Source organism: Cinclus cinclus, chromosome 6 (genome assembly GCF_963662255.1).
Source record: "Cinclus cinclus chromosome 6, bCinCin1.1, whole genome shotgun sequence".
Classification (NCBI taxonomy): Eukaryota; Metazoa; Chordata; class Aves; order Passeriformes; family Cinclidae; genus Cinclus; species Cinclus cinclus.
In genome coordinates, this window is record NC_085051.1 from 35,672,492 (window position 1) to 35,744,580 (window position 72,089).

The following is a 72,089-nucleotide window of genomic DNA, read 5'->3' on the forward strand; positions in this document are numbered from 1 at the left end:
TATAGATCAGTCATAAGTTTATTTGAACTGTTCATTAGAATTCCATTGAATAAGCTAACTTTGAAGCACAGAATGGCCTCCCTTGTCATGAAATTGTAAAAGCAATTCATTTAACTATAAGGACCCTACTTTTTTGTTGTAGCAGACCACTGAAGTGCAATATTATGGGGTAGTTTTTCATTTTACGTAAACATAACCTGGAAATTAGGGAGGCTGCTTACTTTCAGTATTTTTGTAACACGAGGAAAATAATTGTGTATACATCAGTTGTGTATTAAATGTATTTTTATAGAAGCTACATCTTTTATAAGATTTTCAGCACCACAAAAGAACTATTGCAGTCCTTTTTGTGTTTGGCCAAAGAACTTCACAGTTTCTGCATCAAACCCTTAGTTTCCATCTGGAATAAGCACATCAAATAAGCTATTTATTTTCTAGAGTGATAATTTTCTACTAAACAGTAATATATTAGCATTAGTGGGTTTATTATGGTGTCCTTAACAATGTGCATATATTAAAAAAACACCCTCAAGTATTTTAGCTCTATGCTTGAAACACCAAGGAATAAGAAATTTCTGTGACTTGTATTTTTACCCATTCAGAGGATGCTTACCAGAAAAAGCTGTTAGCCTCTTCAACTGATTTGAGTGAAATGTAGTCCAAAGTAGAAAAACTTTGTTCATACTAAGTTTTAACTATTGTGTGCTGCAGCTTTAATTATTTTCATTAAGATGTTAAGTCCTGAAATTTGAAAAGAGGTTTTTGAGTGTTAGTTAGTAATTCAGAGTCACATTCTGTATATGCATTTTGAAAGTAGTGTTAAAAAATCTGATTAAAATAGAAAGATTTGTAGCTTTGAAGCCTACGAAATACGCTTTTCAAGTCTATCTTGAATCTGTTTTATATGGTAAAGCATGTTTAAAGCTATAACTTTGATGTTTCTTACATAAGGGAATATCTAGTTGGACACAAGAAAAATTAAAAAGCAAAAACTTTTGAGGTGTCAAATTATATGTATACAGAAAATAATTTTCAAAATGTTTGTAAAAAAACTACAATGTAATTCTCTGATCTTTGTAATACATAAACAATTTTTTTTACAGTTGTGGTATTTAGAATGATTTGCAACAATATGTAATTTTGTAAATATATTTGGCTCTAACTTGAACTGTGCCTGAACTGTTGTATCTTCAAGTAGTGTTTTACATGACAGTTGTAGCATCAGTGTTGAAATAATCAGTAATTGTGGGGAATACAGTGTATATATCCAAAGTGCAATAAAAGGTTAAATATGTAGCTTCTGCGTTGTTTTGTTGATTTATAGATTTTAGCCCTAGAAGTGTTACTTTCCTAGAAGTGAACACTATTTTCCGCAGTTTCATTTGTGTACCTGTAGATTTGTACAAAGGTGCGAATGGCACGTTGACCCGGACAGTGTTGTGTCAAAGCCGAGCTGGGACAAGGGGGCTCGTGCCGTGTAGGATCGCTGTAAGGGCGTGAAGGCAGGGGCCTGCGGCAAAGGAAAGCAGACTTGTAACTATATTCCGGTGTGATAACTCACTAAAACTACATGACTTCATTTGCAGCTAGACCCCTGGTTGTGAAACATCAGGACTTTCATTTAGTCACGAAGTGCGTCGTATCAAAACTGTTTCAGGTATTTTCTTGAAACGTCAGTCCAAGAGCGTAACCCACCATCTGTCAATAGAAAAGTGTTGCAGCAGGCCCCCCTGTTGTGGCCGGCCGTTCCCGAGGCGGGCGGAGCACAGGCCGTGTTTTCAGTCGTCAGCGGGCGTTCCTGGCTCCCCGCAGCGGCGGAGCCGGGCGGGCCCGGGGCCCGCCACGTGTCGCGGCGGCTGCGCAGGCGGGGCGGGGCGGCGCGCCCGGGTCGGCGGCGCGGGAAGATGGCGGCCGGGATCCGGGAGAAGCAGACAGGTGAGCGCCCGCCCGCGGTCCCCGCTCCCGGTGCTCGGGCGGGGAAGCGGGGCCGGCCGCACGCTGCGGCCGCCGCGCCTGCCTCTGTACCCGCGGGGCGGGCCGCGGGCGCCGCCGCGCCTCCGCCGGGGATTCGCGCCCTCTCACCCGGCTTGGGTCTCCCGGCAACGGGTTGGCGGCCCCTCTGCCGCCTTCTCCTCGCCTCTGCGGCGGCGGGCCCGGGGCGGCGGGGCTCCGGAACCTCGGGCCGCGGTCCTCGCAGGGGGACGCCGGCCCCGCTTGGGCCCCAGGCCCCGGGGACGTGGCCGTAGGTGCCGCCGAGGTGTGGAAGGCGCCCCCGGGGCGGGGCTTGGCCGGACCCGGGCCGTGAGCCGCGCCTTCTCCCGCGGCCGTGGGAGCTTCCTCCGTCTCGGTTTCTTTCTGCCCGTGGGAAGAATCGACAGGAAATAGTGTTTAATGGTGCAAAAATAAAGCTACTGTCGTCATGTTCGTGTTAAGACAATGTAGGGGCATCCGAACGTGTACTGACCCTCAAGAAATTGAGAATACGATAACTAATTGTGCATGAGGATTTCTGTGAGTAAAGGGTTTGTTATTCAGTCCCTTCTTAGACACTGCTGAGAGTCCTTAATTGATTCTTCTCTGCCTTGATGCTGCTTCGTAAAGCCTTGAACATGCTCCTAAAGCACAGGGAATGACGGCTCCGTAGTTCTCTACTTCCCTTGCTTGCCAGAGTTGTAGTCTGTAGTTAAGATATAACCATGACACTTTCTCCTTAAAAACTGTGCTATCTTTGGTGGTGTATAGGATTCTGGATGCATTTAGTTAGCATGAAATGTTTTGAATCACCTGCCTAAATCTCCATCACAGTCTCTATGGATCTCAAATATTTTACTAGTATCCTTTATTTTTTTGGTACCAAGCTACTTTTTTGTAATCTCATTTCTCTGCCATCTGTCATTGATAGTGCTATTTGATGTTCCTCTGAAGTCCTTTGCTTATCTTCTCTTTACTGTCTTTCTAATAAAGCCTAATTTCTTTGAGCTCATATTTTGTACAGCTTTATTCTTTTCTACTCTGTTTCACCGTGTTCCTTGAGTGGTTTGGGTTGAAAGAGACTTTGAAGATCGTCTCATTCTAACCCCCTGCCTGCTATGGGCAGGAATACCTTTCACTAGATCAGGTTACTTGAAGCCCCATCCACCCTGGCCTTGATCACTTCCAGGAATGAGTTATCCACAACCTCTCTGTACAACCAGTTCCAGTGCCTCACCATTCTCATAGGGAAAAATATTTACCTTATATCTAATGTTAACCTATTCTCTCTGTTTAAGGCCACTCTCCCTCATCCTATCACTACATGCTCTTGTGAAAAGTCCCTCTCTGAGATTCTTGTAGCTCCATTTAGGTACTGGAAGGCACTATAAGATCTCCCTGGAGCCTTCTTGTCTCCAGGCTGAACAAACCCGACTCTGTCAGCCTTTCTTCTTAGGGGAGGCACTCCAGCCCTCTGGTATCTTGGTGGTCTTCCTCTGGACTTAATCCAACACGTTCAAGTTCTTATGTTGGGCCCAGATGTGGGCACAGTACTCCAGGTGGGATCTCACCAGAGGAAAACAGAGGGACAAAATCCCCTCTCATCCTGCTGGCCATGCTGCTTTGGATGCAGTCCATAGTACATTTGGCTTTCTGGGCTGCAAGTACACATTGCCAGGTCATGCACCTGTACCCCCAAGTCCTCAAGGTTGCTGTAAATCCATTCTCTGCCCAGCCTGTATTTGTGCTTGGGATTATCCCAACCTAGCTGCGGGAACTTGCACTTGGCCTTGCTGAACTTCTTGAGGTTTACACAGGTCCGCCTCTCAAGCCTGTCAAGGTGCCTCTGGATGGCTTCCCTTCTCTACAGATTATTGAGGAAGAATTTCTTCGTGGAAAGGCTTAAACATGGGTATGAACTGCCCATGGAGGTGGTAGAGTCACTATCCCTGGAGGTGTTCAGCTGGACATGGTACTTGGTGCTATGGTCTGGTTGACAAGATGGTGATCAGTCAAAGGGTGGAGTCACTGATCCTGGAGGTGTTTTCCAGCCTAAATGGTTCTGTGATTTTGTGACCATACACAGAGCTTGATGCCATTGTCAAACTTGCTCTAGGTGCACTCAGTCCCACTGTCCATGTCCCCAACAATTGTTATTTGATTGTCTCAGTCAGCCTTTACAACTGAATCCATGCTGTCTTCTGTTAAGGAGGTCTTTTCTAAGAAGCTAAGTTCAACAACTAAAATATACTCAGAAAAAAAGTCTCTTATCATGTAGTTATAGTATTACCATGTATGTGCACCATCTGTTGTGACCTTTATCCTGATTCATAACCAGGATTGGTTTCTTAACAAAAGCATATCATTGTGCAAGCACAGTAAAAACCTGATCCTTGCCCCAGAGAACATTAAGCATTAATGTAAATGAAATGGCAATATGAATACAAAAAGAGAAACTCAAGACACTTGCTGAATGTTGACATGATTGTCACAGCACATTACTAGTCTGATTACTCTTTCTTGGCAGAGAGTTTATGCCAAGTTTTACTTTAGATGACTTAACTCTGCAATGCAGCTGCTTCAACTCCAGTAGTACCAAAGCACATAACCATACAGCTTTATATAAAATTGCTGATATGGCTGAAGATGTCACCAGCAGTGAGGGGGCCAAAGAATCCAGGAGCAGCCTGTAATCAACTTTCAGGGCTGCTTCATAGTGTTTAAAAAAAGAAAAAAAAGTATGAAGCAAGTGGAATGCTGGAGTCGATCAAGACTCAGCACTCAATGCTTCGATTTTCCCATATTTTTTGTTTCACTGCTAGTAATACCATTTGAAAGGGCAGTACACAGGAGGAAGCTGTGCAGCATGTGTCTGGAAGAAGTGCTTCTGCTGTAACATTAGTAGCAAAAATGTAAATCAGAAAAAATGTTGAATCTTTGCTAAATGGAGCTGATCATCTAATGATGATAGACACAGATAGGGCTTTGGTAACTACTTTGCCTCAGTCTTCATGAACAAATACTTCCATACTCTAGTGTCACTTCGGAATCAATCATTGAGTGAATCCTATTGGAAAACACTTCTCATCACATGAGGGGAAAGGCACACATAAATTTATGTATGGTAAATTATGCCTGACTGGTCTAATTGCCTTCAGTAACAAAATGACTGGGTTTGTAGGCAGCAGGACAGTAGAGTATTTAATTTACCTTGACTTCAGCAAAGCTTTTGAAACAGTGGTAGTATATCCAAATTAGGATGTCATGGACTAGAACAACTAGAACAACATGAACTACTAGCTACATTAAAAAAACTGGTTGGATGGTCAGGCTCAGAGGGTTTGTAATTAACCTGACATAATTACCCAGAGGCTGGTAGCAATTAGAGCAATGCATGAATGTATTCTGTGACCTCTCTTGTTTAAAATATCTTATCAGTCACCTGGAGGCCCTGTCAGAGTGTACTCTGATGAAGTGTGCAGGTGATAGCAAACTACAGAAATGTCTTCTACTTGAGGGCAGAGCTGCCGTTTGGAGGCACCTAGATGGGCAAAAGGAATGGGTCCCTAGAATTTAGGGAATTTAGCAATGACAAATTCCTGCCCCTGTAAAGGAAGAGCCCCCTTGCACATGCAGGCAACAGTGGGGGGGGTTGACAGACTGGAGAGCAGCTCTGTCAAAAAGACCTGCAAGGGGTCCCAGTGGAGCTGGGAGGATCAGCAGGGACTGCCAAGGTGGTCAGAGGCTCTGGTGAGGCTGTAGCATTCAGGCTTGTTCTGCCTGGAGTTTTCTCCAGGTCTCTTCAGGGTGGACCCTACAGCAGCTCCCCAGTACCTATGGACAGCTCTGAGAAGATGGAGCCAGGCCATTTTGTAGTGGTGTATGGCAGAAGGGTGAAGCACAACAGGCATAAATTGCATCACAAAAATGAGATGTTCAAACTGGATATAAGGAAAAACTTCTTCTTCACAAGGACAGTCAGTGCCACAGGTTGCACAGTGTGGTTATAGCACCTCCACCCATGGAGAATTGACTGGATAAAGCCCTGAGCAGCATGGCCTAGCCTCAGAGCTGAGCCTCCTTAGGCAGGAAGTTGGACTGGAGGTCTTCCAAGGTCCTCACCAACCTGAGATGTCTTGTGGTACTGTAGATCCTAGGAACTGCACTATGTTGATTCAGCCAGAGTCAGAAGTTATTGTTCCTACCACTCTCCATTTTTGAGCTAAGTGGTATCCATCACTCTGATTTCTGCAAGTTTTTTCTCTTTGCAAAACTCTATGATGATTTTGTTAAGAGTTTTAAGAGGATAGGCACTACAGCACAAATAGTCTTTTGCTTTCTCATCAAAGATGGAAGAGCAGCACTTTTATACTGTGTTGTATACTGTATACAACATACTGTGTTGTTTAATCAAAAAATGAGGAAAGATGCATTACATAATAGATTTATAAATTAGAGATAGGTGAAGCAATCTATTTTGGTTTCTATGTGGAATTGAAAGTTAAAGTTCATTCGTATTTCAAAGACTTTTCCTGCTGCAAACATAGGGTATTTTTGTACCCCTTAAACCAGCAATTTCTTCATATGAATTCTCAAAATCTTTCAAACTGTATTGATTTTTGTTAGTCATAAAGGAACTTTTTGTTTGGTGTGTACAGTGGTGTTCCTGAGGGGCAGGAAAAGCAGATCAGGACACAAAGCAAACTAGTTCCCACTGGACAGAATGCTCCTTCAGGAAGATAGTGGAATTATTTTTAAGGCAAACCATGTTAGAATATAGCCTGTATAACTAAGGAGAGTTAATGTTTTAGAACTTGCTTCCTTGCCTTTTGCTGTGTCCTCTGGAGCTCATAAATTCTAGCAGATGTGTGCCATTTGTCAGTCAAAGCTGTGTAAAGGTAACGAAAATGTGACTTGTTGCATTTATAGTTTGTGATGGTTTTCCTTTCAAATGAAATGTATAATAAAATCCTGCTAAAGTCTTTAGTCACTGTTGTTGAAGTGTGAAGAGAGTAAAGCATTCTTTGGCTTTATTTTCCAGTGGCTTTGAAACGTATGCTGAACTTCAATGTTCCTCCTGTTAAAAACAGCACAGGAGAACCAGTATGGAAGGTAAGAACTTCTGGAACTGGAATAGGAGAGTTTTACAGTGTTCAGAAAAGTTCAGATTTGCTGATTTTAACTAAATCAAGTTCATCTTTCTTACGTTATTAACTTGTACAAAATGTTTTTCCCTGTATTATAAATACACGGAGTTGAGTATCGGAACTGCTGAAAAAATACCAGGGTCAGAAAGAGGCCCATATAAATGGAAGAATGATAGCTTGAAGAAGCAGAGATCAGGCTAGCTTTATTACCTGTAAAATATAACTTATAGGTCATGAGGAGTTTTTGCCTCTACAAACCATATATTCTGTCTCTTCATCTGTTGTCTTTTTTCACTGTTTCCTATTTTCTCTTCTGATTTTCCTGTTGTTTTCTCCCAAATGTAATCGGGAAAACTCTGCACATACAGTAATAAATTTCTAAAAGCAAACTCTTCATTAGCAAGACACTTTTCAGGAGATGGAAGTGATGATTCTTTTTCCCCCTTTATCACTGAGTTTCTCTTTGGTTTTTCTTTTATATTTTATTTATTTGTAAGCACAAATGGAAGTCCATGACAAACTAATGATTTATTATAAATTGGTAGATGTTGATATTTTGAAGCACTTTTGAAGTTAGGGTAGTAGTTCCCTAAACCTGAATTCCTGTAACCACTGTGTTCTACAGTATCTACTTTTTACAGCACTTTATAAGATGATGTGTATCTGTTTCAGGTTCTTATTTATGACAGATTTGGCCAAGATATCATCTCACCTTTGCTGTCAGTGAAAGAGCTGAGAGATATGGGGATCACTTTGCATCTGTAAGTACTTTTTAAAAATTGGGAATTCTTTCCTAAAAAGAACATTATTTCATATTCCCCAAAATAAAGAACAAATCAGTGAAAAATCATTGAAAAAATAACTGCTAAAATAAAGACTATACACAGACTTGTTCCTAAAATCAGATGGCATTATGCTGTGGAGAGATAGTTCCAAACACTGTTCAGTAAGATTTCTTGCTCAAAACAGGAGGTCCTTGTTCAAAAATAAAAATTATCTAGTAGTTATTATTTTGGAATTTGTCTCTACAAATCCTTTTGCAATCGTATATGTTAAAATTATATTGGCACAAAATGTTTCATGGGACTGTTTATGTTCTTTCCTGATGTGTTTACACGTAGATTTTACTTTGTTGTCAAACATATGAAGTCTTTAAGTATTATTTTAAGAGATTTTTCATTTCTTTTTGCCCAGATTACATTTACCTAGTCCATTGTCATTCCTTAGCTGTGGTAATAGTCATGAAGGAACTTTGAACATAGGTTTATTTTTTTTACGAGTTTATTAACTTTTACTAAGTGAAAGCTAGAAATGGCAACACAGTTTAACCTGCTGGCAAATCAGCAGAAACATGAGAAAAACATCTAAGCACCTTGTCTTCAAGCATGAAAGGCAAGTTTAATAGAATGAAACGTAGTGGTTTTTTACCATGTCAACAGTTCATATATGAAGTTCATGGATGCAGTATTTTAGCTTCCTCTGAATGGATAATCTGTTTTTGAACATTTGTAAAGCCTTTTCTCAAGCTTTGAGTAAACTTTGAGCACATCTATTAATATATTCAGCCAAAAATACACGTATGTGATTTCTTTTCTTGATAAAACTCTAGCTAAATATGGAAAGAAATTGTAGGAAATTACATTTGTCTGTACAAATAAATAATTTCTTTACTTTCATTATTTTATACATTTCAGAGAAAAAACACATAGAGATGTCTTTTTTCCTTCCTGTTAGGCTTTTGCATTCAGATCGGGATGCTATTCCAGATGTTCCAGCCATTTACTTTGTAATGCCAACAGAAGAAAATATTGACAGAATGTGCCAGGTAACTTGCATGTGTAATGTTTCAAAAAAGCCCACACAACAAAGTGTGTGAAGTAATCCTGCACTCACCAGAATGTGACTGTAACTAGCACATGTTTGTCAGAAAAATGTTACCCAAAATATTATTATGCAAAACTTCAATTTCCCAGCAAGTAGAACAGTAAACATGTCTTGTGTGTGTCAGAGAGAGTTTGGGAAGTGCAAAGAGGCAGTGGGTACCAATATTACATTTAACATTGGAAAAAGCTATTTTAATGAGGGTGGCCAAACACTGGAACAGATTGCCTGGAGAGTCTGTGGAGTCTCCATTCTTGGAGAGGTTCAAAACCTGCCTGGACACAATCCTGAGCCACCTGCACTATTTGATACTGCTTTGAGTGGGAAGACTGGATTAGGCTAACCTCAATTTTCACATTCCTGGGAAGGAGATGGATGGAAGGTTGACATCTTTGCCAAAGTAAGGAGAAGAGCAAACGTTATTTTTGGTCAACAGTAAGGTGTGGAATAGTAATTGCTGCCTTTTAGCTTAAATGTAATTTCCTGGTTTTTTGCAGTTCTGTATTACGTTGTTTATATATTATATGTAATCAAAACACTGTGTGCAGAGCTGCATGAACAGACAGCTAAGCACTTCTGAAGGTTTAGTTTGACTGTGGATAACTGTAACATCACACAGTAGAAGTATGATTTCTTCTTTTTATTAGTCAGGAATGTATTAGTACTTATTCAGCAAAATTTTCCTTTCTTTTAGGATCTTCGAAACCAGCTTTATGAGTCTTACTATTTAAACTTTATTTCTGCCATTTCAAGAAGTAAATTGGAAGATATTGCAAATGCTGCTATAGGTGCTAATGCAGTAACTCAAGTGGCTAAGGTAAGAAAGTCCCCCAGTTCCTAATATTAGTGCCACTGAAGGTGTCACTGCATTCTGATTTTCAGGCATACTGGGGAAAAAACAGAACCTACAGTCATCCCAGCTTATTACCATACTTCAGCTGTCAAAAATCCAAGTGCTGCAAGACTTTTGGGCTAAATAAGAGGGGAGATACAGTGGTTTCAGAGGATTCCTAATCACATCAGCTGAATGAGTGCTTTCAGTGCATAGGTATTTCAGTATTACTTCCAAAATACACAAAATGAGCAGTATGAGTGCAGTTCTCATTTGAAATAATATTTTGTGTGTACACACTTTTACTGAGTACTCTCCTATATCTTTATGATTTAAAGGTTTGTGTTAGGGATTTACTTTTATTTTTGTTGAATGGCTGTACCAAAACCTGTAAATTATTAAGTAATATACTTAAATACATTCACTTTTTCTCACTCCAATTAGCACTACTGGCGTGAATGAAAGAACCTGTTGTGAAATAAAACAAACGCTGCTAGTATTGTTTAAGCCTTAGATCCTCAGCAGCAGGAAATTGTTGTAGCACTGTAAACTTCCTTAAATCTATTTTTCAGTTGTGATGTCTCATTAATAGTTTATGCTAGAGAGAAGTTTATTTTTTTTCCTGAATGTACAGGTATATTACACCTGTAAAGTTGAAAGTTAAAATTCATGAAAAGTTAAAATTCATGAGCTGTAATGTCTTATTGTTGAGATACTGCCCTCTCCTGCCTGGGAGCTCAGTGCTGATTGTGTTGTAGTCCTTCATATTCATAAAAAGTGGACCTATAATATTGAAATAGCTACCACATGTGTTTTTTTCAGTGATGTTTGGTTGCTAGAACTTTGTCCACAGTTGGACAGTTCTGGCACTTTCCAGTGCTCTAATATTTTGTGTTACTCAGTCAACCCTTACAAAGGCTTTTTTATTCATAAATTATATCTTGCTTTATTTTTTTTAAATATGTACTTCTATAAAATGTAGCAGTAAATTAACAACATATAGTGGTTTTGGGTTTTTTTTTAGTGCTTCACTCTGGACTATTCTGACTATTCTTCCTTATTTTCTAGGTGTTTGATCAATATCTTAATTTTATTACTTTAGAAGATGATATGTTTGTGTTGTGTAACCAAAACAAAGAACTTGTTTCATACCGTGGTAAGTAGAATTTATATAAAAATTATACAGGAATGTCTGAAGTTGAAATTTACTTTTGAATTTGTAGCTTATAACCAGCAATTACTTCATTGTGCTTTGATCAGATCAGAATTCAGGAATCTGTTAGATATGTAAAATCATGAAAGCAGCAGTTCTTAGATATTCATTTCAGCATCTTTTATTACATGGTGATTGTGATACTGAAAAATAAATACATATTTTTAAATAACAAAGCAAAACTGTGGTATAGACATTTATGTGCTCTGGATGTTACAGGGTATGTTGCCTGGCTGCTTCTGCTGCAGTTTTACTCTTCCTCTCTTTTTACATCAGAGCCAGTAATTTCAGATCTGCAGGGTGTGTTTTATTGACTCATTCCTTAGAAAGTACCAACATTTGTGTGATGTACAAATGCAATGCAAGGGAAGAAGCAGAAGTCAAGGTAGTCCTATTTTTGCAGCAGCTCCTCATTATTTTAGTGTAGTTACATGTCACACAGCTAGTTCCTGGTGCATAGAATACCCCCTAGTGACCAGATAGAGATGAGAAGTCTCTGTATGTCTAAAACTTAGCAGTGAGATTTTTCTCCTTACTTGCCCAATATCTGACGTCAGTACCTGTCTTTAAAACTGGATCTGTAATAACTGGGATGTATCTCACACTGGGGGTTGATTCCGTTGAAAGAATGAAGGGCATTTTTGTTTGAAAAGCAGATTTTTTTTTTCACTAAAACCTGATGTTGAAGAGTTTTAGTAATAATTGTACACCCATCAGTTTCTGCCTGGCTCGTTTTCCTCTCTTGGGCTGCTGAAATTTGCCAGCATATTTAAACCAGCTTAGAAGTGGACTGTTTCCAAAAGCTCATTAAACAGAAATCTGATCTCCCACAGAGAGTGATGAGTTTACCCTTAAAGCTCAGCAGCTGATCTGTCTCGTGTGAGTTCTAGATTTGACACAGACAGGTGCTAGGAATGCAGAGGTGAGGAAGAAGTGGGCTTTTTGCCTGTGGAGAGTAACCCTAGCAGGAGACTGCCAGTTTCATAATCTACAAAAGTCAGTGTGAATCTTAGGGTACTTAAAACTGGCTGCTATTCTTGCAGCATCACTGTTATGTGTGACCACCAATGTATCTGAATGGGTGAAGTAAGAAGAAATATAACAAAATAGGTTAATTTTCAGTTTCCTGATTCCTTGGCTGTATGACTGCTCTTACAGAGAGGTAATGTCAGGACAAATAAGCAGTATAAACCCCTTGAATTATGTGAAAGACTTTCCTAGACAGAAAGGACACTATATTCTCTCTGTTGAGTAATGGACAAGAAATGGTGAGTTTAAATGCAACACAGAAGTTTCTGATCAGGTATTAGGAGCACTTTCTAACTTTAGAAAGAGTGAAATATTGGATTACCTGTGAGCATTATGGTATTTTTATACCATAGACTGGGAAGCTCTTTTAATTGGTTTAAATACAGAAATTACATGGATTTAACTCATCTTTGGAAAGGAGAACCAGCTAGTTAGTTGCTCTGATTCTGTTTTTCTAAGACTGTGTAGAAGGAAGAGTAAATGAGTAATATTGATATAAAGTTGATATTTGAGACATCCTGTTTCATGCTATTTGAGTGCTTGTTTACAGTTTCTTTACAGTTTGGTTGAATTTTATAGTACAACAGGAAAATGTAGGAGACCTATGCTTACTTTTCTGTAATGATGCATTCCCCATCAGCTTTTTAGAGTGGAGAGAGAGAAATTTATAGAAAACGTGGTAGAACATTTTTACCAAAAGATTCTTAAGGAAGTTTCTCAAAGGTTGACCTAAGGAGCAGTAACATTAAGTATCTGTATTGGTTGCTGTGGTACAAGAAAAGGAATATGCTCATAAAATGTGCATGGCAGACAAAATTAGAAGGCACTGACAGTATGCAGCTTACTGGAACAAAAGTAATGGGTACTTTAAACATAATAACAGGATGGGAAATAAATTCTAAAATAAGAAAAAGCAAGAGAGTAAAAATAAGGTTTTTTCCCCCTGTAAACTGGGAGACCATTAGTTGGAAATAACTACAGAATGATAACCCCAGTGAATTTCAAAGTTTTGTCATTATAGAAAAATACAGATATTGGAAATGGTCTGCCTTTTTTGGTGTTGATATTTCAGAAACTTGAAACTTTTATTGCTGCTGTCAGCCTAGTCAAAACTTTGGCTTACGAAGTACAGTTGCTGAAATATAATCCATGTCTGTAAAATTCTTACAGGAGAAAAGCTTGGGAGGGGGAGGGGGGAGGGGGAAAGCACCTTTAAAGTTAGCGAATGGTTATGGCTGTCCATGCATAAATTTTGGATGGAAGGCTTAGTAATGTTTAGAGCTTTGAGACTGATTTTTGAAGAAAGAGGATAAGACAGGTAATTGTGTGAGAAATTTTTAAAGGTAAAGTAAAGCAAACAAGGATGGGATTTATGGCATGAATCCTGAGATAGTGTTTGACTTGAGATCTGTGGTAAGATTTGGTTTGGTGTTTCCTGTTGGCTGTTATATTCTGGTCAGGTTAGTTACTTAAGAGAGAAATGTTGCTGCACGTCTTCTGTTCTGACCTAAATGTGGGAGGGAAATCTCTCTTATCTGTCAAGTGAAATGTTGTATAACTTGGGAATTACCCCTAATTTAGAGACTGATGGTAAGTTTATGAGGAAAAAAAAGGAATCTCCATACAAGAGGTGGGATTTAGAAATTTTAAATATAGATAACGGTATACCAAAATTAATTATTTTACACAGGTAATTTTTGAGGATTTTCTTCCTGAAAAATGTTTGCCAAGTGGATGGCCATTTCTCTTGTATAACATGTTTCTTAGTAGGTCTTTGTTAATGCAATACTAACACAATCCAAAAGATACATACGCAGTGAGAGAGATTTGGGAATTATTGTGTAGTGTTTGACTTTATGCAGTAAGGAATAATCAAGTTCTGCCATTTTTTTTTCTCAGAAAAAATGAGGTGGAAACTAATCGATATGCTAAGAGGAGCATTTTAGGATGCAGTCTCTCGTGATTACAGCAGCAAAAGCTGTTGATTACTAACAGCCGTCAGATAAGAAGAGGATTACTCTCTCACTATTAAAGAGGCAGAAACTTATTTAACCCTTTTGTTTTTTCCACACTGTTTTAGCCATTAACCGACCAGATATAACAGACACAGAAATGGAAACTATAATGGACACTATTGTTGATAGTCTCTTCTGTTTTTTTGTTACACTTGGTAAGTTTCCAAATTCTAGCATGTTTTCCATATTCATTGAGATAACTAGAAGTCTAGTGATTTCATATAGAAAATTAAAAGCAGAATTAGATCTGTGACCGAAATCTCAGTAATTCACAGGGTGGGATAATGATCTTGCTCAAATTATTGGTTTATATCACTGCAAAGTACAAGAAAGGCTGTCCTTCACGTGAGTTGAGTCTTAGTCTTCAGTATCCATGGGAGAAGAACACTGAAATGCAAAGGTTTGGATTCACTGCTTTAATAAAATCCTAGTTTGCAATGAAGATAATGGTGCTTTGAGTTTGAATTTATCATTCTCAAAAAAAAAACCAACCCCCTAAACACCACCAAATTAGAAGAATAAACTCCTTACACAAACCCTGCAAAGAACTAAGTGAAATAACTCCCTAAAGGAATGGGAAGATAATATTAAGTTTACTTATTTTATTGTGAGTTTTCTTGATGCTTAATTGATACATTTTTCTTCGTGATAACATTTAACTGAAGTCACAGCTGAAATTGGTCCATCTGAAATAGCTTTCCTACAAGGGGAGCTGGGGATTGCTGTAGGGGTAGTCTGTTCAAGAGAGATTCCCTTGGACCTATTCAGTTCTTTCAAGTGTTAGTGTGATACAAATTAATGTATTTTCCTCAGTCATTTAAAATCTGTGGTTTTGGAATTTTCATGTTTGTACAGATAAGTAAGAAACAGTAGCTAAATATTTTGAAACCTGAATGCCAATGGAAAATGTGCTTTTGAAAATAGCATTACCATAGATACATAGTCCTGGACATAGCAGTGAGGGGTAACATATATTGTGATGGTATAATATTTGCTATTGTGTTGAAAGGACTTCTGACCTTCTAAAAATAACTTCTAATGCATCTGTATGAGATAGTTTGTCCCCTGCAACACTACATTGGATTTCTTTCTAGTATACACTCTATTTCTCATAAATTGTTGTATGGGGTATTCACTTCTGTAAGACTTTATTTAATATTTCTGTATAGTGTATTTTGTTTCATAGACTGCAAGAGAAAAGTTTAATGTAGGTTTGTATTTAATCTCAGAATGTTAGTAAAAGTTGTTTATGAAAAGCAATGTATTATAAAATCTGAAAATTGCAATGCACATAGAAGTCAATATATCTTTTGTTAGGCGCTATACCTATAATCAGATGCTCAAGAGGAACTGCAGCTGAAATGGTGGCAGTGGTAAGAACTGTTTTTCTAAACACCTATCATTGCTTTACAACTTTCCAAACATCACTTTCATTTTTCTCAGTACTAGATCTAGTGTCATTGTATCCTTTTCCTTATGAAGGAAATAAAACTGGAGAAGAGATGCATCCATTTTTCTTTCTGATTTCAGTTCCAAAAGAATTTCTGTAGGAACTGTAATGTTAGGGAATCAAATAATGAGAAACTTAAATAATTATTCCTAATCTAGAGTTTATTAAGATTTTCTAATAGGTATTATAATTAAGCTGCATCTACGCAGTTTAAAAAGTGGCTGTTTGGCCTGTGTTCTTCTACGTGTATCAGTAAGATTTTTATCTATCTTACTGGGAAACCCTGTAAGTACAAGATATTTTTAGCATAGCAAATTAAACTTGACATTGAACTTGATTATCCAACAGGGATGAAATGACCAAACTAAATCACAATTAACAATTTCTAAAGAATTGTCTTCATTAGGAGTTACTGTGGTTCATTTCTTCTTTGCATCTTCTTTGTCAGTGAAATGTTAATATTGATTAAATCTAAGCATGCAGTGTGAATCCACTCATATTGAGGATAATCTCACTTTTATGGAACAACTGTGTGGCAGTGTCTGACAGCCCAATCTGCTGCTTCTCTGTGGTTCCCTCTTGATGCTTCCTACTGGTATTTTCTACTTGGGTGTTTTAGGAAAGGATGCTAATTGTCTGGGAGGAGATTACTAGACATAAAGGAAACATCTTCAGTGTAGTCCTGGACATAGATATAAATGCTGGAGGGACAAAAGAGATGTAAGATTTCTTTCTTTCCCATGTGCACTGGACCTACCTAGTCTTCCTGCATTTAAGGCATTTATAAACTACAGAAACATCATAATAATTTTTTTAATGTTGATTGTGTGAAGAGGTTAGGAAACCATTGGTTTGTTAAAAGTGGTTTTGTTTTTCCCCTCCTCAGAAACTGGATAAGAAACTCAGAGAGAATCTCAGAGATGCCAGAAACAGTCTTTTTACAGGTGACACACTTGGAGCTGGCCAGTTCAGGTATTGTGATAGTAATTTTATTTTTCATATTTCAGTTGTCTGGGCAAGTCACCACTGTACTGAAAACTGTATTTACAAGAATGTGGTTCAAATTCTATATTAAAAGAATTTACATACTTTCAAGGGATATTTTCCAATCCCACAGCATAACATATTTAAAATATTAAGTGTATGGTCCTAGGGCAGTAAGCCAGAAATTATGTTATGAACCAGTTAATTTTGTTCAGCCTCTAAAACCAGCAAGAGCCAAGCTTCTGCAAATACACTCTGTTTTCAGGGCTATAAAATGCAGCTGGATGTCTGAACATAGCTCTGAGCAACTCTTAGTCATTTAAAAGAAAGACCCATTTTCTTGCTTGTGAACACTGTTACCAGTTGAGTTATATCAAAAGCAAGTGTTTCTCAGCTGATCCCCACCTTGAGCAGAGGACAGTGCTTGAGGACTACCACCTGGATAGTTAAGGTCTGTTAAGTCATGACTGTTTGAATCCTTTGTGGCTGCTGATAATGCGTTCTCGGTAGCATCCCTGTGTAGTGCTACCTCCAGATAGCTGAATACTCCACAGGCTGCCTTAGGAAGGTGTGTTATGAGAGTTTATACTGTACATGAAAAGGAGGAGATGAATTGGCAAGATGTAGCTGAAGGAATTTTTTAATCAGCTAACTGGGTATAAAACAGTCATCATGCTTTTATCTCAAAATCAGAGCTTGGATAAAAAGTATAAAATCATCAAAGTTGGCAAAAGGAATGAGATTGGAAGGAGAGAGAACAGTTGTGAATTACAAGTTACTTCATTTTCATAAGAATTGAATTGTAAGCACTGCTTTTCCTTCAGAGGCTGGCTTGTTTTCCTGATAGTGTAGTGGAGCATAGCCTAGCCCTCAGAATTCAAATGTAAGGTAAAAGAAACATAGCAAACATTAACTAGTTGAATGGCTTCAGATCTTTAGATTGGTTTTTCAGAATCAGGTGACTAAGGCTCTTGAGATTTCATATTTAAGTGAATATACTTACTGCAAAGAAATACAGAGCATGGAATTTAAATGTTTTTACTCTGTTCAAATGCACTTTACCTGAATGTTTGTAGAGATAGTGTGCTTAAGAGAAGTGATTGTTAAAATGTTCTGTCAGCTCACAGTCTTCTTATCTTCACTATAAATTTTTCATGTAGCCATAGCCCAAGACCTTTAGGTATGAATGCATTTTTTACCACAAAATTGGGTATTGATGGAATTACCACAGTGCATCTCAGAAGTTCAGAATTTATTTTTGCATGGACTTTATATACAAGCAAAGAGTACAATGAAATTAGAAACCCTTGGAAGTGAAATTTTATATTTGAGGATCGTAATGGGGATTAAGGTCAAATATTACCTCAATAAAACTGAATATAAATAAAATAAATATAAACTGAATGTAAACTGAAATATAAATAAAAACTGAAACAGTTTTTTGGAACTCAAATGTGTATCCACACAAAGATGTATTAGTTAATATCTAAAAAGTTAGTTGCTGTTCAGTGTTTTGACTGCTGCTCAATATTTGTATATTGGTAATTTCACTTAGTACAAAGTAAAATAATCTTTTTATCATTACTAAGATTTTATTCATGAAATTTATCATAGTGATCAGCCCCAGTTACTTTCAGGAAGGCTGAAGGAGCTCAGCAGTAGGCAGTTTTGCTTTTATCTTGAAATATGATCGTGAAGGTGGCTGATCGGGATGTTACTGAGGTGCTCTAACCATGTTTAAAGAAGTACTAACATAGTGTAATCTTTTCAGCTTCCAGAGGCCTTTATTAGTCCTTGTTGACAGAAACATAGATTTATCAACTCCTCTACATCATACTTGGACATACCAGGCTTTAGTGCATGATGTTCTGGTAAGGATAAACCTGATTTTGTTGCCAAAACTATTTGTTCACTCAGTTTATTGTTAAAATTTCTTACCACATTCTCTCTTAATCCAAAATCTGTTTTGTCTGTTTTATCTGGAAGTTGTTTTGGTAAAGAACAACTTGGAAGATTTTCTCTGGAAGGTTTATTTAGCAATAATTTTTAAAGTATTTAAAAAGTTGAAATCTTGGTATCGTCCAAAGATCTCTGATTCAGCAGTCCTGCCTTTTTCTTCAGTAGCTCATGATCTGTATGTTGTATAATGTCCAAACTCCATTAAGTGCAATTCAGTTTTGAAAACTAAATGCATTTAATGTTTTTAAACCAGTTTTGGTTTTAGTTTGAACTTCTAAAAATACTTTTTCTCCACAAGGTGGTGTAGGTGTTCAGTGCAGAGTGGTGTACAATCCTACTGTAAGGAATTTAATCCAGATTTTTTTTTTTTTTAAATTTAGATAACTTTAAACTGCCTTTATTTCCTCAATTTTATTTTATAAAACCAATAGTAGAAATGTACTGGAATCTGTTTACCTCAGATTTGTTCATTTTGTGTATAGCTGTGGAGTAAATAATATAAAAAGAGTAAGAGTAATTAGTATCTGAAGGCTTTTTATGTGCTGAGAGTTATTTGTGAAAATAATTTCAATATCTAGGTTTGAGAATTATCTTGTATTTATTATTGAGACTCTTAGAGGCATACATGAAATATGCACATGATACACAAAGTTGATGGTGAACTGTATAGTCATACATAGTGACCAGAAACTTGAGTTGCTACAATGAAAATATTTCAGCTTGTCACTAATGGAATGTTCTAGGGCATTTGTAAATTTTATTTTATGTAATTAGTTCATTATCACAAGTCCTTTCCTCTTAAGTGTGCTTTCTGCAAATAACAAATTTTGGCCTAGTTTCTTTAGGAAAGGCGTATCTGAAAAAAACACAGTTTGCACCAAGTTTTCTCTTATGTTTTGAACTAGAGACTTGCAGGTAGAAGTAGTGAATTTCTACAGGTTTCTTTTTAAAGTAGTGATGGGTGGCCTCAGGCATGAGTTGGGATAAGACTTCATCAAGATGCAGAGTGATCAAAGATGTACTGGAAGCTGAGGACAACTATTGCTACAACTATGGTGAGGTATTGGAATAACAGAACAAGACTTACTCAAAGGTCATTGGATCACTACTGCATCAGACTTCTGTAGTTTCTCTGGACAAACTTATTAAATGTTGTATCTTAAAAGTGCACAGCATTAGGAGTTTTTAACCAGGTGGTCTGTGGTTCCATGACAATAGCTACCCAGGGGCAAAGTTGAGTGCTGCATCTATCGAGATTATAACCATGCTGTTTCTACACATAAACATGCTTACATGAAGAGATTCCTATTCATGAATAAAAAACTTTTATCAGTGAATACAGAAAAATGGGAGGCATGGTTAGAAAGCCTTATAAAGACAAAATGGGCTGTTGAAAGGAAGAGCACTAATCAATAGGACTTATTTTAAGAAAACTTGTAAATGCCAAAACTAACTTGAAAACACAGGTCACTGGTGAGTTAAAATGATCCAAACCCCAGATCTTCATTAAAATTATAGCCAAATTTACAATCAAATTAATTATTTTCTCTTCAAGTTTTTATCAAGTATGTGTACTTGAAAATGTATTTTTTTTTTTTTTTGCTGAAACATTAAACGCCTCTTGTAAGATGAGGTTTGTTCTCATTAACTGCATTTGTTTCCTTTGAGTAGCTACGTGGTTATGTTTCTATTCTGGCATGGATCATTTGTATTATTTAAGTCCCTGCCAAGGGATAACCAGAAATATTTTAAAACTTTAGTTTCACTAATGATCCATTTCTGTATACTTTAATGAAAATAATAAAGTGATGTTTTATTTCTGGAAAAAATATCTCTTCTAAAAGGTTCATAACAGTTTCTGTGTAGTTGAAGATTTCACTCTATCATTATTTGTCAAGCAGAGAGCACCTTTGAAGTTTTAAATGTTCTTGAAAAGAGCTAGGATAAAATCAGCAAGTGGAATACTTGTTAATACTCTGTTGAAAACCAGAGAGAATAGGTAAGCTGCAGAAAATACAGGGCAGGCTTTGGCAGTCAGGGAAAGAAGACCTACACGGAGCAGTGTGGTGATGTGAGCGTAATTGTGTCCTCTAGCAAAGCAATGGAGTTTCTATGTTCATGCATCTGTGGAAGAAGAAAAAGTATATGGAAAAATAACAGCTTTGTTGCAAAGTTTTGCTTGATCATGCATTCACTGTTTTACTAGTGCTCAAAAAATTAGGGAAAAGCTGTGTGAAGGTGTGGCTAAATAGTCTTGACAGTGAATGATCCTGTTGCTGATGTCATCAACTTCTCAGCAGCTTTGATACTCGTGTTATAGTTGTGTAGGTGAACAGACTTAGAAACACTTTTTGTCTGCAACATGGAAACTTTTCTACTTCAAAGTTTTGGTGAGTTGTTAGAGCACAGTCTTTGCTAAATAACTTACTTTCTATGCAGAAAACAGTATTCAAAGTTCAGTGTCAGAAGAGTGCTTGCATATGAGATAATCAAACATTAAACAACAAATTAACATTTGTTGCCTTGTTTGGTACTGAACTGATCACAGTTCAGAAATTGTGAGTAATTTCAGAGTCCTTTTAATACTGTTCTTATTATCTAGTTAACTAGTAAACTGTTTCCTGCCTACTTATGAAGCTCTAATAAATAGCTCTGGTAATAGTTTTAGAAAATATTGTAGAAGATATTTTGTTGACTGTAAAAGACTGAATAAACAAACTGTCAACTATTTGCATAAGATTCTTCTTTATTTTAGGATTTTCATTTGAACAGAGTTCACTTGGAAGAATCAGCAGGAACGGAAAGTACTCCAGCAGGTGCTAGACCTAAGAAAAAAAATAAGAAGTCCTATGATTTAAGTACATCTGATAAATTCTGGCAAAAGCATAAGGGCAGGTAAGCTATGAAGGTTTATATTAATTAAGTCAATATAAATTCCATGTATTTTTCACATATGGTAGTTCTGTTTTAAGCTTATTTGAAAATGTTTTCTAGATCGGGGGCTTTTTTTTTTTAAGGTATATTGAGATGAAGTTCATTTCCCCACAGCAGCCCTCGCAGTGCCGTGCTTTGCATTGGTAGCTAGAAAGGCATTGATAATGCTCCAGTGTTCGGCTACTGGTGAGCAGTGCTCCCTCAGCATCAGCACTGTCTCCCCAGCATTCCCATCACCAGCAGGCTGAGGGTGGGCAAGATCTTGGGAGGGGGCATAGCCAGGACAGCTCACTCAAACTGACCAAAGAGATACTATGTACCTTTCCATTCCACTGTTCAGCAATAAAACCTAAGAGAAAGGAGGAGAAGGGTGCAGTATTCCATGGGGTTTTTAAAAGATGTTTCTCTTCTGGAGCAACTGCTCTGCCTACTGAAGCCCTGCTTCCTGGGAAATGGCCGGACATCCTCTGCTGGTGGGAAGCAGAGAATAAAACCTGTCATTTTCCTTTGCTTTCACATATAAGCTTTCCTTTTTTTAACTGCCTGTATTTTGACCCATGACTTCGGGGGTTTTTCTGCCTTGCTTTCTCCCCGCCGCCCAGTCTTGCTGAGGAGAGGAGTGATAGAGTCACTTGGTGACCACCTGGCATCCAACCAGGGTAAACCCCCCACGTAAGGACTGAGCACTGCCAGTATTCATTGTCTGTGATATTTTTCTGTTAGCTCTTTGTTACAGAGTTCAAAATTGTTCTTACCAAATTTGCATTACATTATTGAAAGCAATGAATATATCTTAGAAAGTTTAAGTAAACCTACAGTAAGGTTTCATTAATTTCGGTGATTTGATTCTGCTGCATAATTTGTGTGTTGTTATTTCCAAATAGCTTTTTATTGTCTGGTTTGTTGATTTAGCTGAACTTAATGCAGACTATTGCATTAGTCCTTTTCCAGAGGTGGCTGAGTCTGTCCAGCAAGAACTAGAATCTTACAGAGCCCAAGAAGATGAAGTCAAAAGACTTAAAAGTATTATGGTAAGTTTTATCACCCAAGAAGATGAAGTCAAAAGATTTAAAAGTATTATGGTAAGTTTTATCACCTGTGTGTGTTTTATGTAAAGCATAATAGGGTTTGTAGAGATGCCTAGCCTACCCTATCATCCCATGGACAAAAATTTTCAGTGCATGCTGAATTTTAGGCGTGATACGATCTTAAAAGTAGGAGTAGAAGTACCATATTTCATGAGAAGTTTCAATTTCTTGTTCATTGGTGTTGCAATTCTATAGCTTCCATACTAACTGAAAAACATAATCCAGAGATTAATAGCATTATAAGAAAATAGATTCTAAATGTACTGACTTCATATGCATGTGTGATACTTGTATTTGTTATGACTATTTTTATTCCTCTTTTCTAACCCTTCCTCAAAACCCAGGGCATTGAAGGGGAGGATGAAGGAGCAATAAGTATGCTTTCAGATAATACAGCTAAGCTAACTTCAGCTGTCAGGTAAGTAGTCAATAATGCATTATTGTTTAATTATCTGTGAACCATTTCTAATTTTTTTCTGTTATTGTAGTTTCAGTATTCTTTGAAATAAATATCTTTAAATGTAGGCTGTTCAGCTCTATAATACTGTTTAAAAGCTTTATAATGCTGATAATAAAGTTAAATGCAGTGTCCTAAACCAGTGCTTGCATATGTAACTTCCACAATGTGTTTGACTTTGGAGTGTTTCCTTGGCAAAGACAAGTAATCTGAGTGCATCATAGATTTGCTTGCACTGCTCCACCAAAGTCCCCACCTCTGCATTCTTTCATAAGAAAAAAAATAGTGAAATCCCCTTCTTTAGGTATGGTTATGAGAATCAATACATCTATATGTTGTCATTTTTTAGTTCCAGCCCTATTCTGTAATTTTAGGTTTTAATAGCCTTTAAAGGTCCTTTCCAACCCAGACTGTTCTATAATTCTATAAATGTTTTAGTACCTATTGTATAGAGTGTACAATTCAACTAACAGTGGAAATCAGCAGGTTAGTTTGTATTTAATCTCTTCAGCTCTCTTCCAGAACTTCTGGAAAAGAAGAGGCTCATTGATCTTCATACAAATGTTGCAACAGCCGTTTTGGAGCACATAAAGGTACAGTTGCTCTCTAACATGAGTTTTCTGTCAGTAGTACTCCTTAACTGAAGGAATATATTTGAGGCAGTGAAGATAAGAAAGTGAGCCTTCTCAATGGTGCTACTTCTTCAGAACTCACTGTGTAGCATTACTTAGTGTTGAAGGGTGAGAGAGAATTAATTTTGAACTCCTCTGCCTGGAAAGCAAAGAACACCATTTTTTTTCTTATCAGAATTTACTAGTATATTCTCATTTTTTTAATGGTGGCCACAACTGTTAGTGTGGGTTGAAGTATTTAAAAAAAAAGTTTATGATGGAAGTGTTTCATTTATTTTAGAGATATGTCATGGCAATTTATGACTTCAGTCTAAGCAATCTTCTGTTCTGTATGTGTTTGTCAGAATGGCACTGTTGACTGCTCCCCAACAAAACTCATACCCAGAGATATGGCAATAATGATGCAAGTTACTGAAGTGGTCTTTTCCAGCAGGTTCTGTGTTAGATGTCTTGTGCATAATTTAAGAACTTCACAAGGGGGTTTGTCTTTTCTCTTTTAAATCTGGTGCCTTTGCAGAGACCTTGCAGAGGGATTGGTGTCAAGTGAAAGCCCTGGTTACTGCTAGGATAACTTGGAAAGTGGATTTGTTTTCACAGTATGAAAACAGAAATTGTAGATGATGAGGCTTTCAGAAACACTGAAATTCTTTTCAGTTTTGGAAAGTGCTTCAAGCACTAAGTCTCACTGAAAATCAATAATCAGAGAGTTTTCCTCAAGCTACTTAAATTTCATGGAAGGCAATGTGTTTTGAAGCTAACTTTAACATTTGTAAAGAATGTAATATCTGTCCTCAATTATTGTTGCTACTGATTTTTTAAAGTACTCTATATGTACAAAGGATTAATTCTGCAATTAAATGAGTAAATTAATTTTACATATTTATAAAGTTGGAAAAGAGGTAATAAGTCTCTATGCTTAGCTCATTACTGTAGGGGCTAGTATATGGGCTTTTACACTATTAGATTTGTCAGTTTTCATATCTGACAATTTAAAAGCGGTACTTTATTACCACTGAAAAAATTGAAGTCACTAATACTGGTATTTTGATACCTTGTCTGTAAATTCACTTTTCTAAGAAAGAAACTGGGATGATAATGGCAGGCCTAGACCAGTAGTATTCTGTATATGATTTGTTGGTTGGAAAAGAAGTTTCAGAGTAAGATGTAGAATGGCAGTACCATAAGTTTGGCTTTCCAGTATCCTATTGGCAATGAGCTGGAGTAAGATGCATTAGATGATAGCAACACACTTGATTACCTAGAGGTGGAAGCAATCGCCTTATGTGGGCACTCAACCAGCCCCTGGCTTGCTGCTCTGATAGGCAGCCTGCTATTAGGAAGTGCCTTTGGAGTGGTTGTCCATTCCTCCATGATTTTTAATTCTGGTGCTGCAAAGTGCTCAGGCTCTTAACCTTCTTATTGTATAAATGTCAAAGAAAATTGTGAGACAGGTGGCCATGCAATTTCTCCAAGATATTGATATGTACATCTCCGTCATCTTGTCTTTTGATTTCAAAAGCATCAGCTCATCTCCAGGTATTTAGGAAACTGTCTTAAACTGATGCAGATGGACACATTTTTTTCTGTTGAAATTTGCCTTTGGTAAATCCTTTTAACTGAATCAATGTAAAGTTTATTCCAACTGCTTTCTCCTGACCATTTTCTCCTCTCCTTTTACCCTCTAGTGTTAGAGAGTATATTTCAATCTTGAGCTGTGGAATTTTAGTATGCAGGATGTTAGGCTACTTAATGGATTCCTCAAAAATACTCTCAAAAAAGGCAGTGTCTCATCCAGTACTTCTAAAATAAATTCTGGTGAGACCTTGACTCTGTGGTTAATAGGTTTTATATACAGTTAAATAATGAAACCAGATTAGGATAAGACAGAAATTTTTTTGCAAATAAATGCTGAGGTCATGAGGAGCTAGTGAGGCGTCATGCTCTTCTTCAGGTTACTATATTTTCACTTCTTAAATAAGCAGGAAATGCATTCATACTTTAAAATAGACTATTTGCATTATCCATTTTGGGAGTTTATTATAATAATTATTTGAGCAATTTTCTTCACTGCATATATAAGGAGCTATGCGAAGAATGCAACGAGACCTGCTTTAGATATACTAAGTGAATTTAATTTTTCTTGTCATATTTTAATGTTCTATTTACAGCTGCTTTTTAAATGTTCACTTTACAGCTGCTTTCCACATTCTCTTGGATCATTTTCTAAGACACAGCAAGAGGAAACCAGAAATTAATCACATACTTAGGGGTCCTGGCAGTTTTTTGGCTTAAGTTTTTAGTGAAATAATGGAAAGTATGCATCACTTTTTCATGAAGTGAACCATCAAGTATTTATTGTCAGTGGTTAGAACAAATGCATCTTTGTTCTGAATTTATTGGTTTTTGCTCTGCTGAATCTGGTGACTGAAGGTCTAGACCCAACAGATAATAGATTTAGAGCCAGAGTTTCCTATCTAGCTGCTTTAAAGTTTCAAGTAAGGCTTATCTTTGCATGTTATTGTAATATGAATAGAATTACTGATGTATGTTAAATCATGAATATAAAAAGATGCACACACATACTTTTCTAAAATGACAGCTGGGGGCTAGAGTAGATAAACTCTTGGTAGAGTTCTACAGATATGAATTTAAGTGGTAAATTTTTGTATGAATTGTTGCCTGTATTAAATTACTTGTATTTGTTTGGTTTAGGGCTTTTTAAAATTCCTACATGATTTTATTACGTATCTCTACTTTTCTCAATCTCAAGGTCTGACACATTGACTAATCCCTTAATTGGGATCCCCCTTAATTGGGATTGACAATAGCCTTTCAAATTTTCAAATTCATATTTTTAAATACTACTATTTTAAGTATTCTGTTTTAAATAAGGTTACATTTTTGTCTCACAATATGTGAAATGGTATGTGTTTGTGAAATATGTATGTCACAGTAGGCCAGGCTGTTTTTCTGTAGTTCAGAACTGATAATTCAGTAACCTTCAAGTAAAAAGAGCTTTTTCTGAGTTCAGTTACAGTGACCTTCCTGTTGTCATTCTATGCAGTTCAGTGAAAAGGAATTGGCTGTGACTTCCACTTCAGCCTTCTTCCAGAGGTTCTCTTCCTCTTGCAATCAGCACACTACAATTACCTGACCAGCCTCCCTCATTCTGAAGGCAGTTATTTCTGTCAGCATCTTTGAAAAAGACCTCAGATAGTTTCTTAGAAAATGTCTTCATTCTTCTGCATATTCTCTGTCTCTAAAATTAAGAACTTTAGTAGTGTAAAGAAGATGGAAGAGCTTCCAGCAAATCTTTACAAAAAGGACCTCTAAGAGATTTTAATGGGTCCTGCTTCCACTTACTTGCTTTAAAAAGAAGGAATTTTGTGTTCATTTTGGAGTACAGTGCTCAAGTAGACTTTCCCATGCACTTCAGTATTTTTCCCTAATATTAAGTTTTGGTTTACAAACGGCCTATTTCTAAAGATGATAAGTTGAAAGCTTTCACAAATACATTTTTTTTTTAAAAAAAAGCAAGCCGAAGTGTGGCACTTTAACTACAATATAAAATCCTGTTCCTGAAAGGGCAGCCAGAAAGGTCTCTTGAATGAGATTGGTGTGGAACAAGATGTCATAAAAGACTAGAGCAGGAGGCAGAAGAGGAATACCTGTAAATGTAAATGCATCTTTATTTTTTTTTTTACTATTATTGATTTTTTTCACATTGCTTGCCAGTTTGGCACCCATAAGGACCTATTCTTTGCTGTGTTTTTTATTGAATCTACAGGATTGTTTAGCTCCTATTCCCCAGCTTTTCATCTTGGCAGGTCTGTGAGTTTGCCATTGAGTGAGCAAAATTGCACTTATTTAAATTAAATGGGACATCTGCTTCTTATCAGCACCTCTTAGACAAGTTGGCTCTTCGAGAAGTAACTGTCTCATTGATGTGGCATATCTGGGATGTCTATCAAAAAGGTAATTAGTAGTGTTTAAGGCTATTCAGTAACCCATATGAAATTTGATTAGGTGTACATCTAATTCCTGGCTAACCAATATAAGAAAAATATTGCCCTAATTGATATCTTTCCTAGGAACTTCCATTAGTTATCTAGTGAAGAAGCAGCTGAATAGACATACCATATTGATCCATCTCTTTAGTTTGTCACATCAGGAAGAGTCTCGAAAGTTTTACATTGCTGCTTAGCTCTGATGTTCCTATTGTAGATAGAAAAAAAATATACAGTGGATAGAAAAAAAATGTGAACCTGAAGTTTTGGGATTTTCAGTTTGGGCTTTTTTGCCCAGAGTTCTGAGTTCACACTTGAAAAGTAATTGTGCAAAATTTTTGAAGAGAGTGAGTGTACATGTATCATTAATGTTTCTGGTTAGGCTCAAAGTGTAACACTTACATGCAACCAGTGAATTTTCTTTGCTGCTGGTAATCTGTTTTTTTGGCAGCCATAGTCAAACAATCATGAAGTTACACATGGCTGAGAAGAATTTTACCTAGCCTGTGCTCCAAGTAAGTTAACAATTCCCAATCTGTCCATAAAATTAAAAGTAATTTATGTTTGAATTATGAAATTTTATTTAGAAGTCGATCTGTAAACAAATACAGAGAATCAGTGAATCTTTTTATGTTGCACATTTTTACATGCCATCTGAATAAATTTCTCATAAACAGATCACCAGCTAAGATAATATGGGCTTTGCCAAATTCAACAGTATTATATTTTACTTTGTAAGAATGAGTTTCCACATTTCAAGACAATCCCTTTTTTATTGGATGCCTTTTGTCTGGGAAAAATATTTTAAACTTAAAAACATTGAATTTAGTCTTACATAACAAGATACAAATGTAGATTAAACAGAAAAAGCAAGTGAATGTAATGGAAAGACTTAAAAAATTGTACTGGTTTCTTTGCAATTGGCTTTATGTCTGTGGAGAGATTTAAGGAAACTATAACACAGAAAATCTCCAAGACACTGTAGAATTGAGGTCTCACATGGTTTACCAGATACCAGATTACTTCTGATGTAAGATCTTGGAAAAAGGCTGGTAGTGCAGTTCTATTCAGACTTTATACTACTCTTTTAACATAAGCTCACAGTAAATATAGCTTGAAAGAAGCTCTGGTTTTGGGTTTTCTCATTTCATGCACCTTCTATGTAGTATTAGTCACTACAGCAATCATCAGAAGACATTCTTCTACCCCTAAAAGTAGCAGGGGGTAATTTCTGAGTGCTCTTCATGGTAATTTACTTCACAAGCTGTAATTACAAGCATCCAAAGAAAGCTTTAAATTAAGTTGTTGCTTTGCAAGTAATTGTTCTTCTTAAGGAGTTCAGTAAGTGGTGACTGAGAAATGGAAGTATTGTATAGCTACCTGCATCATAAGCCAATCATATGCTTTCAATATAAAACTATTATTGTAATTCATATCTTTTTTACTTTGTTTTCTCCTCTCTACCTTTTTTTTTTTGAGGAACTTACAATACTCAGAAGGTGAAATATTCTGATAGCCTTACACTAGAGAAGTACTTTTTTTTTGAGAGGTGGTAAAATAACTTTTTTTAAATCATTTTAGTAGAATTCAGAAATTTGTGAAAGTCAGACTTCTAAAGTATTTATGTACTGTCATTACAGCAACTACTGCACTGGATAAAAGATGCCATAGCAGTTTTAAATGCTTTGGCATTATCAGGCCAAATTTCTCAAATCATTTAACCCAAGAAAAGCAAGGTGACTCTTGCTCACTCTGGCAATATCATTTCAGTCTCACAGCGGGGATGATGTGGAGCTGACACACTTCCAAAGCAATGAGATGGAGACCCACTCTGCCAGTCTCCAATACACAGCTGAATCTGTTCAAACATCAGGATTTAGTTAGTTACCAGATACTAAGGTTTTGCAAGCTGAGTAGCTGTAACATTTATTGCAATGCTACATTTTAATGTTCAAACACACATAATGATCTGCATTGTAAAGGAATATTTTAAAATACGTTTTGGATTGCCTTTTTCTATTTTTAGTTTGTAAGATCATGATCAATAAATGCAAAGCTTGTCTGTTTGTGCAGATGTGCTGCAGTGCAGTCATTATTTGCATGGCCATGTGATGTCTTCCATAAAGCTTTTGCCTCAGTAATTTTATATTGTCCCTGTGCCATTCTCCCTAAAAAGGATTTTCACAACATCTAGATGTGTCCTTGTATAATGAGAGACTTCTTTTCCAGTGTTATCAAGATAATCTAATTATAAACTTCTCCAGCTTTGTTGTGAGTGAATTATTGCAAGCTTTTGATCTGAGGTAGTATTTCAGTACCAGCCCAAGTTGGCAGTTGCCAACATTTCTTTGGGATTACACCTTAATGTATAAAGGAATTTCTCACATTTACCTGCATTGAATAATTGTCTTGTGGTCTGAGAGCCTGAAGGTTCAGAATAAATTGGACATAATATTCATTTGACCATTATTTTTTCCTTTCCCAATGTAGCAATGTGTATGATGGCACGTAGTTTTCAGCTGTGGCAAAGCCATAGATGAAAACAAAGCTTCTCTTCAAGTTCACTATTTACATCAGACAGCCCTTGCTTAACTTGCTTTTTCACTTTTAGTATGAAAATTAAATACACATCAACTTTCTGAGAGTTAATAAAAAGGCATATTATAATGCAAACATTAGTTACTTTTACTGATTATTTGTTTAAAAAGAAGATTTTTTTAAGCCATCTTTATAACTGAAACTACATATCTTTTAAAAGAGGAAATAAATATTCTTTCACAGTTTAAAGATGTTAACCCTAACACTTACTCTTAAACAGAGTCGAAAGCTGGATGTGTATTTTGAATATGAGGAAAAAATAATGAGCAAATCCACTCTGGATAAATCTCTTCTGGACATGATTTCTGACCCAGATGGTGAGTACTTTAAATCTGAACTTGGTATAAAATTTGTTAAGCTACACAATAAATCGATACCTGCTTGGACTTCAGGGTTGGTAGAGAGCGACCTGTGCAAGATTTGTAAAGAAAACAGCTTTTGATTGATCTTTAGTATCAGTCTAGAGAGTTTAATACTTCAGTTGAGCAATATCCAAAATATTAGCAACTTCCGCAGCTCCATTAAAAAACTTTCCTAACCCCTTATTTATGAAGGTCAATATATTTTATTTTTTGTGCTTTTCCAGTATTTAGTAGTGTAGCATGGCATTCTGTGGTCTGAGCAATACTAATTCTTTAGAATCCTACTGCATGTTTTATAACATATACATACTTCACAAACACAATGAAAACTTCACAGAATTTGATTAGGTCATGGGGCTGTATTGTAGGTAGCTCCTGCTTATGTGAGGAAAGAGATAAATGGGAAACAGATGAAAGTGGAGAGGAGGGTTACAAGATGTAAATTGGCCAGGTCACTGGGACTCACCTGAAGTTTTACGTGTTGATTCAGCTGTGGCATGTCTGTTTTCATCATGTAAGAGCACGAGCAATGCATCCCAGCTTCTGTGTCAGATGTGGGTCATAGATATCAGAGCATTGCACACCAGGGGTGCTCAAATTCTCTATTAGCAGGAGTCAGTGCGGGTCTTTCTCTGAAAGACTGAGACCCAAATGACTTCTCAGCTTTTTGTACTATTCCAGCATCAGTTCTTCTTTCAATCTGTCTCACAGCCTGATGTGTGTCATAACCCTCTGATGGATTTCGGTATGATCTGATACCAGTTGGCTGTAAGAAAATAACGTGCAGAGCAGAATTATAAAGCTTAAATTATGATCTCTGACTTGTCTGCATACTGGCAATTATGTTGGCAAACCTCAGGCATTTAGAGACCTGGGGTTCCTGCTGTTTTTCCAGTTTGCTCTTCAAGAAAATGTTTTGTTACTGCATGATTATGTGTATACACATACATTACAGCTACATACTGGGCGTAATGCCTGCTTGGAGTTTGTGTAATGATTCATATTTATAGAAAGAGTACATACATCCTGCTGACTTTTTACAAAAATCTTTTAATAGTGTCCATGATATATATCAAAAAGCAGTAAGAGGAATAGTGCACAGTTGGTAGAATTCTGAGCTAAATTTTTAAGGATCTCATAATGGGCCAAGTCTAGAAAACAATAAATTTTCAGAAAATCTAATGTCAGGCATCAATCTGTAATTCAGTACATACATTCTTTTTTAATATGAAGTTCCTAAGAATATCTATAATCTGTACTTTTATTATGCATTGATACAAATTAGTCCTTTTCCATGTTCAGAATTAATATTTCGTGTACTGCTTTGATTTTAGCTTTTATGTTTGCATAAACTTAGATATGAAAACAAATTTTTATGCTTTCTTGTATGTCCTACTGGATCAATTACTTTTTACTGGAATGCACATTTTCTATGCCATTTTAGATTGCAGTGTAAAGCAAATTGTTTTCCAAGCCTGATGTGTCATACCAACATTGCTATTAGCAAGGTTCCTGGGTTTTACACAAGCAAAAGATTAGATTCACAAGCTAAAGTTTTTCTTCATAAGCTAAGTATTCAGATTTTCACAGTACTGTGTTAGCATGTTATATACATTTTCTAGGTTTAAGTTTATGTAAGAAAAATATTTAAGTTAAATCACAGTGGTTATTTCTAGGTATGCTGTCTTGTAAAAGTGTCCAGCCTCTTATTGTGTGATTCACTCAGAAATACCTGCAGAAAACATTTTTAAGGCATAATACATCAAGTCTTACTGTGCTTCCACTGGTGAACTATTTATTGGCATAATGTGTGGGGGCATTTTTCTTACGGATGATGGGATCTGCAGAGCTCTTCATGGAAGCATTTAGATATGACCACTTAACAGCTTCAGTCTTCAGCCTCCCATTTGTTACTGTGTTGTTCTAATCTACCACTCAGGACTATTAGCTGCCTCCCAGTTTAGTGGGTATTGCTGTATCCTGGAGTAGTGATAAAATGGGAAGCTAAGGGCTGCCTACTGGTTTTTCATTTGAATATAAAATTGGTCTGTTTTAGGTTTGCCAAGTTACATTTTCTTCAGAATGTTGAGCGTTTTGCTTCTCTGTGCTGTCACAGATTGTAGTCTAGGAAAAAGTAGTGAATATTTGGCAGGCAATTGACCTGAATCTTACAGCTGTTTATCACAGCTTTTTTTTTTTTTTTTACCTAAGTGAATTCCAGGTGGATCTCTACCTTGAAAGCTGGCTTTTGGTTTAGCTAATACAAAGTTTCTTTAGTTTTTGTTCTTCTGACTTACTGGTATTTGGTAAAGGTTAGTAAAAACTACTTTGCAGAGAAGATTGTACCAAGTCATAAATGTTCATTATGACAGCACTTACTCTTAACTTCTGCCAGACAAAATATATGCTCACTTATAAATAAAAATTGCAGATAAGATCAGATGGTCTCCTGCTGACATTATCCACATTCCATAATAGGGGAAAACAACCCAAAACAAACAAAACAGAAATAGAAAAATGGGGAGAAAACCTCTTTTTCTTACCCACAAGTACAAGAAAGTGCAGTCTTATAAAATATTGTCCAAAAAGTATCAGGCTTTGATAATGAATTTTAAGTTGCAATGCTTGTTTTGAGAAGTTGTTCTTCTGAAAACTTCATTTGAAACTATTGTCTTTACTAACAGTGATTCTCTTCTAGAAAAATAAAAAGGATAGTGTTCGAAATCTTATGTAGTGGTTTATAGTCTAAGTAGTGGCTACATCAGCCTTTTGATCTGGGGAGATGAATTTTGACTGCATATGAATAATGCTTCCCAAGAATGGGAAGTGGTTTTCTCCAACAAAAGAGGATTTAAGAGGTGAAATCCTTTTTGAAGGCAAGTTGGAAGTTCAGGGGTTCTTCTCCTGACCGGAGGTTCATATAAGTGCTTTTGCAGTCCTCAAGTATTTCAGTACAGTGAACCATAGAGCTTTGTAAACAAATTGTAGAGCTGAAAAATAATATGCTGTGGCTTTTACTTCTATGATTCTTCATTAGTCTGCTTTTTCATGGACCTACTTCCACATAACATTTGCAGTCTCCACACAAAATAAGTCATAATTTCTCTACATAATTTATTTAGTAGGTTATATTAGTAATAGTATTTACTGCAAATAAAAGGGGAAAGTGTAAAACTTTGAGAAAAAATGAGCACATCTAGCCCAACTCTTAATAAAATTGCTGTATGTCTTTCTACCATTTTATACATTGAAGAAGACCATGGTTATTTATTTAGTTATTTATTGCCATAACTAAAGATCTGCATGTACATATGTGTGGCTGCTGAAGAACAGTTAATGTAGCAGCATAGTTACAACTGTAGTTTTTAATTCTTTTTTTTTAATTTTCTTTCTGCAGCAGGAACTCCTGAAGACAAAATGCGATTATTTCTCATCTATTACATAAGCTCAGCTCAGGCACCTTCCGAGGTACCTATGTTCTTTGCAGCTTCCAACACCAGGTTCTACCACAAAGGATCTTTCTGTTTCATTTCAGCACTAAGTAGATATTTCTGTTTCTTTGCAAAGGGAAGTATGAAATGCCCAGGAAATTCTAGAACTTTAAATAAATTTTGTGTTATTGCTAGGAAATCTACTCACAAAGCTTTAGCCACCATTCCAAAGGATATGAATGACTAGTAAGAAGGAATATTATATTGTGACATATTAAGGTCAGAATTACTGCAAGACATATCTTACCATGCTTTTTATTACTCTCCTCCACTGCCCAAAGGAGAAGATAAAGCAAAATGAAAGTATTACTCATTTCACTCCATCTTCATATATTCAAGAATGATTGAGTCAGTTGACTAGCAGGTGAATGAAGGAAAAATGCATCTGCCAATATCTGAATCATTCAGGCAACAATTTCTTCATCTTGCTTTTGAATTTAAAAAGTTCTTACACCATAGAAACATCTGATGAAAAAAAAAGTTTGGTTAGGCAAATAGGAAGCATTCATATTAATGTATGTTAGCTCCTCTTTGTTTATTATTTACTGTTTTGACATTCTGTAGCAACCAGCATTCTGTTGATGCTAGTATAAAGACTGTTCAAAAGTGCACAGGATTTAATTCCACAAGCACTGCTCAGTTTAATAGGATCTGCTCATAGCAAATTTCTGTACTTGGTTGGAAATGGAATTAAGACTCATAATTCCTTTTTAACTTGGGTCAGTGCTATAACTTTGCACCACTTAATTAGTATTTAGATAAGGATGTCTTGTCTTTGTACATGGAGTTAAGAGTAGCTTCAACCTTTTACAATTCTCCACTTCCTGGTTTCAGATTGACTTGGAGCAGTATAAAAAAGCATTGATGGATGCAGGGTGTAACCTCGCTCCTTTGAGCTACATAAAACAATGGAAGTAAGTAATTTCTTTTTTCTCCTATGTGAGGCTAACTGGCTAATACAGAACCCAGCATTGTATTCAGGAATTATGTCTTACTTCTCTTAAATTGTAAATTATCCTTAAACATTCAATTGGTATAAGTTTTTACTGTCATTGTTACGGTAATACATGCAAATATTATTTTAAAACTAAGATCCAGTAGTGTCATAACACTATAGAGCGTGACATGTAGTAGTGCCCTTAATGATCCAGGACAGAAACAACTTATTGAATTAAATGAAAAGTTGTGCTAGTTCAGACTGCAAAATTGTTTTAGTTCATACAAAGGAGTCATGTTGCATATCAGTTATTGTAGTTTTATATGGTATCTGAATGAAATATTTGTCTTTTAAATATAAAATCTAATTAATATTGTATTTGTAGGCAAGAGGGATGCATATGATAAATAGTTACTTCCTGAAAGAGTTCAAAATGCAGAAGTTTTTTCGCTTCTATATGTGTAGAGTGGAACATTCTACAGAAGTATGTGCCTGAGATAAATATTTGATTTCTATCCCTACTTTCACAGAGCTTTCACTAAGATGGCTTCAGCTCCAACCAGCTATGGAAACGCCACACCTAAACCTTTGGGGTATGCTTTTGATTATTTTTTTGTAAGCCTTTGGGTTCTTTTATCTTATTTTACTAGTGCTGAAAGTGTGGTTAGTGTTATACAGGGCCCAGAACAAAACATCTCCTTATTTGTAAAGTTTTTAAGGTACATACAGTTACAAGCACTCATCGCCCCTTAGAGTGCTTAATACACACAGAGAGGAAAATAAAAGGATCTGTGACTAAATTCACAAACTATCTTAATACAGTGCTCTCTGCACCTGCACATTAAATGCACCCTCACAGGAGAAGAATCAGCACCAGGAACTGGATCTATGACAGCCATCACTTTGAGTAAATTAAATAGTCAATGGGAGAAGATAAAAACAGCCCTGCTGTTTCATTAGAGTATCCTGGACTGGGTGTCTCTCTGCTTATTGAAAGGTGTAGTTATTTATTCCAAGACATGAGAAAAAAATTACTGTGCTAACATTATATGTACCCCATACAGGATATAGGACTTAGGTCTTTCCATTCTTCAGAGGATTTCAGTCCTCATTACCAACTTTACTTTCAGGAATGCCCTGTCACTGTTGTAAGGAATCTATGGCACATTATTGTTAGAAAGAAATCCAGTGCTGTTTCACTTGGAGAAATTGCTCTTTGGTTTGTAGGAGACACTCTGTTAACCCTGGTGGTTAAGATACCCACTTAAAAGGAGCACTCAAATCCTTACATTACTGAAGTTGTAAAATACACTGTTCAGTGCATTAAAGACTAGAACCCCATTGATAGGTGAGGATCTGTCTGGTAGATTACAAGTGTATTCCCACACACTTGCCGTGTGATATGAAGAATATGTTTTATGACAAACCAAATTACTTTGTACTTAGGTCTTATTGACTTTATGGGGAATTGGATGTCAGTATAAAGCTTAAGAATACAAATTTAAAACAAAAAGATTTTACACATCACTTTTGTTTTTTCAGTTTGTTTTCACGTGTTATGAATACAGGATCACAGTTTGTAATGGAAGGAGTGAAGAATTTGGTACTGAAGCAACAAGTAAGTCTAAAAAAACAATTTAAAAGTCTATCATGAGTATTGTGAACATTTCCAAAAACAAGTTTCAGTACCTTTGTCATATTAAGAAAATTCATTGTACACTGATAAAGTAAGCATAAATGTCTGTTTATGGATAGATCTATCACTTTGTAACTTCCAGATATCAGGTAAGTAACAAAGAATTCACATTTTCTTTGAAAACCTCTTTGTAGCAATTAAGACTGATTTCAGCATTATAAAAAGAACAGCTGTTGAAATACTCAAAGTAGAGCAGACCTTCAAAAACAAACAAGAAAAAGCCCTATCTGTATCTTTACTTAGAGCTACTTGCATTAAGTTAATCTATTCCAGAGTGATTAAAAGGCTGAAAGTGTTAGTTCTCTGTTTAGTTACAATTAAAACACTTCTTGTTTTCCCATATAAGTGTAATGTACAGCAACCATAATCTTGTAATGTGCATGAAAATACCAATATGTTTATAATTACATGACCACCTTCAAATATTCACTTAACTTTATAAAATATTTCTAAGCATAACTTGCATGTAAGTGTACATGGCCCCAAAGTAAACAAACAGCAATGACAACAAAAAATTAACTGGTTGTATAACTTGTCACTGGAATGTTGAATTGTGGTTCCCAGAAATCTGCTTCTTTATAGAGGATACATTATTTTTTCCAAAATGTACCTTTGTCAGATGGCAATAAATAAATAAATACTTATTTACAGTTTAAAATCTTAATTCTGTAGTATTTTCACATCAAGATTTCTGAAAAAACAAAGATTATTCATCATAATATAATTTAGTTGAGTCAGAATTTAAATTAGAAATACAATATATCGGAACTAAATACAATGAAATATTAACTAAAGGTTTGTCCTTTTGACCTACTTAATCTTATCATTGTACTGTTTGTTTACTCAGCTTTTTATACACATAATTTATACATGAAAGGTATCAGCTATCACAGAAGTTTAAAATTGGGGTCTCAGTTTTGTGGGGTAGTTAATGAAGTTAATTCTGCAGGAATTTCACTATGACTAGAATGATAGGCTGCATTGCAGAGTTACAACTCAGTGGTATATCATGAAATATGATTGAGGAAAATTTAAATATGCAGCTTACCTATGTGTTATATTTTATAGAGAACTCTTCAGATAAACTGTTACTTGTAATAATAGAAAATAATTCTGTTCTCCAAGAGGTTTCCTACGCTTCTTGTATTAAACATTTTATCAGTTCTTTACATGTGTGGCTTTGAAGAGTTAATATTACTATGTACAAAATGGCTTGCATTGTTTAGCATTCTGAGTAAGCAAAAAGCCAGTTTGCCAATGTTTTCAGGATATGCTTTTTCTGGCTTTTAATTTCTTCTCTAGGTATTTTAGGGTAGCCAGATAAGAAGCCTTTCTTCCTCATATGTGTAAACCTAGTGTAGGTCTGTGGTATTTCTACTGAAGCTAACTTTTTTTTTTCCTTCAGTAATTCAAGGATTCACATGGGTTTGCCAGTGTAATATGTAGATCATCCTTTGGAATGCCCTCTTTTGATACATTCTGTCAACAAGACTCATTTCCAATCCTGTTGCTATGTAAACTCACCCTTAGTTTATTATAACAGAAGTAGTTTAAGTCTTTAATATTCAGATCTTTTCTCCCAGCTGACATTCCTTATGGAAAATAAGGAACACTGATCTTGTATTTCACCTCAGTTTATTCCTTTGCAGGTCATCCAAACATTTGCTGCCAGGGTTGCTTTTTTTACCAATTTCTTTGGAGAACATTAGTTCTTTTTTAGAACCACACAATTAATTATCAGCATCAGCTTTAAAATTTTTTCCTTAACTGCTGTGTAGTTTTTAATAAGAATTTGTATTTGATCACATCTGCATAGGTTGGTAATACCTAAGTACAGCTCTGTTCCTATCTTCACAGTTTTTTTGCGCTCTGTGTCTTATCTTTATCCCCTGGCTATATACATCTCAGATGTTTGCAGTTTTTTACAGAAAAATTATTTAGGTGATAATAAATAAGCATAACCTTTACAAAGCATAAGAGGGAAGCCATTTAAAATACCATTTCAAATGCCTTCATGAGTAAGAATGTGCCTGGAAATAGTTCTTAGTAAGCTTTTCAGCATTCCACCAATTAATATGTTTTACAGAATCTGCCAGTCACACGTATTTTGGACAACCTTATGGAGATGAAGTCAAACCCTGTGAGTACAATTGCTTTCATACAGAGAGAGGTGTAGCAAATGAGATCTTAAGGCTGTGATACGTAATATACTATGGCTAATTTTTTTTGTAGTGCAGTTGAATCCAATCATGCTGTATTTCAAAAATAGCACCATTTTCATAGCTATTTAATAAGATCTCTTTCATTAAAATAGTCTAAACAATGACAATTTGTTGTGTCTCATTGGAACTAAAAATTTTTAGTTTTTCCTATTCTGAGCTTCTATTACAGTTGTGCTATAAGCTTCTGTTGCTCCTAAATTTCTACATTAAGCTGTGGACTGAAATTTTCTTTGCATTAGTATTTTTTTTTTAAAGAGCACAGTTGCAGAAGTGAAATATTTACAGAGAGTTGTGTAGGGAAAATTACATTTGCCACATTTTAAACTTTGCTTTGTAGAGAAAAATATTCTAATACTGGTTCAGTCATTCTGTTTGCAAGCAGAGGTGTTTTTATCAGAAAATTCCTCTTCTTGCCTTGTTTCTGTGAAAATTTACTCAGACTATTTTAAATTTTTATGTTACAAATTTTTGAAATGCTTGTGTTAGCTCCACAGTCAAGGCATTTACTAGAAATTACAACTAGAAGTAAGCCTGAGGGCTTATGCATGAAGTCATTCTTTTGATATATTTTGTTCCTTATATACAACCAACCTGTACATGTACTTGTCCTGAAAAAAATCACCTCTTAGAAGTAATTTAGAAAGCTTTAATATGTTTACCAGATCGTATCAATCTTCCTATTTTAATGCCATCAGTGTCAGTCAGAGAGATACAATTGTAATATCTCACACTGGTTAGTAGTTCTAAAGCATTCTTCTTAGTCCACTTTCACCTTTGTGTATTAACTGTATGTACAGAGAGAAAAATAATTATAAAATATGAAAATTATCAACATGCAAGTAATCCTTTGTTTTGTTAAACTGTCCTTCATAGATGATATATGTCATGATTCTTAGCAGATAATTTTTTTTCTCTTAACAAAGAAATTGACACTGTTTCCAGTGTTAGTGGATTGTTGTTCCCGTTTTAAAACTTGGAAAAGATGTACAGGGCTAACTTTTATTTAGTCAACCAGCAGAGGTCACCCAGAACACTTACCATAGACAGCTGAAATTAAAGCTACAGATAACTTACGCGAAGAATTAAACTTTTTTTTTTTTTTTAATAAACATTAGCTTCCTCAGGCTACAAGTTTAGGAGTTTATTTAGAAAATTTTACAAGTCATATGGGGTTTTTTTCTGACTTGATTTTTACACATTTTACTTAGTAGAAAACAGCTACCAGCACTTTGATAATTTGGAGAAAACATTGATCTTCTCACTTAAAAAAGCAGCATTTGGGCAAATCTGTCAGGCAGCAGCTTCCTATTCCACTGTCATGGCAGAGAATGATAGGGCACAAAACAGGGAGTCCCTGAGCTTTTCAAGTTGTAGGAGACCAGGCAATCCTTAAAGACTGATTTCCTAATCTGCAGGAAAACTGACAGCAAATTTGGGAGTAAGTTTCAGCTAAAGGAAGCAAGCCAGAGAGTCATTGTGGAATGTGTTTAGACTTACTGTACTATCAACAGAAGTGAAATTGTATCTGGAAAAGGTCAATGTGTGGAAATACACCATTGTGGCTTCAGTTCATCTTCTGATGTGTGGGATCCTTTTCTGTTCCCCAGAATAGAAAACTATTGCACTGCAGGGAAAACATAAAGGGAGAGGAAAAAATGTTCAAGATTTTATTTTTTTGCAACACAGAAAAAAGTCTCCTGTATAGTTCAAGAAATCTTATTAACCACAGTAATCAGTGTAGGAAGTGTACGTACAGATGAAAGTTGTATTGCAAAATTAGAGCAGATTATTGAGAAGTCAAACAATTATTACAATGAATGTAAATTATGTATTTTCTAGATATTAACTGCAACAATAAAGGAAATATATGAAATGTACACACAACTTGTACCATAAACATTCACATATATTATTGTCAGTTGAAATCTTAAACTTATTTAGAATGATATCCTGTGCAAAACTCTGGGGGGTTGTCTGTAAATCACTTTGTGTGTTGCTTGTCTCTGCTGTTTCTTTTGTCTCCCTGGCAAGGACTACACCCATGCCACCCATGCTTTCCAAGTTTTTCAGAAGCAGGAACAGCTAGACTAGATCTTAGGGGCCATAATACTATCCTATAACTTTTTAATTTTTTCTAGATTGTTTAACTATAGTTATACCTTTTATTGAAAAACATATTCAGAAATGTTCCTTGATGACTTTAAAAGTAATCAGTTCCTTGTGGGTATTTTAAATAATAATATTTTTTGTTAAAAGCATGATTTTAGACAATTACTTTTAAGGTTATATTTTAATAAAGGAATATTCTGTTAATAAAACTAAAACATAGTTGCTCTGTTTTGGTGTCATTAAATAGACGTTGATTAAAACCTTTAATCTTCATAAACAAACCAAAGTATACACAAATTTTAATCCATAGCTATGAAATTCACCATCATTTACTATGGAGTTATGGAGATTCTTCTAAGAATCTTCTAGAAAATGGTTTGATTACTGAGTGAGGAAAATATTTGAGAAGTCAACCTTTACAAAATGGTTTAGCCTCTGTCAATACAGTGTGTACATTTGTATTGACTTAAGAAGTAGATAGATCTTATTTGTGATACATATTAATGACACTGTATTTTGGTTAATACTGTCCCTTTCAGTGTATATGGTACCTTTCAGAGTTAGGATATACCTTTTATGCATTACAGAGAAAAATTCTGAAAGTAGAAGGTTTCCTTAATCCAAATTAGTCCTGTTAGATTATGCAGAAAAATACAGACCGAAAGTCAGTGACATTTCTATGGGTCTTTTTCCATTTTAATTTGAAATATTGAAGCCTAAGCTTATACATTCAGAAGTATTTCTTTTCTTCTGGAATTGCTTAGGGAAGTCACAGATTCAGTTGTGTGTAAGGAAAGCACTATACAGTTGCTTTTATTGGCAGAGTAGCTATTTCTTAAAGAAAATAAAATCTTCTAGGTTTTCTTTTCCCTGCATCCTCAGCACTGATTTCAGCAGGAATAGCATATTTAAACTGCAGCAATGGAAAATCCCTAGGTTATCAGATTTCTATTGCTTTACCACTTTCTGTGTGTCTCCCTACACAAGCCCACAGTGGAAAAACACGGCAGTAATACATCCAGGAGTAAATGTTTGTAATATGTTTATTAACTCTGATTTTTAGTTCTGTCATTACTCTGTAATTTACTCTAATAAGCAGAGAAAGTGCTTCCCTTTATCCCAGGTAAAGGTTTCTCAAATACCTCTCAGTGTTTGAGTATTTTAGTCTATCTATATCTGCCCATTCCCATCTCATTTCTCCAGAGTCACTGTACCACCTTTAGGTACGAAGCTGCAAAATCATGAATGCTGGCAGACTCCAGTAGTTGAAATTCCCAGTGGAGCATATAAAAGCATTTTACACAGATTCAGTGGGAAATTAGATCTAAATTATTTTCTTTTTAAAAGCCAAATTGAAGGATAGGAGAGTTATTTTATGTAATTATATTAAAGTTTGTAATACCAAATAGATTTATTTTGTGTGTGTGTAACCACCACACATATATTAAATACTTCTACTATTAGAGGTAGTTATGCTATGTGAGCTCTAATAAATTCCCCAGATAATTTGTCTACTACTCAAGAAGTACTATTTCTGCTCTACTGAATCATCAGCATTCAGAGGTCTTTGCATGTAAGCATGTAGATAAAATTAACTGTAGTTCTGCATGCAGTTTTATCAACAAACTAACCTTCACAATACCTGGATGAAATTGTAGTATAGAAACAGGAGAAAGCCAAAAAGTTGTCAGAAGGAGTTACTAAGAAGTTTTGTTTTTCATCCATAATAATTGGCAAAAATCCTGCTTGTTGCCAGTAAAAATATTGGAAGAGCCTCAGTGTTCTGTGTGAAGAAATTTTTTTCTGTAGTTAAGACATTCAAACTTTTCAAATTCTTGTGCAACTCATTTTTTCTTCAAGAGCTTAATTTTGGTTTAATAGTAGTCATAAATCATGAAATGAGAAGGGTAAGTTACATAACAGTAGCAGATTTTAATCTGTCTTGTCCTTAGCACTCACTGCCACAGAAGTGTTGTGTTTTATAATGTTAAATCAGTAGCAGATTTCCTTAACCTGGAGAATTTTAATGTTTACAACTAACCATCAGTGTTCCTCTAAAGCTGGTAGCAACTTAATTTTTCTTTCTGCTCACCATCTTTCTGTTGGGATTTATTATGCAACCAATGTATTTTTTGGAAAATGTGCGATAGTTTTTAGGTGAACCAGAAATAAAAAGCTCAACAGCACCCTTCATAGCTTCTCACTGTTGTTTATTCTGTACTGGTTCAATTATATACAAACTTTTCAAGTACTAGTAGACAACACAATTAATGTAGAATGATGTGCTGGGAAGTCATACTGGTTTGAATAATGTTTAATATAATATATGCAAGCAAAAATTGATTAGCCAAAATTCAAATCTTTTGAGATAAAAACATACTTTTTAATAGGAGACAGATGACTACAGGTATTTTGACCCCAAGATGCTACGAGGCAGTGACAGGTGAGTTTTGCTTCTTTCCTTTTACTCTGTGGAAAAACTAACTTAAGAAATGTATTTTATTTTACTCGCTGACTGCAAGTAATTATTTTAATCAGTAATTCTAAGTCAAGACAGTTGGTCTTGAAGGAATTCACAACTGGGAACTTGGATCAATCAGATAATTTTTTATAACACTGCAAAAAAATCTAAAAAAATAAGTGCTAACATGTGCATTAGTTTAGTCACAATAATGTGCAGTAGTATTTAGCAATAATAAATGTTAGAGTTCTTCATAGTTGTACTACTTGATTTCTTAGAAACTTTGTGAGTTTTCACTGTTAAGTTAAATAGTCATTGGATAGTGCACCAAAACTTCTTTGTCACTTAAGCAGTTAAAATTTTGATTTGAATACAACCCTTCTTTAGTAATTTGTTAATAAGTTTGAAAAAAATTATTAAAATATGTTTGTATACACTTTTGTTTAGGTAGGTGCACATTTTATGTTAATCTGCATATGAAGGGAGGCTTGGATAATAGTTTATTTTGCCAGTAAAAGAGAAGAAGAGGAATTACATCAGAAGTTCATACATCTATATTTTTACTTTGTATCTTTTATTAATAATTGTCTGATAATCACACCTAATCTAATATCCTAGCAACAAAGAAGATACTTAATTTTGATATTCCTTCTAAAAATAACTGTCATCAAACCTGTGGGAAAACAATAATCTCATTTTGTTGCACCATTTTTTTACAGAATCAGTGTGGATAAAGTTGATCCAGGCTTGGTTTAAGTTATTTGCATGAAAATTATGTCTCTACTTTGTTCTTGAAATATGAAAAGTACAAGGACATAAATTTCAGATATTATGTATGCTTTATTGAAAAGTATTACAAATTATACCATTTCATAGATAAGCAAATTTTTAAATTATCAAAAGAGAAGAAAACTAGTACTTTATGTTTCACTTTGATTTCAGCTGTCACCAGTTTGGTGGTGCTTTTTACAGCATTTCTGGTGAATCTTGTGCAAAAGTGCAAAGATTTATTTTAATCAAACCAAAGGGTTTTCCCAATTTTTTGCCCACTCTTGTATAGTTCTTACATTGCTTTAAACAATGTAGTAATACTCATTTACAGCAGTTCATAAATGTGGCATTCTGTGTAGTTATAATAGTCATCATAGGGAATAGCTTTTTATTTCTTCTTTGGGATTTGTAGATAAACTCAAGTTATATTCCTTATATCATATTTGGGCATGATAGCAAAACTTATATAGTGGTTTGTCTAATTCTCCCTCCAAATATTTTTGTAGACAATAGCAACATATGTTAGCTGTATTGACAAAATAGTGATGTAAAATAGTATAATTAGTAGATTTAATTTAATTTAAAAGTGACTGATTTTATTTTCTAATCTACTCCCATTTTAAGAAATACTGGCATTTCTACTTACTATATTTTAAATAGAGTAATAACTGCAGTGCTGTAATTCAGTCTTAGCAAAACAGTATCTTTCTATCGTGTGTAAAGCCTACCTCAAGTATAAACAGCCTTTGTCCTCTGAAAGGATGATACAAAATGTATGTGGATTTGTCATACCATACTCGAAAGATGAGAGAATTGGGGAAACAGTTCTACTTATGGGAAGTCTGTAGTATTCCTGACAGACAAAGCAACACATTGGAGATAGCTATTCCATTTTAAAACCTATGCTTCTGATAAACTGGAATCTGTGTTGAGTCAGTTCTTTTGGTCACTCAGAGAAAACATTTTGAAGTAAAGATGGTTTGAAGAGGAAAATGAAGTGTTTTTAAGCTGTGTTAGAACATAAGATGTATTAGACTGCCTGGGGCTACAGGCTGGTATGGGGCAGGAGGGCAGTGGTAGCTTGAGAGCAAAGGGCAGGAGAGCAGACTGACCATTCACAGCTTTTTCTTCACTTTCCCCTTCCCCTGAAGGTGCAAAAAGGTGCAGGAAAAGAGGTTTCTTCCCCTCTCTCTGCTACCTGCCCATGTATTCAAATGGAGAAGAGTCTGTACCACCCAAACTTGTAATCTCCCTCTTCCTCCCTTAATGTTTCTAATCCTACATATCTTCTGGCTATAGTCGTTTTTGAGATTTGGAAACATCAGTAAGTGTATATGCAGGCACTGCAAGGTGACTGGCTCACCTAGCTAAGATTGCAGGAGGCAGGATTTCTAAGTGCCTTGAATTGTGCTTACGCTGATAACATTTTTTACTCTTTGTATTTTCTCCTAGGTAACAGCATATATAGAGCTTTTAAACTTGGGAAGAATTGTCATAAAGCTTATTATTTGAACACCAACATTAGAAATTATGAAGTAAAATTCTTATTTACTCATGTATTCAGTCCTGTAGAATGAATTAATTTCCATAACAAATGGAAAGACAGTTACTGTTCTATTTTGTATTTTTGTCTAATATTATATATAGTAGTCCATAAATATGATGGGCACATTATGCTTATTTTGTGTTTCTCTTAATGTGTAATGCAATCTGTGTTCTATTTTTTATAGCTCAGTTCCAAGAAATAAAAATCCATTCCAGGAGGTAAGTCACGTAGAAATTATTTTTCAATGTTCATATGTTAAAAATAAATAAATCCTGAAGTACCGTCATTTTTGATGATTATAATTAAGAAAGTGAGAGTTCTTACTTGCAAAAAAAGCACTTTGACTAATTCTATCTAGTATTAATTATAATTAGCTCTTATTCTGAAGCTTTTCATCTTCAAAGGACTGTGTAAGTATTAACTAATAATGGTGAAAAAAATGTAGAAAATTTTCTGACAGTAATTACAGGGACTTACTAATATCATAATTGAGTGAGCAATTTAAACCCCCCATTTTTAGACCAGGTTTTCAGAATGCTCTCTAGATTTAATCTTTGTCCAGCCTTAAACAACAGCATTGATGTAAATGCCTGTATTAATAATGAATGTTATCATTTCATACAAATGCCTGTAACTTTCAGTATTTTTCTACATAAATACTTACAAATAGAAAACGTCTTATCTGATCTTACTTCCAAGCCTCATAAGCAAAGTATTTTCCTTTGCAATATATGAATGTTTCAGATTTTTCATGAAATGTCCTAATTATCCTTAGAAACAAAAGAAATATCATGTGGTATCCTAGACATATGTATGGCTACAGATGGTTGTACCAAAAATGTCCGTAGTAAGATAAAGTCTATATAAAATTCATGTAGTGTGGTCAAACAATTTTGGATAATGAATGTTAACAACAGTAATACAACTATTAAGTCTCCTTTTTCTAATCATGGATTGTTCTCTTCTAAACACAGCCCAGAAAATACTGATGGCCTTTACCTGTAATATTAAAAATTATTACCAGTAGTAGGTGGGAAAGGGAAAATTATGAAAAAGTGTATTTCTTTATTATAGAAGTGTTTTATTTATGGCCCAAATGAATTCTTAAACATCCATGGAGATAGTTTAACTCTTCCTGTGGTCACTGGAGACATCTCTGGGAAAAAAAAAAAGGAGCATGTTGAAACTGTATATGTATTGAGTATGTCTTAATAGAAGAGAGTGACATGTTAAAAGCTTTTAGCTTGCTATTCTGCATCCTACCAAAACTTCAAATATCTTCTTTCCGACAAGAAGCGGTGGTTCTGTATCCAGTTTTATAAGACTGCAGTGTGATTGTTTGTAGGGCTAATTATCTGGTATGTCACTACTGAAATTTTAAGAACTTGAATGCTTACTCTAATAATATGCCTGTTTCCTTTTAGGCCATTGTGTTTGTAGTTGGAGGAGGCAACTATATTGAATATCAAAATCTTATTGACTACATAAAGGTATGTATACTTCTGTTGGTTGTAGTCCTTAACTTACTGATAGAAACCGGATAGAGCATGTTTTCTGTAATACTTAGTATTTAGGAGAAAAAGTCTATGAAGTTAGCCTTAACATCCTTACTCTATACAGAGTCTGGGGAAAAAAAGGAATGTAAGAAATCAGTAGAAATTGTGGATTACTAATTCAGACCAACAAAGACTTACTGTTTCTGGTATTTTGCTTGTGTTAATCTTTGGAGTTGAGTAAATAAAGTGCACTCTCTTTTATTTTGTGTTCATACACACCAACGTGGTTGAAAACTGTCCGCAGATGTAACAAACTGAATTGACCTGTTTTAGAGTCCTGTTAGTCATTTTCATGTGCTGGTATTAAATAAAACAGCAGTAGCATATCATAACCTTAAAAGTAAGGAACTGCTCCAAATTCTCTAGTTTTCATAAATCTTGCAAAAGAGATACCCCAGTGTTTTTTTGTATGCAACTTTGCAATATGGAGTCAGTTCAAACTCAGACCTGCAGATAACAGCATTTTATTGTATAACAATCTTACTTGAGTATAAAGTAGGTTATTTCAGACACCAACATGCAAATACTATGCTATCTGTTAAAGCTAATATCAGACTGGCACCACTATCTAAGCATTTATTACTTAACCCACAGTTAGAAGTTTTCACTACTGAGTTAATAGGAGCTCATTCTTGTTAAACTGCATCATTTAATTCTGTGTAGAAATCATACAAGGTGTCACATGCACAAGTAAGAAAATACATAACCAACTATGTAATTCTGGTGTAACAAATTTAATTTCTCTGGTTCTAACTGGCCAGATGAGCAGAACACATGCATATCAGAAACCAGTGGATGGATAAAAATAACTAAATCATTACAGTTCCTGGGAGGCAGGAGTGGTATTCAAGCACTTTCCAGGAATTAAAAAAGAATGCCAAACTAACTTTAGTAAAATCCTGAAGAAGGAAATAAATTATTTAGCAGCAGCACACCATTCTTTCTTCCTGAACTTAACCTTGTTCATGGTACAGTTTTCCTGTCTTCTGGTAGACTGGATTGAGGCTTTTCACACAAAAGAATAAATACAGAGCATTAGTCAATGAAAAACAGTTATTCTACAAAGCACATGAGAGTTTTATGTCCGGGTAAGTTTTGAAGAATGCAAAGTCAGACTGTGTGCTGAGCTTCTCCCTCCAGCAGGCAGCCATTTTGGAACAGAGCTGGTCTGGATAGAGGAGAGGATAGGAAGAGGAATGTAAATTGAAGAAATCATTTAGATTTACCTTAGTACTCATCACTGTCCTTGATAACTAATTCAGTGTGACATCTGCCTGTGGCAGAGGGTGTTGTCAAACGTTTAATTTGCTCCTTAGCCACTTTAGCCCAAAGCCACTTTAGCTACTTTATTGATCCAGAAGATGTCCAAGAGAATGAGTTGCTTCCTACTAAAAAAAATCTTCTGAATTCCCTAGTGGTTAGTTCACTTCCCTGATTGTAGCTTCATGGCTGCATGCTGACAGAGCTGAGGTTTGCTGTGTATGTGTATATACAGGGCACTTGTGTGATGACAACTTAAACACTCAGCACTTCATACAAAGTGGCAGGAAGCTGAAGTTTCAGAGGAATAAGAGAGCAAACAGGAGGTCATTTTTCAAACAGAAGGAACTGAAAAGTATGGAAATGGTAATGTTAGATATTATGGAGAAGTTGAACCCACGCTTTCTTCTTCTGGAACCTGGGAACAGAGGTTTTTCATAACAGTTGTCACAGCTGAAGGGTGCTGTATGTTTCTCCAATCAGACTGTGTACTTGAGCAGTGGGAGATGACCTCCCAAGGGGGAAGACTCCCTCACCTTTATTCCACTTAGCCCTTTGCTCTTGAAAAACAAGGTTGGTTAATGAAAACCTTTACTCTCCGTCCCACCACCTGGAAACCTGCGTGGCTCTCCCAGGTGACACAGCCTTATCCAACAAAATTTGCTTTTCCATGTGGTAGACTTCCAGCATCTGTTGTTTCCACAGATGTAGCTTATTAATTATTCTCAAATTCAATCAGTCTTTCTCCAGAATAAAAAAGAGAAAAATCAACAGCTCTGTTCTTGCAAGCAGATACCACAGAGATTTTTATTCACAGCTTTATTTTTCTAAGCACTATCCGTTTTGCCAGTTTGCTTCTGAAAGCACAGAGAAAGTATTTTGAAACTTTCTAAAACAGGAAGCAATGTTCATTCAGCTTTGACATTCTGGGATTTTTTTGTAGAAGAATTAAGATAAACCTTCAAATCTAATTGTTTGTAGTTCTGTGCTAGAATGGACTATCTCACAATGTCAAAAAGCAAATATTTATACTGTCATTAAGGTGGATTGTGCCTTAAAATAAATGTGTTGTCCAAGTTCAACTCAACATGCTGAAAATGTGTCATCAGAATTGCAAGCCATAGGAAGCCTCCAAGAGGAGGCTAGGATACTGGTGTGTGCACAAGTATTTAGTATGGCCTTTAATTTCCCTTTGTAGAGGCTTCAGAAAGTACTGCTTGTTAATCTGCTACTACTCTGAAACAATTGATTTCTTAGGGACTTTTCTTTTTTAGGGTAAACAAGGCAAACATGTCCTGTATGGCTGCAGTGAACTTTTTAATGCTACACAATTTATGAAACAGGTAGATAACTTCGATAACCTCTATTATATTTGTCACTTCTGTATACGTAAGTTGATTTATATAACTCTCTGTCTCCATGGATTTTTACCAAAAAAAACCCAGAATAAACTGTGAAAGATTGTTGTATGTTTTTACTTGCTTAAAGTGGGCTTTTGAAGTCATTCTTCTAATAAACTGGTGACAGCCTGTTATCAGTGTGAGTTCACACCAGATAATGCAGCTAAACAAGTTCATAATAATTGTCTTTACATTAATCCTACTGAAAAAAATCGGGTCAGTTCTTGGAACTTTCACAAACAGCATCTCTTTCCTGGGTTTTCTTGCAACTTTTTCAAGTTACAAGATGTTTAAACCTTTTTCCTCGTTTATGAATATCTACAGACATACAAATATAAAAGTACTGGTCTAGTGGGAGCTTGATGTCCATACCTATACTAAACTCTGTCTTTTAGTGCTGTTAAAAACGTCATTACTTTTCTATGCCTTATTCTAATACAAATACAAAATAAAAATCATTTGTGATGGTCAGCAAATAGCAGCCCTTCAGTAGTACTTTTATGTGCTACTAAGATGGGAGTAAGTTGTTATTCAAAACTACATTTTAAAGAAATAAATTAATTCTTGTTGCACTTCAAGGAGATAAATGGTACTTGCTAGCTTTTTAACTCCTCATTCACCTTAATTAACATTTTTGTCTTGACTTGTACACACTTGTACAGTGTGTACACTGTACCTTTACTTCATGAGATACATTCAAGTCTGAAAAGTTGCAGCTCAGGTCTTCTCCTCTGAGGTTATGCATTAAATATTCTATCACCTGGAGACATTTGGTTCTCAGAGACAAACAAAGCATATAAGACAGAAATATTTGCTGTATGAACTGGATATTAGTTTGACTGACAGAATAAGATTAGCAATCTAATGACTTTTTCTCTTCATGTTTAGCTTTCCCAGCTTGGCCAGAAATAAGACTGAAACACCATTACCTGGATGGGAACATGACAACAGAGAATTGTTGCAAATTCAGTATCTTCTTTAGTTTTCTCCTTATATTAAAACTTAAACCCATTTCATTAATATGATAACTTTTTAAAAAACTCTGTAATTAATACGGTGTATATCAGCATTTCAAGAAATAAAAACTTAAAACCTGCTGTGTTTTTGGTGGAGGTCAGTTTCACTATTATTGCATTTTAACTGCAGTATTAGCTATAGTATATGACAGAACTGTCTGAAAAGTATGGCATTTTCAAGTTCTGATATGTAAGTTTCTGATACTGTAAGCAGGACAATAGCTCTAAGAAAAGGTCAAATCTGTCTTTAGGAGTTATGTTCTTCTTGAAAGCCAGAATATCTTTGTTTAATAAAATTCAAAGGAGCAGAACTGCCTTTCAGGACCACAGACAAAGAGCCTTAGTGTAAGAGAACTACTTCTAGTTCTTACCCTTTTATTTTACCAAAGTGATTTGATTTGTGCAGTCTTTGCATTATGGTCAAAGGATGTACTGAAGGAATCTTCAAGTACAAGTTTCTGGTACAGTAATTTATCTTTTCTCTTAAAGTTAAGAGAAGATTGCTTGCCAACATAGTCAGTTAGAAACTGTAAAGCTGAAATCTTTAATTATTTCCTCTGCACTTTTTATTGTAACTGCTTTGACTGTTATGTTTGGGAAGAACCCAAGTCATAACTCACAAAACAGCTCTTAACTTGTATAAGCACATATTTTAAATACAGTTTTCAACAATTCCATTAGGTAGGGGCAGTTTAGTAGTTTAAAGAATCCAGTAATGATAATTCTGGAGAATGTATACAAGAACACAGAGAACATAAATTCTTTTTTATAGGTGGAGGTCTCTGCCTTTAGAAGCCTCCTCTCTGGAAATACCTACTGGTGAAGCAATAATATGACTTCAAAACAAGGCCTAACACTCAAAAAGAGAAAACATTTCTTGTGGATTTATTAGCAAAATGTGAAAATTACTGGCTTACTATAAATTTTGCAGTAGTGCTTTTTTGCACTGTTTTTCAATGTTGAATGTTAGTTTTGCACTAAGCACAATGCCCTTTCCTCAGATTGTTTCTCAGAACATCTGTATAAGAAATGCAGTTGAGCTATTCCTTAAAAATATAGCAAGAATAATATACGTAATCTAGACCATGTTATCACAAAGTTATAATGTTTCTTAATTATCTAAGTGTTGTAATCTACTCCACAGTATTGCTATAGATTTCTAATTTTGCCAAGTCAATAAATATATTTACTATGGTGTTCATTGTAGTTGTTGCATGTGAGCACTGTCCCAGATTTCAATAAGCAAGGACTCAATGTCCAATGCAGTTTGTTATTCTAATTCCACATATATATATATATATATACATATCTATGTTGTATTTGTTAACAAAAAAAAGGCCAAAGTTTTGTCAGGAAAAGAAAATTACATTTAAACTCTTTATTGCTTCTTGTGGGAGTTCATTCCAGGCGCTTAAAATAATCCCTCCTCAACTGTGCTTCCTGTGCAACGAGTTTTAACCTTGTGGCTGACAACTAGCTTATGAAAAATCTGCTGCTTGGTTTTTGTACAGATCTTGGCACTGCTCACTTGAACAAGAAGCCCTCCTAAATCCCAGCTTACAGAATTTGCTTTTGCAGTAAACTGTGTAAAGATACTAAGATAAAAAGAATTTACTTTGGTGGCTACATTCAAAATTCTGTTTTCCATCTTTACAGTGCCTCTGGAAATAGGTTTCTGTCATATCCAGCTTTATAACTGGATCTTCAGGGCTGCTGTTCGAGCAGGCACACAGGCACTGGAGTTTGACTTTTAAAAAAAAGTTAATAAAAGCAATTTTTGTACTTCAAACATTCTTGTCCTTCATCTCCGAAATAGTTTTCTGGTTTAGTTGTAGGAGTAGCCCTGAAGATCTCTGTTAACCTTTAAGTTATGCATGTACTGTTCTGTCTCTGTAACAATGGGCATACCTCATGCTTCTTCCTTGCTAACAACCTGAATTACGGTGTGAAAGTTTTTGTTACTTGGCCTATTTTCCCAAGTACCTCTGGATTTAGGAATGTGGAAGGTTGTACAAGAAGTCTCTGGTTAATCTAGAGGCAAACAATGTTAAAAATAAGCTTGCTCTTTGGTAAGCTTCTTCAATTCTTAGCTCTCACAGTTCCCTTTATATCCTCAAAGGTCCCTCAAAGGCCTGAGCTTAAAGAAGAGGTTATGCCTGGCTTAGTGAGTCTTTTAAGTAAAATTGCAGCGTTCATGTTGCTAATAAATATTTTAGGTGGCTGCGTGGAAGACCAGTGAGGTTTGGAACTTTTCTAGCCCCTTCTCTATTGATAAAGCTCTGACAGGGCCAGCTGGTGAGGCAGCATCAACAGCAGTGCCAGCTTCTGGCACAGCAGCTCCGGCTTCCAATTCTTGGGACAGGCAATTCTTCATTGGTACCTTCCCATTTAGGTAAGTAAAGACAGCACAATGAGGCATGTCCAGTGCTGTTCTCAGGAAGAAAATTAGCAAATTAGTGGTCTGGTCTTCAGCTGTGGAAAACTGACAGCCAATCTTTCAGGAAGTATGGACAAATCCTATAAACAATTGCACATACTTCAGAATACATGCATATTTTGAAACTATAACCTTTTGCTTGCTTTCCTGTTTTAATTTGAAGGTTTTAGAATATTTATGTGGACATTTTGTGACTTAATGGTGAATTTTGTGAAAATTCTGTTATTTCAGAATTAGACACTCCAAAAAAGTAGCAATAAGAAATTTAACTATCAGAATAAAGGAAAGATGCTTCTGGAGACCAGCACTTCGTTTAAATGGCCTTATTTGTATGATGCTCTATAATGCAAATCAGATAGAAATCTTTCTTAGGCTAGAAGTAAATTTTGCTATTGATTGATGGTGTTTACATCAATTTGAATGGAACCTAAAATAGTCGTTTTTTTCCCAAAACCCATAGGATCTGCAGAGAACGGGAGCACTGCTATCAATCACAGTTACAGAGCCAACACAGCTGTGCATGCACAGTTCCAGGACTAGACCTGAACAAAGGGCAGCATTTCTCTTTATGACATACTCCAAAATGGAATTGTTTAATCATTATTAGTTTAGTGTGTTGGCTAGAACAGTCCTATGAGGTTTGGGAGGTGAAAGGTTTATAAGCGGGTACATGGGAACTTTTCAAAATTACCACAACTGCATTCTTGAGATCTGAAATACAAGGTGTTGGGCTGGAATGTCATATCCCTTATTTACTGACAGTGGGGACACCCACTCCCTCTCTTTGTTTGGATCATTCATTAGCTGTGACTCGTTGCTGACAGATGTCTCTGGCTCACAGAAAGCCAAGCCTGGCTAGTGTTCTAGTGGAACAGAAAAGTTAGCCACAATGTCAGTGAATTCTATGTAGCTTCAGAGATCAGAGAAGATGTTAATATTTATTACTGTGAATCAGTAGATTAATTGACCCACTTCTGTTTTATTTGGAAGTGTCTTAGTAACTCTGTGCAGCACTTGCAATTGTTTTCAGCAACATTCAGATATATTCCTTAATATGGTCACATGTCACTGCAACATGTACCATCTTCAACAGCATACAAAAACCTGCATGTTGAATCCACCAATGCATCTTTTCTTTGTTTCTACAATTATAAACCATTCAGTAATTCAACTGCCACTGGAATTTTAAATTCTAATTATAAACTTTGTATCTTTATCTGCTCATGTCTTTCCCCTTATGTAAACCAAGCAGGACTAAATTATATATTCCTTAAATGTTATATTATTCCAGCTCCTTCTCATAATTGCTTGGGTTGACTTGCTTGATTTGGTAATGGAAGAGTGATCTTTGTCCCATGAAACCAGACTCATGCCCAAAAACCTCAGAACTATCCATTCCAGGTCCTATTTCAGTCTCCCCATCTCATGTGTGCATTCCTATTTCTGGCAATATAAAAGGGGTAGATCTAAGGCATGCTACATTTACAGAAAATTGATTTTAGCAGCTCAGCATAGACAGGTAATAGAACTCATTTACTGCTCTGAATACTTATTTATATTATGCAGGTAGCATGAAAATCAATGGGTGAAAATTAACAGATGAAAATGAAGTCCTAGAAGGGATATGTAGCTTTCCTTAACAATAATTGCTGTGGATTCTTCCAGTAATTTCTGATAGGAATACAGTTCTCCATAGTGTTTCCTACAGCTAAAACTATTCCCCCACCTTTTTCTCCTTCCCCAAATAAATTCCTATTTTCTTTCTACATACAGACTTTCCAAGGCTTTCAAATCATACTGAAGATACAGTTTTAACAAATAATAGGATTGTTCCTATTTCATTTTGGAGAGTAAAATTACACAGGTCAGGTCAAATATTTTTTTGTGTGTTAGACTTAATCGAGCTGTTTAGTTTGCTCCCTGAAATTACCTAGGAACATTTGTACACTCAGCTACAGCGGCAAAGTTTCCTTGGTTCTTCCTGCATCTCTAAACCAGGGGAATAATTGCAACACCTTGTATAAATTGCCAGATGACAATGGGAGCTCTGTTCTGAAATATTTATTACATTCAATCTGACATATGTTCTCAAAAGACTTTTTAAACCATAAATCAACATATAAATATTTTATCTGTTTCAAGTGCAAATATCTATGTTTGTACAATTTTTGTATACCACAATATACATCACATGAAATAGACTGAATAAGGTCAACATTTTCTTCCACCTACAACTCCTTTGGGATCAGTGTGTTCTACTTGGTTTGTTCATTCTTTTATGCAGCATTTTCTTTGTGTCCATAACAAAGACTCTCAGATCAGGTCACAAAACCAAAAAAAATGAGGGAGAGATGGCAGATTATGACACAAAATATTTCACAGGCAAGCACACTTTTTTTCACGTAGAGCTTGTGTAATAGTAAAGCTAATTGTATTGCCAGTTTTGCTAGCACTGAAATCAACCCTCTATATGTCAAAGAAGTGAAACACAGCTGGTGCAATTTTTTCTTTAGATTCCCTTATCTGTGTGTTTCAGTCATCTCAGAGGATGTCTTTTGCTTCATCTTCCTGGGATTGTTGACAGCTGAATTGCTGATCTCCAGCTGAGATGTAAATTTGCCCTTGAACTGGAACATCGAAACTAATCCCCATTCAGATACCGTTTGTATTGGTAATTCACAAGGAGAGATACCTACCATAGTCTGTCCAGTTGCAGTACTGAGGATACTTTTTGTCTTCCCAGGGAGGAAAGCTTTGGCTAGCTTTGGCTAGCCAGTGTTCCCTCACTGTAACCATGCTTTGATGAATTCTTCGAAAGCAAACAGTGTGAAGATAAACACTACAACACAGGGAAGGTAACTATATAAATCTACCTTCTGTGGGTTTTATACCTCTGTAAGACTGGAAATCACCTTTATCATACAAAAGATAAGTGACAGCTGGAAGAATAGGGAGGAAAAGCCCTCTGGTTATGCTGTGGGACTGTCCTGAAATTCTTACAGGAAATTGTACAAGTCTTCACTGACCACATCACCAGCTTTCTGATGTTTCTGCAGATCACGCTTTTCCCCACGGGAGTCATCTGTCTGTCAACCTTGCCTTACATAGGACAAGGAACAGCGCTGTTTTTACCAACTCAGGCTCTCAGGGAGGAGATTGGTACCATATTCTCTCTCCTCACCAGAAAAGTTCAGTTTGTGCCTGCTCGGGGCCCAGTGTGGAAACAGGTGAACCTAAAAGAGGTCACTCTTCTGCAGAGCCAGTTTAAGGAGCTGTTTATAAGTTAGAATTAATTTTCTTTCTTTTTCTTCTCTCTCCCTCTCAATTCACTGCAATATTAATGATCAAAAGAACAGTCCCTATACTGTAGGATAGGACCCTGCTTAGTCAAACAGTAAACAAAAACTTCACGAAATCTGATGTTTTGTAATTGTGGCAGCCAAATCATGAACAGCAAACAAACAGTGATGTTTTCCAAATGGCTTTTCCTCCACCTTTTTAGGTGTCATTAGTAATTTGTTCTGCTATTGTCGTGGCCTGGCCTCCTTGTGTGCAGTCTCTATCTGGTCAGGATCTGGGCTTCAAGTGCAAAGATCACCTGTATCCCAGCCAGGCTCCAGTGTCCCAGCAGAGACAAGGATTTATACCCAAAATACTTGCAGTGATACCTCAGAGGAAACAACTAGTTCCCTTCCCAAACACACAGAAATATTTGTACAGCTAAAGTTCCTGAAGTAAAAACACATCACATTTAGAAGAGTCTTTTGGCACAACATGACCTTGCTTTCTGATACCTATTTCTAATAAACACATATTTTGGGAACAAAAACAGTGCTAAGAAAATAAGTGCAACTCTGGCTACAGAAAAAAAGAGATCTGGACTGCATACTTTGGAAATTTTCACAGTAAGATATTAAGGACAAGTGTCTCTGTAATTTAGTTAATATGCCATATTTTTAAGCTGTTCATGTATATATATTTACTTTTTCTACAGTGGCAATAGAAAATCTACGGGACCTTTAAATATATTCACTGAAAGAAAATTTCCATTGTCCAGTGTAATAAGAATTGGTAACTTAAGTGGTTTCAGCCTGTCTTATAGAAGGAAAATGGATAACGAGGCCATTCCCAAGGCATCAAGGTGTGCAGATCAATCAGTGTGTGAAGGGGGAGAGATCATAAAAAAACTCCAGCACAAGTCCAAGGGAGAGATTCTCCTCTAAAATGAAAGTAAAGGAGAGAGTATAATCCTACCAGTCAGCAAACCTACAGAGATACTACAGGCTCCCATGCCCTTCCCACAACAGCCATGAGTAGGGGTCCAGAAATAACAGTGAGTTCCATCCCAGGGGTGGTCCCAGGATAGAGACCTTCTCTTTCCTTCACAGGAGGATGGCCAGGGGAAGAGCAAAGCACTAAGTCATGATCCTCAAGTGACTATGTGTGGTTGGTAACAGCAGTCACCAAACAGAGCCAGGAGAGAAACTCCAGCATCTAAAATGACACCCTGCTGAGCCAGGTATGAGACCAGGTCCAGGCTGGCATTCTTCATTAGAAGAATCAGTTACCAAGGAACTAGTGAATAAATTAATATATTTTGGCACAGTACTGAATGCCAGGAAAAGATGAATGCTGCCTATACAAAGAGTATTTGTTGTCAAGCTATAAGCACGAAGAAAGTTCAAGTGACTGTAGATGCCTCTGATACTTCGCACATTGTTTGGTGCCCACAGCTCCAGTCCCACCCTATAAAATTTTCTGAGTATACAAAATTAAGGTGGAGACAAAAAACATTAGGTTGATCCTACAGTTGTTTTATTGGAAAGCCTGGATTGAAACAGAAACAAAATCTCAGCCACATCCACATATCAGACAAAAGCTGGATAAAAACTAAAGTCATCTTTTGCTACAAATACCATTACAGCTACTTTGAAAGAAAGCACACAAAAACTTCCATTTATGACAGCAGACTGTCTTGCAATGTGCACCATCAGGTTCATAAGTCCTTTGAAGAGACTGGTTCTCCTACAAGGATACACAACTCTGTGTGGATCAAATTCTTGTAAAATAATGAAAGACCAACAGGCAAGGAACATTTAACTGCAGTATCTTATACTGTTTTGTGTGTTCTTTTGTTCATCCCCAAATTCATCAAAACTCATAAGAAACATCAATATTTTATGTACTATAATGACAGACCTGCAATACATGTTACCACACACAAATTTCATTATTAAATGCAAAACATGTTTTTAAGAATCTTAACATTTTTCCATATCACAGTTATGATTAGTGTGTTTTCTTCCTTATGAAGTGCTTTATTTCATTATATGTTTGAAAGATCCCCACATCTAAATTTAAGAAGCCAGTAGCCAGTTGTTTTAAAACCAGAGGAGTTGACATGATAATGTGCATTAAAATAAAATTATTACTCATCAAATTACATGAAATGATTTTGCTTGCTATTTACTTTAAACCTGACTGGTAGATCGGTGTTATGGGCTATACTTTAAATGGAATGCAATTAACTTGAAATAGATTTTTTTATTATTATTATTTCAATAAAAGTGTTTTTCATAACTCAATGTTCCTTTTCCCTTTTCCCACTGCGATCAAAATGTAGCTGTCTGAAGGTTCATCTGGCAGCGGAAATGTTTCCAGTTGGCCTACAGACACAGTCACTTCTCAGGGGCTGGCTCATAGCAGACGCTTTTGTAGACAGTCTTTAAACTTTGCCATTTCAGAGGCAGGCACTTTTGATCAAAGGATGAACAAGAAGAAAGGCCTCAGGAGATTCCTTCTTGGCCAACTACCTCCAAAGAATCCTCTCCAGTCGTGAGCTCTCTGAATCCCAAAGTTACCTAGAGTTTCTACTTTTATCTTCTAAATGTCTAGACCTGTAGACCTAAAAGCAGCTACAAATCTTCCTCGTAGATTAAGCATACTTCATCTTGTTTCACACACTACTTTTGAGGAAAGAGGGAAGGGGAATAATGGATGGAAGCCAATGCTTCCAATTGATCTGGACATCTCCCCATAGGACAGTGTTGTCCCATGGACCACAAAAAAAGGTTGTTTCTAGGAAAAATGCACATTACTTGTTTTGAGAGCTGTGGATGCAGAACAGAACCCAGAGAGCATCAATTTCGCGTGACGGTGCCAAGAGCAAAGGGAAAATGCACCACAGCCACCCGTGTGAACACTGCCCTTTTCTAGGCAGTGAGACAACAGCACTGAGACAACAGGGAATGGGAACAAAGGAGAGAGCCATGTGCTCGGTAGGAAAGAAACATCCAAGTGGAGTAAACAGCCACTATTTGAGCTACAAAAGCTCTTAACTGGAAACTCTAAAAGAAAAGATGTGAAAGAAAGAACTGGCACGCACGCATACAGAATTATCCTTGTAGAAGGAAAGTTCTTCCTATTTCAAGAGAAAAGGGCCCTATTTTACTGAAATGAAATACTGGCTACTTAATAGGACTTAGCAAAAAAAGAAAAAAGGATCTGAGAACAATGTATCTATTATAGCCTTGTTTTCCAGCAGATGTTTTGAGGTGACAGAGAACAGTTTAGTGGCTGGGTGTTCTGTTTTAAAGACCATGCTGTGAGTTGTTCCGGAATAGAGCTATTTTGGCTATACAGGGCTCCTAAATTACCATTTTCAAAGTATACTTAAGCTAGTAAGATATGTGTAGCTAAAGACTTTTGTTTGAGGAATTTTAATTGAGGGGCAGGAGGCCAAGAAAGGTACCTCCAAAAGGAAAATGAGCTTTACCAAATCAGAGTGTACGAAAAACACTAATCTTATCTGGTTTTGAGTACATCACTCTGCAGCCCTAGTCAAATAACATTTTACTTGAATTCATAACTAGCACTTCCAGCACATAGAAAAGGAGCTTTTGCCTTGCAAAAATATTTTTGCAACAATCAGGTGTCTGAATGCACTTCCCAAAGAATGAGCACATGAAGAGAATAATGATGCTATAAACTATATTTGACCTTTAAACAGCTCTCATTTTGAAACAGGCCTTCACTGAAGCAATGGCACTATTCACAATGAAAAAAATTAAGCAAGGTTGCTCAGCATGAACTTACCTTCCAGGAGTTTGAATAAATGAACTGCTATTTAAGTAGAAAGAAATTTGAGAAATTCCCCCATGTCATTAGTTCTTCCTACGTGACAGAGGCCTGGGAGTGGTTGCAGGGCTTCTGCACGTTTGTGGGCAGCAAAGCACTTTATCTGACTCTTCACAGCCCACCATAAATGTAATGCTGACAAGCCTCTTGACTGGCAACTTTCACATCAATTTGATTGAACTATTTTCAGAGCTGTTCTTGCCCATCACTGCCCAAAAAATCCTTGCCCAAAAACCATCACTGCTTTTATAGAAAAAGATTAAAATAACATAACTTCAAATCTCTCTCCAGCACCAGCAACAGTAAAATATTCAAATACATACGTTATAATTTAAAATTAAAATAAGTGCTTATGAAAAGAATTTATTATGGCCAGCAGTGTTTACTGTTGTACTATTACTTCTGTCTACAGCAACCTCTTGGAAAAGAGCACTTCCTTTTAGAGGTTAAACACACAAAACTATTTAATGTTCAAGCAGTGCCTTTATGAAAAGATACCTATCCAGGAGCTGTAGAGCTACCTCTGAAGACAGTTTATCCAAAGTCCTGAGTTAATGCCATAAGCTTTTGAATGCATCGTGTTTCTAGTAAAAGTCCAAACTTTTGAGAAAAATCAGCTAAGTTAAATCTATTTAAAGTCCCAGAAATCACAACCACAATGAAAATCACAAGAGAAAGACAGTTTTCTACTGTTCCTGTCTGAGAGGTGAAGCAGTCCTGACACAAACAGGTCATTGTCCAGCTGTATGCACCCATACAGTGTCCATGCTCCTGAGGAAACTCCACTTCCAGCAGCTTCTTTGGTAAGCACCAGCATGCACTGAAACAAGTTGACACACAAAGCCACCAGATTCTACCATTAAGTCAGCTAGAAACTACACAAATGCTTAAATTATTGCACCTATTAAAACCTTTGATGGTCAGCTTAATTATTTTCATCAATAACAAAGAAATTACAGACACCACCACTACCAAATAAACTAAAAACCAAACAAAACTCCAAACTATTGGTATCTATGCAAAGAGTTCATTAGAAAAATTTTAACCCCCTTAAATGTTAAGGAATAACAAAGAGCACTTAAAACTGTTTTCAGCCAAGTCTGTTGCAGGTTTGTGTTCATTGTCCCCAGGTATCATGTATTCTAAAGGCTTCTGAGTTGAGAAGCATTTGCAAATTTCTTTGATTTTACTAAAGCATACACATGTTTTATATAAAAATCTGATTTTTCAAAAGGGCTCATTATTATCTTAATTCTACTGCAAGTGAAATCAAAAAAGCACAGGAAACAGCAACAGCCATATGATAGAGATCAGGCATCCATCCAGTTCTGCCTCTCCAGCTGGGTCAGCACCAGCAGTTTCAGAGAGAAAACATTTCTGCAGTCCAGAACTTGGTTCTAGTGCAGGTTCACATCCACTGTTGACTGGTGGCTACAAATTAGTCCAAGCTACCTGTATTACATAAGACATACTCATTGGAGGTCTTTTGCACCATTAGTGATTCTATGCTTCATAGCCAAAAAATCTTGTAATTATGATTACTGTTTGAACATTTGATCTTATTGACATTTCGCAGAGAGGACAGCCGTGTCCTAGCTTGCTTCAATTTCTTTTTAATGACAGGTTTAATGGTAACAGTCAAACTGCAGTCCAACTTAAGTGCTCCTTGAAATTTTAATATATATGCATGAAACAGTCATTTTCTCCAAGGAAAACTACAACACAAACTGCAAGTTCAGAGCTATGCATTTGAAAACACTGAGGGAAGCACAACAAACACCTCAGCCATGAGACAAGGTAGTGGGAGATCAACACTACAATATCCCAATCACCTCTCTCACTTCCTCACAGTTGAATAAAAGAACAAAAATAATAAGAGTCTTCTAAAAATAAAATGAATTGACAGCTGTGGGAAACAAGCCTAAAATTTAAAAGGATGCTACCTCTGCTAATTGGTCACTTTAGTATTTATTGTTCACAACCAGAACAGTCAGAAAAAAATATGCAATTTCAATGTAAGGAAATTCTTGGTGTCTGTTTATCCTTGAAAGTGCAAATTGTATATACTTGCTAATCCTAAATCTGACTTTTACAATTTCAGCTCTTATAATGCTGCTTCTCAGAAACTAAACCATAGAATGTTTTGGACTAGAGGGGAGCTTAAAAATTACCTAGTTCCAAACCCCCTGCCATGGGCAGGAGCATCTTCCTCCAGACCAGATTGCTCAGAGCCTTGAATGCTTCCAGAAATGAGACATTCACAGCTTCTCTGGGCAACCCATTTCAGTACCTCATCACACTCATAGTGAAGAACTTTTTCCAAGTATCTAATCAAATCTAATCTAATCTAATCTAATCTAATCTAATCTAATCTAATCTAATCTAATCTAATCTAAGACTACCCTCTTTCAGTTTGTCCTTGTCCTGCCTCCTGACACTACCTGCTCTTGTAAAAAGTCCTTCTCCAGAATTCTTGTTGCCCCCTTCAAGTACTGGAAGCCTACAATTAGGTCACCCCAAGGCCACCTCTGAGGCTGAGCAGCCCAAACCTTTTAGCATTTCCTTACAGGAGAGGTGCTCCCTCCCTTTTAACGTCTTGTGGCCCTCTGGACTCACTCCAGCAGCCCCATGTCCTAAGAAGAAGTACTAAAATTGTTTCCCTATTAATGCTAATGCTATCACCCAGTGCTGACTTGCTAATTTTCTCCAGACAAATGACTCTACCAAGTTCTTTTCTCTCTTTGCTCACTCACCAGACATTTTTCACACATGTATTTTCTTTCTCATTCACTTGTGACAGTAAATGCCACTTGGCATTCACTAGAATAATAAAAAAATAGCATCCTTGTAAGGGAATATTTATTTTTATTTAGATCTTTACTGGTATCTTAATTAAATCACATTAAATTAAGACCAGTAGATATTGTAATCTTAAAATACATCCTCTTCCTTCAAACACCTCTCTCAGACAAGCAAGGGTAACAATGCATTTTGCTGCTGCTCTTTGCACAGCCAACCACAGAGATACCCACCACTGTCAGGCAAGGGCACTAGTCCATACCACACCAACCTAACTAGTTTCAATTAAATTCTCACTACAGTTAAAACACAAATGGTTGGAGACTCTTAACTTTGAAGAGTGTTTCATGCCCAGAGGGTAAGAATTTTTTTTAATTTCTGAAGCCTGAAAATCAGTAACATAATGAGGCCAAAAAAGAAGGAAAGACCAAGGGAGCAGTTTGAATTTTTTCCTTCCCAAAATCACTTGAATATTGAAAAGGACAAGTGATTCACTTTGAAGTTACACTTTAAAACCTTAAATATAAGAAGGTAAAATTCTAGTGGTAAAAACTGTTTTGTTTCTTTCTGAACTTCAAGAAATCCTGCCCTAAATTTAAAGTTAAGATAATATTCACAAATTCTAAGTCAGAAGATAAAGGTCCACAGACTAGACTGAAAACTAATAATCAAAAACAACACTTGGAAACAAATTATTTGACATTTCTGCAGTATTTCCAAAATTTCTAAATAGTGCCACAGAACCAAGAGTCTGATTACTGTTCTATCCATGGCTTCTTTCATGAGCCTTTCAGAGCCTTTCACATATGTGGAAACAGTTCTATCAACAAAGTCATTTTAACCACAACTGCTTAACCATTATCAGTGAAAAGGGAGCCTACTCAACACTACTGATAGTTGCCAAAGCTAACAGATTAGGCCAATGTGCTCATCTGGAAGTCCTATATTGAGCTATTTTGGAGATAAAAAGAGCCAAAACAGAAAGTGTCCAAGTAGTGAGTTAATCTTATTTTTCTGAAGTAGGAAAATTTCCCAAATGCCATTTATAATTTATCTCAATATTCATAAAATAAAATGACCCTTAGTGAAAGTTTATAGATGTACCAGATTATTTTGGTAACAGTGAAGTCAATGAATTTGACAAGTGAAAAGATATTTTTAAACATGGAAGTCAGTCCCTTAAAAGTGAACGTGGAATAAAACCAAAATTTATTTATAAGCATAAAACACTATCCACAGTTAATTTTCTAAACCAATTTTTTTAATTTTTCAAACCTACTACCTTGAACCGGAGAGAGAAAATAAGATTAATTTCTTAGGAGGTAAACAAGTAGAAATATTACAAGAATCAGGTACTCTCTCCCTCTAATTAGCCAAGACCTTGAGTTTACCAAAAATTCAGGCTGGGGAAAGGGGAGAAGTGAAAGGACCTTAAGCTTCAGGTGAGGAAATTTCTCTCTTCTATTCCAGAGACCTTTGGCCTCTGACTATTTTGCCCCCCTGCGTTCTCCTCCACCTTGTGGCAAGGAAGATTAAGCCCAAAGGATGGAACAAATAATCACAGAGGTGACAAAAAAAATGGAAAGGTAAAAGGCAGGCAAAACAAATCTGAGAAGAAATTTATACAGAGAAAGAAAGATCTGGGCACTAAAGAAAAAAAGGAATTTTTTAACTAACGGTCATCAGGAATGATCCCCTCCATAACATCTGACAAAGAGACGTAAAATTTAGATCATGCTTAAAAAAAAAGCAAAGGATTTTTGGGGACTAGGTCCGGGGAAAAAAGCCTAGTTATTAGATGTCGTGCAAACCAAGTAACATTCCTAAATTTAATTTGAAAATATCAAGCAGTATTTATTACAGTAAAGGAAGGAACCTTGCTCAGCATTTGCTGGAGGACTAGTTATTATTGAGGCTGTCAGGTTTGAAGCATTCTTCAAAACTTACTTGAAAATTACCAAATTTATTAATAATCTTATAAAACTAATTTTGGATTAATGTATTAAAAAATAAAATCAGTCACTGAGAAATAAGACAGAAATCAAATAAATAAACATCTAAGTAAAATAAGGGTAGAGGGCTACCTAAAATTTCCCTGAAAGATGATGGTTTTTAAATGTCCACTAATTTCTGGCTGCTCATGAATTTGAAATTACCCACATCTGTGTGAATTAACACATACCAGTAACCAAGTTCAACCATTTCAGCACAGCTGGAATGTAATGAGTAGGTTTGTTTCATTGCCCCCTTAACAAAGCCAGGCTGCAGAGACACAGGGACACGAGCTCTCTAAAGCTCAGTTCATTCACGAGCCTGGCTGTGAGAGTGTGTTCTCTCTCCACAGGAGTTCTACTTCTCAAAACAGCCAGAGGATGAGCAACACTAGGCATAAGAAATAAGAGTTCTTCCACAAGGACATTTTTAGTGTACCCAGCTTCAAGGTCACTTTGAGAGAGACTACTCTCTCCTCATACTGTTTTAACACCGTAATCTCAACAGCATCCTAAAAATGCTCTATTTTCTGTTAAGGCTTAGTTAGCACAGCAGAGGTAGTGAATTTTTAATAACACACACAGTGAACATTGCAGCCACTGTCAGTGAAGCTACTTGATATTATGAGAGATATTGAAGCCAGAATATTAAAAAAAAAAACAAAACAAAACAAACAACCTTTATTTACACAAATTTATTGCCTATGATCCTAAATTTTTAATGAGCTAGTTATGAGGTTGATAAACATAGCAGGGAAGATATATGAAGAAAAGGGGATTTACATGACAACTCTGCCAGTGCTGTCAGGGGGTAGTATTGTTGTGTACATACATATTAATACACAGGAAAATCCAGTGTTTCCACACTGCTTCAGTTTCTCGATAAACCCTACTGCTGATGTTACTCAACACACCCTGAAAAGTGCTATCTTTTTTCCTCGAGTTTGTTTGCAGTTTTTCTTGTTCTGATTTAACACCAAAACAGTTGATCACATGTGCATCAAGGCATTGCAAAGGATTTTTCCTTTGCTATATTCTACATTGATTCTTCTTCTACAGCTGGCAGCCACTCAGATGGTTGGTGGCAACCAGGACTTAGACCCTGTAAATCAGTCTTTCAGGAAAAAAAGGCAGAGCTGAGCTGACTTGTGCAGGGCAAGAATATCTGCTTTCAGTGTCTAGGGTTAAGGAGAGCTGATGATCCTGCACTCCAGACCATCAGTCACTTGGAGCCCTTTGCACTTCAGGGTTTCAGCAGCTCTGAGGGATGGGATTCACACCACAGTAACCAGCTGCAACATCAGAATGAACAAATATAAAAAAGCATCTGGAGAACTGTGAGTCTTAGTCCCTTATGCCTCACTGCTGTGGTCACAGGCCACAAAAGAGGCAGGAAAGGCCATGTCAAACAAGGCTTTGTTGCTAAAATAAGGAGTTGTGGGACTGCTTGTGCACTGTGAAGCTCTTCCATCAGCACTAAAATGCTTTCCAAGAAGAGTATAACATAATCCAAATCACTTTCCTCAAAAACTGGCACATTCTTCAGAGCACATACCCAAACCCAACAGACTTCAGGGCTAGAGTACATCTGGTGACAGAGTACTTTGGAAGATCCCATCAGAAGAAAATCTCAGAGCTGAAGATCAGAAAGGACTTTGGCTTAGGTTTAGCCCCTGGAACTCAAAAAACTGTAATTTTAATTTTTCCTCTCCCTCAGTCCCACTTGTCTTAAATTGATATTGCATCCTTCTCTTTCTTACTCAAAAAGAACAATTAACTCTATTAAATATGTTATGTAAACAGTTTGATGAAGGATGTAATTGCAGTAAGATGGTAGCAATATGTAACTAACAATATCATAGCATATCTCAGACTAATCTCATGAAAACTCGAACAAACATGGCTTTGATTGACTTTCACAAACAATGAAACCTGTTAAAATATGGGGTTTGTAACATTTCAATTTTTATTTCAATATAATCACTTTCAAATAGGAAGCTCTTTGGATGAGTGTGGCCCAATAGTATTTTGGCTGACTCCATGAAATCTGGTGAGGATGACAGTAGTTGAAAAGGAGCTGGTAGGTCAAAGGTAAAGCTGACTGATCACAGCTGGATTGTGTATTTGTGATGCAGATGTCATCTTTCTACTTAGTAAAGACTTACTCCTGCGTGCCTCTCCCTCCTTCCTCATCTCCAGTCCATCCAAGCAAATTCTGCTCTGCCATCCCTGCCAATACCTGACCAGTTCCCAGCAGAGCTCTCACACAGGCAGAGATCACCAGAAGTGCGTTACAGTTAGTGGAGCAATCATCCTGAGAAGTCAGCAATGTGGTTTTCACGGGTTTATAGCAAGATTTTTGCAAGGATCTGAACAGCAATGGATGTGTTCTCACACTAGCACATACAACATAGACTGGTCATTTTTCCTTCTTCATGATAACACACCTTTGCCACACAGAAAATGCCTTTACAATAAATTCCCTTTACCAGCACTCACTCCTGTCTGTAGCTGGTTTAAAGACAGCCCACCCAACACACTCTCTACTTCTTATTCTTCACTAGCACTACTCTCACACTTGTAAATGTGCTGTTGAAATTCTGCATTTACTTTACCAACCTGGGAAACATAATAAAAAGCAGATGAAGATTACGTGCTAAGTAAATGTTCCAAAACTGGTACAGTTCTAATAACATTATTTTTTAATCCTTTAATCTTCAAAATAGTCCAAAATGATCCTTCCTGAACTTCTCAAAAAAAAAAAAAAAAAGAAAAAGAAAGAAAAAAAAGAGAGAAGAGAGAGAGGGATAAGAAAAAGTCCTGTTACACTCTGTCTTTATTTACAAGCACCCACATCTCCAGTGTTATTTATTTATTCCTGTCTTCCCAGGTATCATAGCCCAGATGTTTTCCTCACATAGAAGACTGTAGTCAGTAATTCCAGCTACTGTTTATCTGACATGCTAAGTTGTCACTAGAAATAAAGCTTTATACAAGAGAGTATTTCCCAGGAAATTACACTAGCAATTTGCTAACTGGAACCAGCAAAACAAGTGACTAAAACAAAATTAAGCTTTGATCTCATAACTTTTCCCACTACTCTTTTCTTCCAGTCCTCCTTATTATCCCTGCCACGTTACTTCTTCTCAACCCTTTTTCTAAAATGCTTTAGTGTATTTCTCTAAGCATATGATCTCTAGCTTCCGTAGACCGAAGCCTTTTGAATTAATCAGATTAGCTATGGAAATATTTAAGTACCAGAGGACCTGAACACTCAGATAGATAAATGGTTCTGTCAGTCATGAATATCAGTTTTCCAAGTTGTAATATTTGGTTTTTGCCCAAGATTATGAATGCTGTAAAACCACCATTAAAGAAAAAAAAATTTTTTTTCTCTACAAAGTCTACCAAAATTAGCTGCCCATTTCCCTAGGAATGTTACATAATTAAAATAGAAGTGGCATGAAGGAATACTACAACTTTTCATTCTGTAGCCCAACAGAAAAAAAAAAAAAACAAACCCCAAGTATCACTTATATTTATTTATTCTAGATATAGTGTTTCACCGAAATACAACAAAATATACAACATGTTCTCCTACTTGACTACATGTTTTGCATCTTCTGCTTGCATAAAAAAGTGTATTTGGAATGACTGAATGTCAACAGATGCAGTGCAATGTGATACAACACAAATAAAACTGACATCTGCTTGGTGTGGGTATTTATATCCAAATCTTCAGAATGTCCTTAGATGCAGCAATTGTTTCAACAGAGATTAATTTAGTGGGGGAAAAAATAAGTCATTTGAAACACAAAGCTTTGGTTTAAACCTGGAGACTATCACTCATCTCAAAAAGTAACTAATTAGCCAAAGGACAGAAGGGATTATGGAACAGACTAGCAGACAAATGGGCTCCTCAGCTGGAGTAAATTGCTTCATTTCTGTCAGCCCCAAGGAGCTGTGTGCTCTGAAATCATGCACTCTGCAGCCCAGTGACCCTGAGCCTCTGGGCAAGGAGCAGCCGCGGTGCTGGCACTCTGGTGGGCTTGGACTAAAGAAAGGAAAAAGGGACACTTCCAAGCTCTGCAGAAGCAGAGGTGAGGGGGATACAATAATATCACACCAGGACATTAGGTCATCCCCACGATGAAGCTTGTGATCTATCTGCAAGGTAAAGCAGCTGCCTTGGGGCACTTCTTAGTCCTTGTCTTGGGTGCAGGTGTAGGGGGCACAGCCCAGCGTTAGGGCAAGTGGGTTTCCACAGTCCTGGTCCACTGACAACCCATTGGAAGTATTTAGGGAGAATTTTATCTTCCTCCATGCTGATGTGCTTCTGATTCCTTCTGTAGGAAAACAGGACATATGATGGGATGGCACACACCCTCACAATTTGCCAGTGACACAGATGGAGCACATCAGAGATCAAACCTGCAGAGATTTGGTACCTCTACAGTACCAATGCAGCCCTTTCTCCCCACACAAAGTATGAAGTATTTCTGCCAGTACTCAAAAAAGCAGCAGTGTCATAGTCTGCATGCCGATCAGTTTCAAGCACTACGGAATTTTCATTTTCTAATGCATTTTGAAAATAAGTGTCCTATATCCCAAATCATAATGTTATATCCTTATGCTGCCACACTAGTATTTTACATTTCTATGGTGTTTTCATCAGATGATATATATGTAGCATGAAGGTCCATTTGGATTTTATTTCTGGTTTTCTCATACCCAGACTTATTATGACTTGCAATTATGATCCAGAGTAGGAAGCAAACTACATCTTTTGCTTGGCATAAGTGCAAAAAAATTGTGAAAATTAAGTTAGCAGTACCCAGTCCACAACTATGAAAGGAATCAGAGAACTGGCACACCACCTGCCAGCAGGTAGCACTGCTCTGAACAAGCTGGAATAGGCTGACACACAAGCAGTGGCATCCAGCTGATGACACATCCCTTGACAAGCCAGAACAGAGGGTGATTCTTGACAGGAGAAAACAATCCTTTGGACCAGGCAGATCTTGACCCACAGGTCCGTGATACACTGTGGAGCTTGGGAAAACTTAAAGCTTTCCCCGGAGAAAAGTTTTTGAGCCCAGCCATCTGAGTCTCACAGGGAAGAATAACCAAAACCCTCAGAGACAGTGATGTGGCATCAGGCTTGCATCATTGTATACTTAAGGACTGACTAGTAAATGGATTCATGTCTGGATTATAGTAGCTAATAGAAAAAAAAGGCTATTATATGAGGATAAGTAATGTTTGAAGATTTGAAGTTTTGCCTGGTTTGTAGGTCTCGCAGAGTGCTCCCATCATGCTGGTCCCAAACTCACAAATAGTAACAGCAGCAACCAGTACACGTACTGCTGTCTTACAGCAACCCCACCAAACAAAGATCTATTATCCCTCTTTTAGATGTGAGAAAATGGGGTGTAGGGAGGTAGTAGCTGACTTTTCCCCAAAATTACCAAAACTAGTAACCTACCAAAACTTTGATCTCCTCAGAGGTGACAGAGTGGTTCAGCAGAGAGAACTAGTCAAGGCCAACAAGAGTAGAGGTTTCTACAGTGCTAATGAGGATCTATCCTGCCAGTCCAGACCCCAGCTCCATCTGGCCCTCTCAGAAATCCTAGTTTGTCCTAAGGATCATAAAACCCACAGAAACTAGTAATTTTCTGTATTCTGAAAATGAACTTTTTCATCTCTAACTCTGTACTTCTCACAAATGCATGCAAAGAAAACTGTTGACCTATCCTGCCCTAAAATGTTGTGAAAGAGTTCTAATTTCTGTGCTATAATCTGTCTACATTGTAAATCAAGACTTTCTTAGTAAAATTTCACAAACTTCCAAGTACCACTTTTTTCCAGGCCACAGCATAACATGATGGCAGAATGTTCTGTAAACCTGTATGTATGTGTGTATATATGTCCTTTCTGCCAAGACTTGTAACTGTTGGACAAAATTCTGGCAGTTTGGCAGACATGAGGCTCCAGTAAGGATTAGTTACAAGAGGACATTTGCATATAAACCTGTCTCTATTCATGAAGACTAAGAGAGGAAATGTCATTGGATTTTACTTTTGAAAACAGAGTATGAAAATCTTCATATAAGTTTAGAAAATTGAACTTTTTTCTCTTGGCTTTCAAGTCTCTATACAGTTTGAGTTAGGTTTCTAGGTATATAGACTATATCCATATTTTTAATGACTTATGTTCACATAGTTGTTTCTGTGGACAGGAGCACAGCCATGTGTGTGTACACTGTGCAGTTTGAACTAGACCCATTTTGTTCCCCTCTTCCTTTGCCCCTGATGGATTTTCACTGCTTATTGATCCAGCTGGCTTGCTGCAGGCTGCAAGTCAGCTTGCATCTAGTAGCTAGCTTGGATTTGGTTACAAGCATCTAGATACACTTATAGTAATCTATTTTTACACTTAGTCACTCTTTCAAGGCAGGAAACTGGAAAAAGAGAGGCATATGCAACTAATAAAGATGGACCACAGGTTTTAGCAAAGTAAGGTGAAATTTAACGTTAAAATTTGGACTGTAATTACTCATGATGATACTATAGCTGTCCTTCATTAAAGTCAGTTTTCCTTATGTGAACAAACAGTCCAAAACTCTACTGAATCACCCCTACATTACTGCAGCGCTTCCTTACAAGATGGTCTCAGACATCAGGAGTGTAATTTTTTATTAA

At 36.3% G+C, this 72,089-nt stretch overlaps 1 protein-coding gene across 2 annotated transcripts; it reads left to right on the forward strand.

Annotated features, from left to right (window-relative positions):
• Positions 1–1,893: 1,893 nt before the first annotated feature.
• On the forward strand, positions 1,894–51,020 carry SCFD1 (sec1 family domain containing 1). Of its 2 annotated transcripts, XM_062494198.1 has the most exons (25): positions 1,894–1,935; positions 7,013–7,083; positions 7,791–7,879; positions 8,853–8,943; positions 9,694–9,816; positions 10,900–10,987; positions 14,154–14,243; positions 15,406–15,461; positions 16,425–16,510; positions 18,294–18,393; positions 21,237–21,376; positions 22,356–22,446; positions 22,848–22,921; positions 23,472–23,553; positions 30,418–30,514; positions 33,957–34,027; positions 34,885–34,964; positions 35,518–35,580; positions 36,530–36,605; positions 38,770–38,823; positions 43,405–43,457; positions 45,977–46,010; positions 47,217–47,282; positions 49,883–49,951; positions 50,897–51,020. In XM_062494198.1, the coding sequence occupies exons 1-25, from the start codon at positions 1,905–1,907 to the stop codon at positions 50,918–50,920; spliced, it is 1,899 nt and encodes a 632-aa protein (XP_062350182.1). In that variant the 5' UTR covers positions 1,894–1,904; the 3' UTR covers positions 50,921–51,020. The 2 variants fall into 2 exon arrangements, with proteins under 2 accessions (XP_062350182.1, XP_062350184.1); XM_062494200.1 differs by lacking the exons at positions 1,894–1,935; positions 7,791–7,879 and having other exon boundaries at positions 7,022–7,083.
• The last annotated feature ends 21,069 nt before the right edge of the window (positions 51,021–72,089 follow it).

What these genes read in the sequence shown, in the direction of transcription:
- SCFD1 (XM_062494198.1), top strand. Translation starts at nt 1,905, where the DNA reads ATGGCGGCCGGGATCCGGGAGAAGCAGACAG. An exon ending in AGAACTTGTTTCATACCGTG is followed by an intron (nt 10,988 to 14,153) that starts GTAAGTAGAATT and finishes ACACTGTTTTAG; the next exon opens with CCATTAACCGACCAGATATA. An exon ending in CAGCTCAGGCACCTTCCGAG is followed by an intron (nt 34,028 to 34,884) that starts GTACCTATGTTC and finishes TCCTGGTTTCAG; the next exon opens with ATTGACTTGGAGCAGTATAA.